General features: G+C 38.7%; 5 protein-coding genes across 9 annotated transcripts in view; 3 read left to right on the top strand and 2 right to left on the bottom strand.

Annotated features, from left to right (window-relative positions):
- Positions 1-4,517, top strand: part of dnajc5aa (DnaJ (Hsp40) homolog, subfamily C, member 5aa) — a 10,179-nt gene extending 5,662 nt beyond the window's left edge. Inside the window, exons 2-5 of the mRNA XM_057357523.1 lie at positions 305-436; positions 988-1,201; positions 1,495-1,666; positions 1,766-4,517. Of these exons, the coding sequence (XP_057213506.1) occupies positions 327-436; positions 988-1,201; positions 1,495-1,666; positions 1,766-1,878 (609 nt within the window). The 5' untranslated portion in view covers positions 305-326 and the 3' untranslated portion in view covers positions 1,879-4,517. The remainder of the gene's footprint in view (positions 1-304; positions 437-987; positions 1,202-1,494; positions 1,667-1,765) is intronic.
- Positions 4,518-4,907: 390 nt separating this feature from the next.
- Positions 4,908-16,265, top strand: tpd52l2a (tpd52 like 2a). Of its 4 annotated transcripts, XM_057356676.1 has the most exons (9): positions 4,908-5,082; positions 5,532-5,629; positions 7,259-7,407; positions 9,772-9,819; positions 11,134-11,235; positions 14,006-14,023; positions 14,333-14,377; positions 14,748-14,796; positions 14,977-16,264. In XM_057356676.1, the coding sequence occupies exons 1-9, from the start codon at positions 5,064-5,066 to the stop codon at positions 15,037-15,039; spliced, it is 591 nt and encodes a 196-aa protein (XP_057212659.1). In that variant the 5' UTR covers positions 4,908-5,063; the 3' UTR covers positions 15,040-16,264. The 4 variants fall into 4 exon arrangements, with proteins under 4 accessions (XP_057212659.1, XP_057212663.1, XP_057212662.1 ...); XM_057356680.1 differs by lacking the exons at positions 14,006-14,023; positions 14,333-14,377 and adding an exon at positions 8,853-8,912 and having other exon boundaries at positions 14,977-16,265; XM_057356679.1 differs by lacking the exon at positions 14,748-14,796.
- A 440-nt stretch (positions 16,266-16,705) lies between these two features.
- ppdpfa (pancreatic progenitor cell differentiation and proliferation factor a) lies at positions 16,706-19,275 on the top strand. The gene is made up of 5 exons (XM_057356681.1): positions 16,706-16,858; positions 18,234-18,338; positions 18,482-18,559; positions 18,704-18,791; positions 18,878-19,275. The coding sequence occupies exons 2-5, from the start codon at positions 18,284-18,286 to the stop codon at positions 18,999-19,001; spliced, it is 345 nt and encodes a 114-aa protein (XP_057212664.1). The 5' UTR covers positions 16,706-16,858; positions 18,234-18,283; the 3' UTR covers positions 19,002-19,275.
- Positions 19,276-23,225: 3,950 nt separating this feature from the next.
- On the bottom strand, positions 23,226-28,424 carry ptk6a (PTK6 protein tyrosine kinase 6a). The gene is made up of 8 exons (XM_057356753.1): positions 27,935-28,424; positions 27,600-27,721; positions 27,158-27,324; positions 26,570-26,738; positions 25,993-26,151; positions 25,668-25,849; positions 25,412-25,565; positions 23,226-25,314 (listed from the first exon to the last, which is right to left on the bottom strand). The coding sequence occupies exons 1-8, from the start codon at positions 28,303-28,305 to the stop codon at positions 25,079-25,081; spliced, it is 1,560 nt and encodes a 519-aa protein (XP_057212736.1). The 5' UTR covers positions 28,306-28,424; the 3' UTR covers positions 23,226-25,078.
- Positions 28,425-30,048: 1,624 nt separating this feature from the next.
- Positions 30,049-64,920, bottom strand: nol4la (nucleolar protein 4-like a). Of its 2 annotated transcripts, none has more exons than XM_057356750.1 (11): positions 64,305-64,920; positions 51,628-51,780; positions 44,843-44,954; positions 43,414-43,526; positions 39,204-39,357; positions 36,925-37,226; positions 36,595-36,780; positions 36,297-36,485; positions 34,936-35,055; positions 34,562-34,751; positions 30,049-34,410 (listed from the first exon to the last, which is right to left on the bottom strand). In XM_057356750.1, the coding sequence occupies exons 1-11, from the start codon at positions 64,644-64,646 to the stop codon at positions 34,190-34,192; spliced, it is 2,082 nt and encodes a 693-aa protein (XP_057212733.1). In that variant the 5' UTR covers positions 64,647-64,920; the 3' UTR covers positions 30,049-34,189. The 2 variants fall into 2 exon arrangements, with proteins under 2 accessions (XP_057212733.1, XP_057212735.1); XM_057356752.1 differs by having other exon boundaries at positions 43,417-43,526; positions 64,305-64,918.
- Between the last annotated feature and the right edge of the window lie 6,885 nt (positions 64,921-71,805).

Below are 71,805 nucleotides of genomic sequence, written 5' to 3'. Positions count from 1 at the left end.
TTTAGAATATCATAACATTTTATGGTGCAGGATTCAAAGTAATAATAAAGGAGCTTGTTTCTTATTCAGTGAGGAAACCGTGTGTAGTCTATAGCGTGTCATTTGGGATGGTGCATTGCATTATGTTAGTCTGTCCTTGTACAATCCTCTGCAGGTAAATGGACTGGTTAGGAGTTTATATGAAACTGTGAGAGTCAGCAGATAATCTTAGCAAGCCATAATGTTAGCCCATAATGCCATTGTGATCTTTAAACTCATGACATTTTGAGTAAGCCCAGATCTATGATTGTGTGTTTCCGATCAGATTGTAAAGGACCTGAATTATCATGGCTGAGCATCAGAGGCAGCGTACCCTCTCCACATCTGGAGAATCCCTCTATCATGTGCTGGGAGTGGAAAAACTGGCTACTGTTGATGACATCAAGAAGTCCTACAGGTTAGTTCCTCAGTATCTCTGTGTATCCTCAGTATCTCACTTCCAATGCTTTCGCTGGTTTTCATCGCATGCTTATCGACTAAATGCAGCAGACAGCAACGTGGAATCCTGCAGTTCAATAACATTAAGTGCATTCAGGGACTGTTCATTCAGGGACTGTTTTCATTCTGCAGTTTTGCTGCCGTACTCTCTGCTGTGTTTATACTTTCTGCATTGTTTAAGAGATTTTCTTGATGGTCATGATCACAAAAATCACAGCATTACAGTATTGTGAGTGACAATATTCATTTTTGAATGCTAATCTGGTCAACATTGTTTGCATCATTTTAATTAGCTTTAAGATTTTCTGCTGTGGTGCACAAATTTGTAGTGTTTTGTATAATTGTTTTGTCAACAAATTTAAATAAACCCTTGCTTATAGGGGAGATGAAGTTTACAATGTTTTTATTTTGGTTATGGTCACAACCTCTAATAAATGAAAGAAATTACATTTCATAGTCGTTAATTGTATCTGATTGCCAAAAATCTAATTTATTTGGTAACTTTCACAGGAAACTGGCATTGAAATATCATCCCGACAAGAATCCTGACAACCCCGAGGCAGTGGATAAGTTCAAAGAGATCAACAATGCCCACGCCATCCTCAATGACCCTACAAAGCGAAACATCTACGACAAGTATGGCTCTCTGGGCCTTTATGTGGCTGAACAGTTTGGAGAGGAGAACGTCAATACCTACTTTGTCCTGTCCAGCTGGTGGGCCAAGGTAGGACCTAGTTCTGTTTTAATGGGTTGGTTTTGGGTGCAGAAACCATCGTAACTACTTCCAGAAACCTTTGAGTGCATTGTATTGAGTTTTGCTTGCTGTTTAAAGAAAAAACGTAGGCTGCTCTTTCACGAAAGAATGTGTGCTAAATATTTTAAATACTCATTATTATAATAATTATGCTTGATTATGCCGAAATGCTTGATTTGAACAAATAACTGTGTTTGTTTAAACAGACAAAATTGAGTTTAACCCCACCAATTGGTCATCTCGCTCTCTGTCTCCCCCTACAGGCTCTGTTTATTTTCTGCGGCCTGGCTACGGGCTGTTATTTCTGCTGTTGCCTGTGCTGTTGCTGTAACTGCTGCTGCGGTAAGTGTAAACCACGACCACGTGAGGGACCGGAACAGGAATTCTACGTCTCTCCTGAAGACTTGGAGGCCCAGCTTCAGTCCGATGAGAGAGGTTAGTGTGTCTGTGTGTGGTTGCCTAGCCCACGTCACATATGATATGCTGTGTCTGTTATTGATTAAACTGTAATTTCAAGTTGAAATCTCTGTGCAGAGGCAGGGGGAGGTGAGCCTATCGTGATGCAGCCCTCGTCGGCCACGGAAACCACCCAGCTGACGTCCGACGGTTACCACACCACTTACCACACTGACACCGGCTTCAACTAAAGCTCGACCCTTTCCACCTCCACCCTGTGGCTTGTCTCCTGCCACTACATCCCCACCTGTCTGAGGGAGAAAATGAGCAGAATCCTTCAACTACAAAAAAGCCTGTTTGTGAGAGGAGGATAGCCAGCGATGGAGGAATGATTTTTGTTTTAGAGTAACCTGTGCTTTATTCACACACCACTTCCATGTCCCACACAAGAGTGGCTCCCATTCACCTCAGTGTAGCTTAAAAACGAGTTTTAGGAAAATTATAAAAACATGCTGTCGGTTCCCCTGATCTCTTTGTTGCCTTGACCTCCGACCTTGCCTTCCACTCGTTCGCTCCTTCCTCCAGCCAGATTTGCTCGTCGTCCTGTGGCATGCACTGTTCCTTGACTTCGTTAGATGAAATTTTTGCAGTTCTGGTTTTCTTGTAGGTATATTTATTGACATGCAATATTTGTTTCCATTTTTAAGTACTTCTGACTGTGGTTTAAATCCGTGAATTTGCCATAGATGTTTGAAGACTAGGGAGGCTCAGCTGAGAAGCAGTAGGATTTGATTAAATTCTTCATCAACATGTCAACAATTTCAGTTCTCATACCCCTTAACATCCAAGCTCCAGAGTTTGTTACATGAATTCTTTGTGTAACAAGTCATGATTGAAATAACATTGATGGAGTTTTTAGGCCAGCCTCGCTTTTCTCATCCATCCCTTTTATTTTGCGAGAGAGATATAAGTGATGTAAGCGATAACCTGTCATTTCCTTTCATTGGTTTAAATCATCACATTTGGACGTTGGTGATCCTTATTGGACCATTTGCAACAAGCTGAGCCAAAATTAGGACTCTTCTGTATATGTGGAGTGGATTTACATGTCATCTCTCAGTGTGCCTGTCTAGTATGTGGATGTTGCCATGCCATGCTGAGGTTGTTCGGTGACGTTCGATAACATGTTTGGAACTAAGCTCCATTTGGCCCAGTTGTGTCTCTATTGTCATTCAAGGGGAATCACGATTGCCAACCAACCATTAAGTACCATAGTGTCATATCTGATGTCACATCTCGACTGTACACGTAAAGTCGATACTAAGAAGGATGATGAATTTTTATATAGTTATACAATCGGCACACATCATGTGTATGTACAATATATGTATATTTTGTGCATTTTTGTATTTCAGTTACTTTGCGCATATATAGGAAAGATTGTGTGATATAGTTCTTCTTGTGTCTGTGGTACTTGCCTCTTGTGGTTGCTCCCTATGCCAAGATATATGGTTTGTTGCGAGAGAGGTGTTTGTATTAGTTTAAAGTTGTTAATTCCAAAAGGATAGACATTCCCATAGATTTATTGAAGTGGTGTGATGAAGCATTCATCGTCTGTACAGCTTTCATGCTTTTAACACTAAAATTCAATGTCATCGCTGTCTTTCCATCGTTTACAACAATACAAGTGCAAAAATACGTGTAAGAACTTCTGGGCATTTATTTGCAAACCGATCATTTTTTTCAGTTTAATGTATTAAACAGACGTTCTGTTTTGAATGGAAATATATTAAGCAGCTAAGTTTTGATGCTACATTTTACGAGGAAATAAGCTACTTATTCACTGATATTTTCACATTTATTTGATAGGATCTCAGAATCGTCCCAGAGATGTGGCATTATATTTAGTCATCCGTACATTATTTTTGTGTCATTTTCTCTTGTAGTCAAGTTATGTGAATGGATCCTCATTGTGTTGCTCTCCATTGTTAGATGTTTTGTGCTTTCAATGATATTTCAAGTTAGATGCTTGTTGATCTGAAAGGTTTAAAATTGCCTCTGTACATGTGGTCAGTTGTTTTTTCGAGAACATTTAAAAGTGCTTTAATAACCTTCTTATACCAAACCTGATTTTCTGAATCTGCAATTACACTAAGATGACCATCATTGCCATATTCACAGTCATGTTCTTAACTGTTTTTCTCTAACATCCCATGTCAGTACTCCTGCATGGTGTGTTTTCACTTGTCTAATATTTGATTTTTCTTCCCAGCATAATACAAATGTCACCAGCCATGTTCATTCACATTTTCCTGTTGTGCTTCAAATGCCAATTATTCGTTGATTTGTTTACATTGTTATTGAGCACTATAATCTCTTTTCTGTCAGTATCTGCTCCTTATTCCACGCTCTCCTTCTCTCACTCTGTCACTCCCTTTCTATCTTATCACGCTCTATATGGCTTATAATGGATGTTGGCCTCTGTGGTTCCTTTTCCTGTGCATTTATCTGTTTCAGAACTGCAGTCATTTAAAATGTATGGCTTCTTTGTTAAAATGTTGGATTGGAGTTAAAAGTTAAATGGACCTTGCTTTAAGGAGAAAAAAAATAACATAATATAGTGAAATGGTCAGGAAATGAATGCATATAATGTCTTCAGAAAGAAGATAAAATGTTTAGTGTAATTATAGTGAAATGGTCAATTTTATGCATTTTAATAATTTTATTTATGATCTTATTTTGTCATGTTTATGATGAATTGGCTTTGTTTTAAATGGTATGTTATATGAATACATGACTCTGAAACTATGCGACTCATAGTTCTATAGTGAAAGTCTCTTGTACATACACTGAATTATTAAAAAGAATAAAAATAGACCTTTATGTTGAAGCATGGTTATTGTGAGTAAAAGAAAAAAAAAATTGCTGGTGTAAAATAAATGTTCTGAACATTTGATATGACTGAGAGTAGTTTTCTTAACAATAAACAAATTAATAACAATTATATTTTTAATCATGACGCATCACTTGCTGATATCAAATTGCACATCGAAATTGAAAATCGAATACTGGTATCACTTAAAAGTGTGGATAAGCATTTTAAGTACATATCCCAGTATTTATATTTATAGGAGTTAAATAGCAACGAGAATAAAAATATCCCAAAACTTTAGGCATTTATTTATTTTCAGTTTATATTTGAGCAATGTACATTAATTTATTTACCCTTTCAGGTAATAAAAGTTGTCGAGCGCAGAGCGTGTTGACGTCACATCCGCGCTCCGGAAGTTCACGCTCGTCGTTGGCTAAAGCACTTGTGTATGTTGTCGAAGTCCGCGAGAGTCAACTCTCTTTTGTCCGTTCATTTTTTTAACTACAATCCGTGACATTTGCTAACGAACTTAAACACGTGGTGGAGGATCACAATTGAGCAGAAATGGATTCTTCTGGACAAGGTGAGGAGTGGTTTGTGGGGGATTTTTGTGTATTTCTGAGCGGGTGCAGTAAAGCTGAGGGGGTGGTGCTAATACAGCAGTGCAAATAGAATAGATTATAAAAATAATATCGTATAATAAACCTCTCAAACCATTAATGGAATTGAGTATGTTGTTGCTTAGGTTTTAAAAGTGGCTTGAATTGAGTGAAGCCTACTTCAACGGTTGTCGTCGCTTGTAGGTTAACGTACGTACATGTAAGGGTGTGTGAGAGCAGTATTGGTGTCTAACAGCTGATTTTTTACTTTACAGGGATATCTAATAATAGAGGAACAACAAGTACAATATTATTAAACAAAACTAACACGTAGTTATGTGTTTTTTCCGTCTTGCTTACGTTACCATAACAAGTGACGACGTCATTCCTGTTTTACACGTCTGAATTTTGTGCCTCTCATTTTATGGTATAGACTCGTCAATGACATCTACAGGTTTAGCCAGTGGAGGTACTCTACCACCCGGCCTTACAGAGGAGGAGGCAGAAGAAATGCAGCTGGAGCTCACCAAGGTATGTCACACTGCACCCCCTCCACCTTAAAACACTCACCCTAAACCCTTAGCTCCAAAGCTTGATTGCTAGATTGTCAATGTTAGGTGACACAGACCTTATTCTGCCATAGTTTACTCAATCATGTCAAGCCCATTTGATTTTCTTTCTAATACTTGACCAGTGTTGCGAGATTGGGTGGACAATTTCCAGCACAAAGGCTCACTTAAACCTGCCCAGTCCAACAAAAAACAGCCCAACATCTCACTGCCACAATAATGTGATAGAAATGTATTGCCATGTCAATCAACGATGATAATGACCATTTTATCTCCTTAAAACGAAGTATGACAAGGTGACAAAATATAATAAAAAACAAATCAAACGGATCAAACATAGCAAATGCATTAAAGAGAGTTAGAAAATACGACTAATATGTCCAGAAACCACTTTAAAGCGACAATCAAGAAATTAACCAATAACTTGAACCCTCAAAAAATCTGCATCACTATGCAAATGTTTGTGCAAAAAGTGCCCACTAATAATTAATCGGAAAGCAATGCGAGTAGGCATTTTACACTCGTTCATGAACTTCATGCACAGCCAAAAATGTGCAATTCATTGATGCATACTAATAGGACAGAACAAAAAAGAACATCAGCAAAAACAATGTGCTTACCTTTGAGAGTTGCCTTAACATCTGACAGAACTACAGTACATCTTTCGTGAAGTATTTATTGCAGAACATATAATGAAAAATTTAGCAAGTCCAGCAGCTGTCAAGGACGAGTATGCCAGAGCACAGTCTGTATAGTTTAAAGGTGTGCTGATGATGAACAGAAGTAGTATAATCCCATATTCAGTTTGATTTTTATTAAATCATTCAAATGTGCTCTAAATTCAGTTATAGTTATATTTACAAAGTCTTTTTTTCGCTGTGAGATTTAAGTTATTCTTCCATTACCGTGCAACATATATTTGGGCCACTTTGGCATTGCGATCGCTTCAATATACAAAGTCTGGTCCTTTATCGCGCCAAAACCCCGTCACTCATGAGTCATCACATCTCAACGGTAGATTGATTGACATGTCTCCCTATCCCAGACCCAGACCTGATTGGTTAAACTGAACCAATAAGGGCTGTGTTAAGGAATAATGTGTTTATGACTGCACGTTTTGAAATAACTTGACTAAATAAAAGCAAGGAAAAGGCAAGCAAGGAAAAGGAAAGCTGCTTGGGCCGGTTTTTAATTTCATAAGAAGCCCAAATTTTGTCAACCCGCCCAATGCATTTTTCTCCGGTCTAAACCACCCAATCTGGCAACACTGTACTTGACAGGCACTAGCTACTGTCTTATTTTGATATGAAAACAAGAAGTTTAGATATTCAGAAGTTTGGAGGAATGTATTTAATACAGCTTTTGAACCTGGTGAATCTTTATTTCTAAGTGTACCATCCCGTTTAAATTTTACTTATTTCAGAAGCAGGCATATCATTACATCCTTCATTTACAGATTATTCAATCACAATTATAACTCTACACACAATTTATTACCGTTAGTGACATGACAAGTAAACATAACAGTCAATACCAATCAAGTACATAGTAGTATACACATATCTTATATATTGCATTTTTTGTGTGTTAGGTGGATGATGAGATTCAGACACTGAGGCAGGTTCTGACAGCTAAGGAGAGGCACGCCACAGAGCTCAAACGCAGACTTGGCATCAGCCCTCTCTCTGAAATCAAACAGAACATCACCAAAGGCTGGCACGAAGTCCAGTGCTCCAGTGCGTAAGTACTTCCTGTGTGTCACATCTCGTGCTGTTCTAATACTGTACATAAGCTATCTGGATCACTCGGTTGTGCATCTGTTTGAATCTATGATGTATTTACATTATGCACATAAATTCTTCTCTGGAGTCTTTTCTCAGGCTTATCTTTGGTGCTCTTTTACCAGCATCTGAGCTGAGGCCTTTTCTATATATATACACTCACCTAAAGGATTATTAGGAACACCTGTTCAATTTCTCATTAATGCAATTATCTAATCAACCAATCACATGGCAGTTGCTTCAATGCATTTAGGGGTGTGGTCCTGGTCAAGACAATCTCCTGAACTCCAAACTGAATGTCAGAATGGGAAAGAAAGGTGATTTAAGCAATTTTGAGCGTGGCATGGTTGTTGGTGCCAGACGGGCCGGTCTGAGTATTTCACAATCTGCTCAGTTACTGGGATTTTCACGCACAACCATTTCTAGGGTTTACAAAGAATGGTGTGAAAAGGGAAAAACATCCAGTATGCGGCAGTCCTGTGGGCGAAAATGCCTTGTTGATGCTAGAGGTCAGAGGAGAATGGGCCGACTGATTCAAGCTGATAGAAGAGCAACTTTGACTGAAATAACCACTCGTTACAACCGAGGTATGCAGCAAAGCATTTGTGAAGCCACAACACGCACAACCTTGAGGCAGATGGGCTACAACAGCAGAAGACCCCACCGGGTACCACTCATCTCCACTACAAATAGGAAAAAGAGGCTACAATTTGCACGAGCTCACCAAAATTGGACAGTTGAAGACTGGAAAAATGTTGCCTGGTCTGATGAGTCTCGATTTCTGTTGAGACATTCAAATGGTAGAGTCAGAATTTGGCGTAAACAGAATGAGAACATGGATCCATCATGCCTTGTTACCACTGTGCAGGCTGGTGGTGGTGGTGTAATGGTGTGGGGGATGTTTTCTTGGCACACTTTAGGCCCCTTAGTGCCAATTGGGCATCGTTTAAATGCCACGGCCTACCTGAGCATTGTTTCTGACCATGTCCATCCCTTTATGACCACCATGTACCCATCCTCTAATGGCTACTTCCAGCAGGATAATGCACCATGTCACAAAGCTCGAATCATTTCAAATTGGTTTCTTGAACATGACAATGAGTTCACTGTACTAGAATGGCCCCCACAGTCACCAGATCTCAACCCGATAGAACATCTTTGGGATGTGGTGGAACGGGAGCTTCGTGCCCTGGATGTGCATCCCACAAATCTCCATCAACTGCAAGATGCTATCCTATCAATATGGGCCAACATTTCTAAAGAATGCTTTCAGCACCTTGTTGAATCAATGCCACGTAGAATTAAGGCAGTTCTGAAGGCGAAAGGGGGTCAAACACCGTATTAGTATGGTGTTCCTAATAATCCTTTAGGTGAGTGTATATATTTCAATATTTCTGCTTCTAGTTATATGAGAACCTCACAAACTGTTGGAGACTTGAATCGTAGAGTAACCTCATCTAATTTGTGAGTTTTCTATCTTTCGCCTGTTGCCTGGTCTTGTGATGTTCAGTTGCTAGGTGTGTGGATCTGCTTTCGTCTTGTTTCGCTGGTATTCTTATTGTTCCTTTTCTTGATCCTCTCCTAAACAACCGTTTCAGTACTTCCTTTCCCCCATCGTCAGTTTGCCAGCTGTCAATTGAGACAGTAGCTTGCTGCTAGTGTCTGTCAAATGAGGCTATTTGTCCTTTATTTGATTTTCTCATCCGTTTATTTTTACAGTGACGTCTACAAAAAATGCTGTTTGTATTTAATGAAGCTGGCTAACTTTTGATGCTTTGTGATGTTTTCACTTGAACCTTCCTCATTGTAACAAACAAGCAGCACAAAATGAAACTTTCCTGGTAACTTATGCAGATGTACCATACAGTATAGCAATGTGATAGCATATCTAATCTCACACAATACGGGATATCAGATATTAAAGTACATTTATAAAATAAATCAGAAAGTCATGAAGATTATTCATTCTTACCAGAAGAATATAGAATATAGCATTTTTTAGAATATTAATTGGTATCACACACAAACGTCATGATGACGCGTGAGTTTAACACAATAGCTCATGTGTACTTTAGGTTGGCTTGTATGACAGCAGAAGGCACGCTGAGTATTTAGACTTGAAAGAAGTCAGACCTGTTTAAGCAGTCTGTCAGCTTCCCAGTCAGTCTAATTGTTTTTGAAGTGATATGCTGCTTATGGTCAAATGTTTTAAGATTTGTTATTGATTAGTCTTCTTCATTTGATGTTTCCATTATGCACACCATATAAATAAAATATTTGTATGTTAATTCATTTATACTATGTGTAAATGGGTTTTTTGTAGATACCTTACAGCTTCGGCCACACTGGAGGACATTAGCCGCTCTGAAACGTGAGTTTGTTCATTTATTGTTTAACATCTTTCACAATGTTTAGTATCGCATTTTCAGCGAAATCTGACCGACGGACCAAATTATAAATCAATATTAAAATCTTACTGTTATGATAAGGAGTCAGTTTTGAACACTGAATGTTTATGTGCTTGCTGAATGCCTGATTTTTTTTAACAAAAAGAATGCAGCTTTAGGTGAAAACACAGCTTGGATTTTAGTAGATATAATCCATAATATAAAGCTTTTGATCTTGCTTCTGAGAGGAGCCCCTAAACAAACAATACTATAGATTGAGAACACAACAGAAGCAAGACTACAGATTCAAAGACTTTAATCTTTTAACAGCACTGATGTCACTACTCTCAAAGAAACTGAACAACAGGTTTCTCAATGACACTACTCCAGAGTTTCCCTGGTAACAACCAAAAAGATCAGACGATAAATCACAAAGATCGTAAGAGCATGAAAAATCTCCTGAAAAATGTTGCAGAAATTGGTTGTAGATATCATCCTTGTGGGCACAGTGATCTCTCCGGCTCATGGAACTGTCTTTTGTGTTACCAAGATCCTTGGGTGCTAGGCTAACACCCATCTCAGTAATGTGTCTGATATAATATCAATACTGTCTGATCTAGGACACTGAGTATGTATACATACAGTAGAAAGGTCAGGTTGTGCATGTTATGTGGTTTGTGCGCAGGCATGTGCCTGAATGTGACTTGGAGAACACATGATGGGATTTTGCAGTGGCTTAGCCATAATTAAGGTCATTAGTGAACACTCTTAGGGAACCTCTGCGACTGTTTACTTGTTTGGGTTAGCCATGCATGAGTGTGCAGGAGCGAATGTGTGTTTGTAAAAGAATAAGCGCTTATGTATATGCTTGTGCATCTGTGGGTGTAAACAGTATGCTTTGGTTATGTGTGAAATCAGGATGAGAATTTGCATTTGATTCAGGCGTCATAAGATCAGACTGTAGCATCTGGTGTGAATATTCAAGCAGCTGTTCTTCAATAATAGTCCTGGACTTCTTTGTCTTTGATGGTCATCATCATTTATTGCACGAGCTCATCATTAATACAAATAACACTGTGTCTAATGAAGATTCCAAGTCGCCTGTGAAACCAGTTCGTAGAAAACTCCTTGCATGGCGTGATGGGGGTTTTATTACAATAATATGATAATGTTTTTTTTGCAAGTTTTCGCAACTTGCACCTTCAGTTGCATCTCCATTTTACAACACTTAAATCAAAAACGTTAATATGTTGCTCATATGCTCACGATACAACTGACAAGACTCTCTCTTTTTGTAGTTATAAGAGGACTCAGGATACTCTGTCTCAGGCAGGTCAGATGACATCAGCTGCCATCTCCACGATGGGCTCTGCCATCAGAAGCAGATTCGGAGAGATGAGGTGAACCTCACATTCCAACATACCATTTCACCCCTTTCTCTACCATCTTTCAACCGCCCATCTTTCAAACCTCTCGTCCATATCTACATCATTTCCTTTGGTATTTCGGAAACAAGCTATTCAGTGAGATGAAATGTAGGATGGGGGTTGATTTTATCTATCGTGAATTGATTTGTGGTCTATATGACAGATGGTTGGAGAGACGGCGTTGAAAAAAAAGGACTTTAGTCAAACAGTTGTTTCAGAGGCGTTCAGAGTAGTTTTAACATTTTAATGAATTATTACAAATGCAGTAGTTTTTATAATAATAATAATAATGTGCATCAATGAATGATTTACAATGAGAGTAGGAATTTCTTTGAAATTTACAGTGGTTGGTTTTTATATGATGAATTCCACATGAACTTGGACAAATCAGAAGTGACAGCGGTGTTTAATCATATTAGGGCTGCAACAACTAATCGATAAAATCGAAAATGAAATTCGTTGTCAACGAATTTCATTATCGATTAGTTGGTCTGTGACGTCACTTGCGAGCTGCGCAGTTACAAATCAAGCGCGTCTTCTTCCGTTTTAAAATTACTGTTTTAGACGTGTCTCTCCGTGCAGCATGAGCTGCGCAGTTTTAAAGTCAGACGTGTCTCTCCGTGCAGCGCGAGGTACGCAGTTTTAAAGTCAGACGTGTCTCTCGGTGCATGCGTCTCTCCGTGCAGCGAGAGGTGCGCAGTTTGAAAGTCACACGTGTCTCTCTGTGCAGCGCGAGGTATGCAGTTTTAAAGTCAGACGTGTCTCTCCGTGCGGCACATGTTGCGCAGTTTTAAAGTCAGACGTGTGTCTCGGTGCATGCGTCTCTCCGTGCAGCGCGAGGTGCGCAGTTTTAAAGTCCGACGTGTTTAAAGGGGAGAGGTGTTTTAAATGACAAAATTAAAGATTATATTAGTAAAACCCAATTTGTGGCGTTTGCACTTTGCAAAGTACATAATAGGCTAAATACCCTGATTTGGGGGTTTATTTAGTTCAGAGGCAACGAAGTACATTTACTTGAGTACTGTACTTAAGTACACTTTTTGAGTATTTGTACTTAAGTATTGCTTGTAATTTTACTGTACTTCACTACATTTGAATGACAAATATCTCACTTTTCATGGCACAAAAAAATTATTTCCTTGGCCGACCCTCCCCTCGCTCCCACATTTGGGAGAGACTATTGTCAGTTGCTTCTAATATGACACACATGAATCAACTCACCAGGTGTGTTAATTATACATTCACAACATTTTGGAAGAAGGCTAATGAGTTCAGTTGTGTATATTTTTCCCTTTTCTTTTTTTGATTTACTTATTATAAGCAAAAGATGTAATTACATTTTATCCGATTAATCGAAAAAATAACCGGCCAACTAATCGATTACCAAAATAATCGTTAGTTGCAGCCCTAAATCATATTAAAACATATTTTACCCAGCAGTCATAATCCTAGACCTGAACTAACACAGCCAGCAGCCTGTGACTGTCAGTAGTTGTTTTAATGGGATGGGAAATCTCCAGATGGCTAACCTCGATCCGTGTTTAGTTTTGCTAGAACTGTTTGTTTTGAACACCATGTCAAGGAACAGATTGTATTAAAGTGAACTAGTCACTGTTCACGGATAGATTTTACAGGGAAGGAAACGGACTGTTTATTTCTTTGAATGATCAAATTTTCTTTCCTGTTTTTTTTTGTGTCCAACTAACCAGTTGCATTGCTTAGTGCTAACTAACAAACAAACATGGTTGCAAATGTGTGTGACTTACATTTGTGATGTTTTTGCATTTAACACACTCTCTTTAGTGCTCTTTACATAGTGATTTCTGAAATGTTTGTAGACACCTGTCGCACTTAAAAACGCCAGAATGCCATTGTGTTACAATCTGCAAACATTTAACATGCCACATGTTATGCATTGCAAAGTTAGGAAATGCGAATGTAAACTGTATTTGCAGGCGCGTTTTAAACGCATTGATCACAATGCTTGAGTAGACTTCAGTGAAATGCGGTGGTTTCTCTCGGCGTTCTGAGCTGGTTTGTGCGAGTCACATAGACAAACAACTCACGCTCTTATCAGCTCCATCCAGTGCATTTACAGTAAATATGATTACTAGTCGATAATTTCACGCGCTTCCAAGTGTATTCTTCCAATATAATATAATTCAATTATTTGTCAAGTATGGTGACCCATACCCGAAGTGTGACTCTGCATTTAACCCATCCAGAGAGTAGTGAACACACGCACAGCAAGTGGTGAACACACGTACACCCGGAGCAGTGGGCAGCTATCACTGCAGCGCCCGGGGAGCAAGTAGGGGTAAGGTGCCTTGCTCAAGGGCACCTCAGTCGTTGCCCGCCGGCCCTGGGGATCGAACCGGCATCCAAGTGTCTCATAGCAGACCTGTTGTTGTGCAGTTTCTGTTGATGTGTGCCAAGATATTTTAGAAATCTTATTAGAAATAAATAAATGTATAAATAATGAAATGAAGAAGTAAATAAACGTGAAAAAATGTATAATTACACATAAATAGGAAATAAAAGTATAAATACTCAATTTAGTTTTGCTGTTTTACATTTCTTCATGGATTTATTTTTGTATTTATTTATTTTTAATTAAGTCGGGTTTGGAATTCCATATTTAAGCCACAGTTTATCAGTAATATGACATGTGATGGAGTTTTGAAATGTTGCTTTTATTTATTGCTGTATTTTTTTTCCTCATTGCTGCGATCGGGCTCCTCAGGGCTTTACCGTACTCTGGGTAAGAGCTCAATGTGAAACCACACTGACGGTGCTCCTCATCTTTTTGTGGTCCTCTGTATCTATCTAGAATAGATATGGTACAATTTGAAAGACAAATTGAATGTATATGAAACTTTATTTAAAGCTGTTGTCTTGGACATCTTAATAGGTTTGACTCTGAATGTTGTTGTAATTGTAAAACTTGTATTCTTATTTGAATATTTTGTTCTGATGCTCTAATAAGATGTTCATTGTGCTGTACAATCTCTTTCTCTGCTCAACTAACGCTGCCTGCTTGGCTAATGCTTCTCCAACCCGCTCTCTGCAGTAGTAACCTTTCCATGCGTCACTCTTTAAGTATGCCAGCTATGAGGTAAAGTACCAGCCATGGCAGCACTTCTATCAGTTTCCTTCTGAATATTATTATCTGTCTGAACATTCTGTCTTCCATCTGTTGTCATACAGAGGTCAATTCTTAATGAGAATTATTTGAATACACATTTAAAAATACATAAATTGAACACAATATATGACTAGTCTTTATATACTTATCACTGGAGAATAATGCGTGTTTTAGATATAACATGCAGTGCAGGACAAAGATGTTTTAAGGTTTTTGATATGATAATGATGCAGGAATTGCTTTTTCTGCATGGAAAGCAAGAGCCGTACGACTAGCTGTTTAATTCTTTGCATGAATGAAACTCTCTTGATTAGTTATTAATTGTAAAATATCTTCTCAGGAACTCGCCAAGCTTTAAATCCTTTGAGGACAAGGTGGAAAACATGAAGGTTATACCTTTTCATTGTTTTCTGTTTTTGTTTTCATATTAACTCTTTCTTTTTTTCTGATTCAGACCTTGCTAATGTAGTAGCTGTTTCTGTAGCACTGATAATAATTTGAATGTGTGTTTTTTTTTTTACTGTATTACTCAGTCTATCGTCTGTGTTTTGCTGTTTTGTACCCAACAGTACAAAGTAATGGGACGATCAAATGGAGAGAGCTCGCCAACTAGCAACAATGCACCCTTTTGAGCAAGAAGCACAACCAGCAACTGACCTCCGTGAACCCTGTGTAACATTGTAAACCAATTTCACTCATTTAACATCAAATGAATGTATGAACCAAACATAATGCTTTAATACACCGATGCCAACATGCAAAGGAGCGTTTCACTTTCACCCTTGTAAAGGTGTTGTAGCCAAACTGTTAAACAAAACCTCTTAAATATGCATGTGGAAAAGGTGGAGGCCTATTGAAAGAAAGCTTTCTTCTCTATGCACCACATTACCTTCAAATGTAATTTTTTAAAAATGTTTAGTTTAGTGAAACGTTTCTACAACTCTTAGAATGGGCTAAAATATTATAGATTTCTCATCCTGCTACATCGCTATTGTTTATTATTGTTACATGCTTTCTACAATAGTACTGCACTAGTTTTTACCCTGCTTATTAAATGCTTTTACTCAGGGCTAAAGGTGCTACTGCACCAGATTCTCATGTTTGAAGGTTTGTGCTAAATCATTCACATGTAGTGGTTGTTTTGTCTAATTTGAGCTTTCTCCTGTTTTCAAAATGATAATCCTAGAAACTACCTGACGTTTTCTAACAACAAAATGTTACATGATATTGAGTGAATATGTATTTGTTAAACAAGCTAAACACATCTCCTGGTTACTCTTCTAACCATTTGAATCTTTTAACTTGAGTTGAATTGTTCAATAGACTATTTCTTGGTTAACATGAAGGACTGGATTTTTTCTCTTTGATTGCCTGTATTTCTTAGCGTCCTGTCTTGCATATCTTGTTTTTTCCTTTTTCAGTATTTTCAGAGTGCATTAGTAACAACGCAGTTGAGGCATTTGGTGACATGATAGTGGTTGAATTATTTATTTTCTAATCCAATGCATGCCATCAAAAGAGAGGTAATAAATGCAAGATTGGTGTATGTGGATTCATAATGCTTTAACCCACATATTGTGGTGTGATAAAGGTCAGTTTCACTCTGAGGTGATGGAAACCCACTTGTTTTGGGTCGGTTTATTATTTTGCTTTTGATTTTTTGTACTGACTGGGCTGGTGCTGGTGGGAGTACTTGACATGCATTGACCTGTAAAATATGAATGTTACCACGGTGACCTAAACACTGTATCATGATTGATGCTTTACGACTCTAACATGCTTGACTGTTAAGGGTTTATCAAGGACAAATAAATGAAGAAAAACAACACCGTGACTGTTTTTTCAAAGCACACGTTCACGTCATCCATACTGTAACACACAAAATGAACAGCAGGTGGCGCCAGGGGTATCTTAATTTAATTTTTCACATTCGCCCCAAATTGTGTTGTAATTGTTGAATTTTTGTTACATTATAGGCTTTTTAGGGTTATTACTGAAGAAAAAAACAATCTGCCATAGTGACCTAGATAAAATGCGCACTATGTTTTGTTTAGGGGGGATTATCTGCCCTTGTATGTGACAGCTGTGGAAACCCCCACCCTCATCTACGGAACGACATTATTGTTTTGACAGTGTGCCAAGAGAACAAGTCATGCCCATGTTGTCCTGCCAGGGTTCAAACTACTCCGTCAACCCATTGCCAACGACCAAGTCACGCCTCAAATTCATGCTAGCGACCAAGTCACGCCCTCCGGGATGGACAGGTATCTGACGTCACTCTGATAATAAATAGCCCACGCGCTCAGACGGCTGTAGAATCCGGAGCGGACGAGAACGAAGGACCTCGGAGGGTCTCACCCAAACTACAAATGGGCCCCGTCGCCTAGCGTTTACCCGACCAAACTTTGCATCTGGTGCTTTACCAACAACAGCACTCGCCACCTTTAAAAAGTAAGTGAACAAGACACATTTATGAAAATTTTACTTTGATTCATATTATTGTATTATGATTACCATTTAAATAAACAATTATTATTCAAACGTAATACATTAAGTAATATAAATATATTACATTTGAATCATTTCGTTTTAGCACTTAGACCTCTTTGGTAAATTAACCATGGTTTTTTCATAGTAAAAGTATAGCGTGTTTGACAGGTTGTTTCATGTTAATATCGCGATAACTTACAAATATTTACTGCAGTGAGACCATGGTAAATTTGTTACTGTAATTGGTTTATTTTCGTATGAAATCCTTTACTGTCTTATGAGTTTATTTGGTTTTAGTGGATATCGTTATTGTGTGTCTTGTATTTGTATGTAACACAGAAGGGCATTAACTGGTCACGTGGTAAACCTCTTTGTAAACTTGTGAAATATTAAAGCCACACAAATAAAGCTCAACCTGTAACTGGGTAGTTGACAAATTAATATGCAAATTTGTCCTATGGTGTGATGGCAAAAATGTAGAAAAAAACAATGAAAAAAACTACTCTTAAGCTATTTTATATGATAAATATAAATATAATTTATATAAATCAATGTAATATTAACAGTTTGTTTTCTAAATGTTGCTATGTCACACCATAGGACACATGTACGATTTATTCATCAACTTCCAAACTACTATGTATTTTATGGTGTGTTTTCGTTCAGTACACTTACCTTTAAATCATTTTATTTCACCGTGAGGTAGAGTTGCACTAATTTTGTGTGCATGTCTGGAAAATTACAGACATATTTTGGGTTGGTCTTCCCTTAAGTGTTTAAAGTAGCTGCCTACAGTCCCTCCTTATTGGATAACAGGGTAGTGCACGCATTCAACTCGTGAATGTAGTGTGCCATGAAATAAGAGCATGTCGGTGCTCGCTGAGTAATGCTGCTCTATTGCAAAGTGACAGCTGCCGAATTATCATCACATCACTATCTGGAAAAGTAAAGAGAGTAAGAGAGAAATGAGCGCGTACAGTTTCAGTAGAACCTTCTCCTGTTCTTTCACATGTCATATATAATGACTTAAATTTAATACTGTTCTGTGCTCCATTGCACAGTCATCAGTACCAAAAATACACACGCTTAATGCTTTCCTATGTGACTCAGAGTGCACAGAATAATATGCATGTTTCAGCATGTTGATTGACCTGCCCATGTGTGAGATCTTTGCAGGGTTAAAACCCTGGTTGCCAGTCATGTGACACGGCACAGATTGTTTGGGCATCAGAGATGTTTTCCAGACTGCACTAGGCTTTAAAAGGCCACATTGGTTTCATGCAACTGTCGTCATTTGGCTTGCACAGAAACATTGCTGAAAACATTTTTTTTACAGGTCTTCCATCTTTCCATCTTCCACACGGTTGACATTTATAGGACGGTAAAATGGCAGCAATTCCATCTAGTGGTTCACTTGTCGCCACCCATGACTACTACCGAAGTGAGTTGGACTTTTTGATTTTATTTTGTTCCACATTATTATACATTTAAACAAAACAACACTTGTGCTGTATATTCTCAGTAAGTTAGAAGCGTAATTTTATAAAGCAGTGAATGAACTATTTTTGTTGTGCTTCTTTGCAGGGCGCATTGGATCTACATCAAGCAACAGTTCCTGTGGCAGTTCGGAGTACACGGGGGAGGTCATTCCACACCCACCAGGTATCTGAAGATGTTTATATATAAATTAAGGAATGGAAAATGTATGAATGGAATGAATGAATGAATGAATGAATGAATGAATGAATGAATGAATGAATGAATGAATGAATGAAAGGAAAATCTAATTGTGGTATCTAATGGCAGGTCTAACACGTCAGGACTCTGGCCACTGGTGGGCCAGCTTCTTCTTTGGGAAACAGAACCAACCGAATGGATTTGAAGCCCAGCAGAAGTAAGTTAAAGAACATTTTTGTGTTTAGCTTAACCCTGATCCTGTCCTGTGCATTTGTAAGATTGTTTGTTGGTTTTGATTGGCAGGGCTGGTACCTACACAGTAACAAATGGCCAGGTGACCTGTGTTGCCCGAGAGATTGTGATGAAAAGAAAAATGAGCGGAAGCAGTGACTCTGGGAAAGAGCCTGGATCTCCCCTTCCTTCGTAAAACCACCCCCAAGGGTGCCACACCCTTCACCTCATCCTGGAGTCACCATGGGTAGACTTTGGCAACGGAGGCTCCATTTTTTTATTTTGTAAAAACTGGCTGCTTTTATATCATGTTAAATTGCTGTTTGTTATTTATGACCAAATCAAAGCTGTTAACATAAAAGCCTAAACTGCTTTTTCACACAGCGTTTTAGTGTAAACCCATTGTATTATGGGGTGTAATTGTTTATTTGAGATATATAAATAAATGACTGACTGACTGCAGCCCATAATATGGTGTGATGTCAAGATGTGTTGTTTCTATTTCTCCTATATAATATAGTTACACATTATTTGAAGTTTGTGTGAAACGAATAAAATTAAGATGTGCAGTTCCTTTGGAATAGATGAGGCTATGTTAAAAGAAGAACGGCTGGTTACTGTATATTGATTAGTACTAAACTGTATCTGGTAACTGACTCTGCCCTTCTACATGAGATCCTGGCAGCCAGCCATGCTCAAGACATTTGGAATTAAACAGGCTTTGAAGTGATTAAAACAGTGCTAAGATTGGGCACACTAATGCGGTTTATATAACGCAACCTGCTGCAACTGGATGTATTTATTAAAGAATCCACTAAAGCAATTCAAGTCTTGTACTAGAATAATCCTTTACAAACCAGTAAAATAAAAAAATCCTAACATGCTCATGTGCACAATAAGAAGGAATTAACTGTAAATAAAAGGATAGTAAGTACTTTTGCTAAGTCAACTTGTGAAGGGTAGTCACACTGCTGATGCTTAAGTCTCTGATACCTGTTGCTAATCATAGAAATAGTGATGATTAGCGAGCAGATACTTTGATATAAATAAAACTGGTGCGTTTCTTTTTTTAAAGCCATGGCCTACGTTATACATGTGTACACTATTGAAACAATTCTCTAAGTCAATACTGATAAGTAAAAGGACAGTTTGATCCCAAGCTAAACCAGATAACCTGATGTATATCACCAAAGATTAAGTTCTTCAGAAAATAACCTAAACTGTCTCATCTTTACACAAATCTATCAAGTGGCTTATTTTGGTTCAATGTTATATATAAACAATAATATGACTCTGCACTGAAAAAACAACAACTTATAGTGCTTAATTTTTGTGTCAAGTTTTTTTTACTTTAATTTTACTGAAAAAATTCATTCACTTTAAAACATTATGTCAAGTTTTGTTAATTTACTTCAAATATTTTTTTTTTAAATAAATTTACTTTAAAACTGTGTGCAAAACCTGCCACAAAAAATATGTAAATTTACTTAAAACAACTATTAGTACTTAATTTTTTATGTCAAGTTTTTGCACACAGTATGACTCTGCACTGAAAAAAAACAATAACTTGTAGTATTTACTTAACTTTTGAGTCAAGTTTTTTTACTTGACAAATTAAAATTTGTACTTAAAAAAAGTATTCTTTGGAGTAAATTAACAAAAACTTGACATAATGTTTTAAAGTAAATTTACTTAAAATGTTTTTGTGGTTTAGGGTTAGTTACTTCATTTTTTGCACACAGCTTTTTGTAAATCTACTTAAGAAATTTTGCCACAAAAATGTAATTAATCTACGTAAAAAAACTGTGTGCAAAACCTGCCACAAAAATGAAAGTAAATTTACTTAAAACAACTAGTAGGATTTACTTAAAAAAATTATTTCAAGTTTTTGCACACAGTTGTTTTACAAGTAAATTTGCTTATGTTTTGCACAGTTTTTTTTCAAATGTACTTTATAAAAATACTACTAGTTGTGTTTTTTCAGTGTGGAAACCCTCCATCACAGCCTCATGTGCACTCTGGTTGCAACAAGTCCTCCAACTCATACGACCACTTTGATCGTTTTCAACGTTCCCCAAATACGACCCAGTGGAGCGTTTCCTAAAATAGCGCCTCTACCGGCATCAGGAGAAGCTTTTGTCTACCGTCATTATAAAATTATATATTGCGCTATCATTTTGCAATGATGACACGTTTTGGAGTGTGATTTTCACTTTAAACTGTCAGGATGAACTGTATTTACATTACAAATTACACCATTCACGCATTTTGAGCAAGCAACGTAACCCATTCATTTACTGTATAACATAAACCACAGCATATAAAACAGTCACAATTGTTTATCAAAGCGTACAAATATTCCAAGTGTACAGAGGTCAAACGATCGATTTTTAACAGAAAAAGACACTGAAATGAGCACCATCTGCAGTAAATCTTCACGCCCTGTGAACTTCCGGGTTTAACACACATTGTGGGTGTTTCTCAAACGCAAGGACACGTACTAATGAGGCTGCCTCCTGCCTAGAGCAGTCCTTCTAAAGGTAGATGTTTAGAGCCTTCTTCGATCGACATTAAACGCTAGAATGAGACGGTCTAGTAAGCGCGCATGGCAACGTCATTACTGTTTCCGCCTCCGCGGAAAGAAGAGAGAAGTCATGTGTGACCACAGAAAAATAAATAAAATCATAGAGAGAGCACCTCCTATTGTTCATTTTATCTTCAGTCGTGCAGAATAATGTCTTGCATAACAACGCAACAGTTCATTCTTAGCTCATGTTAGGTCAGGTCCATTAAATAATATTAACAGATACAACATTTCATTTGAATAATGTCATGTACCATATTATAAATCATTATACATATTGAATGACTCATTTTCTGCATTTTTTGTCTTTTATGACATAAAAATGATGTGAAGAGAGTGCTGACTGGATTCTCGCGATGTTGTTTGGGAAGGTGTGCAAAGGATTCTGGTGATTTCAGGCAGCGAAGGATACAGTTGGTGTATCCTGCAAAACAGCCTGAACGAAGGACACAAAGCGAAAGCTTCCTTCCAAGCATACTTCTATTTGAGATGTCCTTCGGCGGAACTTGATGACGTGGCAGCCGAGATTTGCAACCTGCCCAGGACGCGTCCTTGCGTTTGAGAAACACCCTTAAAATTACCCAGACAAAAGGCTTGTTCGAGTTGACCCATACTATAGCCTGACACCGACTGGCGAGATCAGCCGGTTGCATGTGGGGGAGGAGTGAAAAGACGGCCGTCAGGTCGGACACTTCGTGCTTCCCGTAAGGAGATGAACCTACAGCAGACCACGGGATATTCATTTCTTTATCACGGATTAAGTGAATATGATAGGAATACCTATTTTTTGCATTAAGATCAGTACAATAAACATAAAATGTGATATAAAAATTCAAATGTGTGAGTTTAATCGTAACCGAGTGTGTCAGAATAAACACGCAACACATACACGTGAACATTCTGGCCAATGAGAGTAAAGTGTGTCGTCATCAAGGCTTTCGCAGCCGATTTTGAGCAACTGCAGCGCCCGACGTAGGCGGCTGGTCTCGTTTTGCTCTCGCGGTACTTTAATGGCACACGTGATCTTAAGGCGGCTGCAGCGCCGATCAAAGTCGGACAAATTGTCTAACCAGAATGCATTGCTGTTGTCATGCGGCTGCAGATTCTTGCGGCGCCGCATGAAATCGAACAAGCCTATTGGCTCTCGATTGCGTCATTGCGTCAGTCTGAACGAGCTCTGCCAACATGGACGATCTTCGTCTAAACTTATTTCTGGCTTCAATTCAGAAAGTTTGCAACCCGATTTGTTTTGTAATATACTGTTTGATTTTCAATTTATGCAATAAATACCTGTGACTGTACATTCACACGTGTTGCGTTTTGTATGGTTCAGTAGTATTTAGGTTTTAGGGTAGGGGTTGGGGTGGGTTAGGGGTTCAAAAATATCTTTAAAACTATAAATATTGATGAAATTATTGATACTATAACAGATACGAAGAATTAAATCCATAAAAAGTGAGGGGACTATTTAATAGTATTTTAATAAAAAATATATTGTGGAAAACTATAGTAGGCAATCCTCTTCAAAGGACTCATGTGGTACTCCCGAATCAATAAAAACTGATCTTATTTGGGTCAAAGTTTTAATGTTTCCATTACTTGACCTTTCGCCTATTTTGGGGTCGTAGACTTCCCTCACAAGTTGTTTCCAAAAAGAGACACATGCTAAAACTGGCACCTGCCTCAGTCTGTTGTTTTGGACTGTGGAATCTCCCACAAACTGTTTTCTGTGAACCAGACCGCCAGAACCAGCTCTGTGAACCAGAGCTCCAGTCTCTCCTGAACTACAAGGTTACTCTGTACAAAAGTCATTCACATGTTCTTGGAATTGTTCAGAGTCATTCTGTTTATTTTTGTTTTCCCTGAGTGAGATGTTCACCAGCAGTGATTGAGACCAGGTTTGAAAACCTTTACATTCACATCGGCCAATTCTATTTCAAATTGTACACTGAATTAACATGTTAAAAATGGTATCAAGTAAGCTCAGTCTAACTGAATAGTTAATTTGGAAAAACAGAATTTTCAAAAATCATGTTTTTTATTGTGTATTTCAAGTAATATCAATCAAAATGCAGTTGGTTTGTTTTTTGACTAAATAATAATACAGCTAAGTAACACAATAAAAACATGATATTTGAAAAACAGTTATCCATTTTTGCAAATAAACTCTTCAATTAGAACTACTATAAACAAACAATCCTGTTATTCGCATTAATTAACATTAACAAAGATAAATAATGACTATAAAAATATATTGCCTGTTGCAAGTTCATCATCAACTAATGCATAAACTAATGGGACCTTACTTTAAAACGAGACCAAATAAATTAATAAAAGCACATTATTTTAGAAGCAAAGAAACAGAAAGAGGTCACGTACAAGACAGACAGCGGGATGAGGTTTAGCCCATAATAGCAAATCACATTTGGCTCTTCTTTGGTTTGAATCATCCGGTGTCTGTTTGCAGAGTACAAGAGGTGACCAAATTCCTGCTGGGATGTAATTCCAGCCAATCAATTTGCAGAAGAGACAACTTGTATACTTTCCAATGAGATCTGGCCAAGCAAGTCCAGAGTGTTCTTGATTCTATTTCTGCTCCCCACACACCCACATCATGGATGCTGTGTATGGGACGTGCAAGTCATAATGCATTGTTGCAATGTTAGTGGATACATACTGTATATATGTGAAGATATATATGTGTGTGTGGTGTGTGTATGGATGTATTTATGAATCACCAATGAATCTGTGCAGGCTTAGAAGGACGACATGTTACAAGATTGCAAGAACTACTAAAGCAAGAGATTGTGAAACCTACTGTGCTCACACACCCTGCCCTAACACACTATGTTCAGGAATAATGTTTACCTTCTCTAATATATTCCAGAGCGGAACACAGCGTTATTATTATTCTTATTTATGATGATCCCTTTAAATATTTTTGTTTCTTTTTAGTCTTGTTTTACTTCATGAGTTTTTGCAAAAAAATTGTCTTTTCATCTTATGTATTTAATTGTGTTAGTTAGCTGTTTTTTTTATTAGTTATTATTACTTAGTTCAAAAATCAAGTTGGGTTGTTTTGATTTTTTTTAACATTTTTAAAAACAGATTTTTCTGTTTTTGTAAATAATCTCTTCAAATATGGAGAATAGATCTCGTGATTTGGTTGATGTAAACACTGTAGAATAGTTTCAGCCCTTTCTAACTCAAAATTTTCTAGTGCATCCACATTTTTCAACTGGCCCAGTTTACGTTTTGTACATTTTACAAAGCTTATTGACAAGACTGTTGCCACTAGTAATACATTCATGAAACCTTAGCTGAGCCAAATGAAAAATTTTGAACAGAACATAATTGTTTTTTACAGTAAAACAAAGTATTTACATCTTATTCGTTGAGAAATGTAACTGTATTCAAGAAACATTGTGATAAAAATGTACTTTTATAAGCATTGACTGTTATCTTCTGATTTAATTTGTGCTTAGGACTAATCAAAGTAAATGCATATAATATTACAAGAAATTCAAAAATAAGCATACAACAAAATAAACGTCTTAATACTGTAAAATAAAGTGTCGACAACTTGGCTATACCAAGCTCAATTCCCACCGAACGAACACAAAAATGTACTTGAAACAAAACTGCTCGAGCTGCTTTGGATAAACCAAATGCAGAAGTGTAAACTATCCTCAGCACATTTCCACAGAATTGCACTCCTCTGTATCATTACTGTCCCCCGTTGGATCTGACGTGTCATTGCAGACGTTCATGAAAAGTTCTTTCAGCTCACTGAAATCTGGCCTTTGATCTGCTGACACGTTCCAACACATCAGCATTATGTCGTAAATGTGTGACGGGCACTGATCAGGTGCAGGCATTCTGTACCCCGAGCAGATCAGATTAAGTAACTGGTGGTTTGAGTAACCTGTAGAAACACACACAGACACCTTCACCTGACCCATAAATCAATAAACAGCATATACACTATACACACGCAATTTAAATATGCGTGAAGTACATACCTGGATATGGAATGCCACCATACGTGTACATTTCACAAAGAAGGATTCCAAACGACCAGACATCAGATTTGTTGGAGAATCTTCCGTGGCTGATAGTTTCAGGTGCACACCATTTATATGGTATTTTCTTATCCTCAGATGTGTAAATCGGCTCCTGTAAAACAAGAGGCGATCAACAATTATCCCATAACATTGTAAAGGTGAATTTTGTTATTAATAAATGATTTAATCAGTTAGAAGGTACTGTAATCCTTACCTTGATGATTCGTGCTAACCCAAAGTCAGCCACTTTACAAATGTTGTTCTGTCCCACTAGAACATTTCGGGCTGCCAGGTCTCTGTGGATACTGTTTTGTGCCTCAAGGAACGCCATCCCATCAGCCACCTGGCTCGCCATTTCTGTCAGTGTCTGGGGCTCAAGGTTCCTCCCCTCCTGTCCTGTAAAAAATTAAAAGAATGCTTTGGTTACGTGCATATTTAAATATGGATTTTTTTTAAAGAAAACACACTTAACAGTTTAAATGTGTATTGGCAAAATTGACATTTTATAATACATGAAAGTTAATTGAAAGGTAGAAGACCTCTTAGAAAATTGAGCATGTTGCCTTTTTCCATAAGCTCCGTTATGATGTAGAAAGGGGCGGAGCTTGTACAAACAGCGAACAGTGTGATCAGATGTCTGTGCCTGAGTTTTTTTAAGATTTCAGTCTCCACTAGGAATTCCTTCTGATTCATAGACTCTACAGGAGATGAAAGACAGTAAATCAGATCAGGTGAGACAAGAACCTGCGCTCTCATTCCTTCAGCTCTTAGTCGCAGAACAAGAAACACAGCATTTCTCACATTCCCAAGCAGTTACAGGAACAAAAAATATGTAGGTACTTCAAACAGAAAATAGTCCGTAAAATTGAGATTATGAATCATCTTATTTCGAAGTGAGAGATTTACATGAACAAGGATAACTGAAGAGATTTTAATAGTTTTACTTCTTCTCAATGTAAGCCAGTGTGAATGCACATGTATCTACACATTTCTCGCTGTGAATAAAGTGCACCCTTTTTACCTTTAATGTATGCATAATCTACTGTATGCACAAAGCAAAAAAATAAAAATTAAAGGTAATAAAACAAATGACCAAAATACATGCAGCAAGCCTACCATTTTTCTTCAGGATCTTAATGGCCACATTGACTATGCCTTTCCACTTTCCACGGTAAACATCAGCGAAAAATCCTTTACCAAGCTCCTCTTCCAGAGTAAACTCTTCCTTTGGTAATTCCCAGTCATCTACCGTTTCGTGGGAAAGATCTTGTGGCTCTGGCTCAGGCTGATAGGATAAAACAGAGAGAAACTCAGGAAGAGGAAATACAAGAAGAAAAGGACAGCTGCATTGTTGTATTTTTTAATTCATTGTTTATTGTTTGTGTTTCTGGATCATATTCTCTGTGCACAACAACAAATTCCTCACATGTGTGTAGACATACTTGTCAGAGTTCATTGTTAAGCAAGCTGATGAAATGGATCTAACATTAATTCATCAGTGTTGTTCCTCATATCACAAATGCTTTCTTAAGGTATAGGTTTTCCAGTAGCTCAGCTCTCTTAAACAGCACTTGTATAAGAATCTCGAACCTAACACATTTACATTTAGTCACTTTTATCCAAAGCGACATACAGAGAGTTCAGTGATACACAATGCACCTAATTATGTTTTTCTTCCTTTCTGAGCATATGAATCTTACGTACTTTTATGCAGGGTTTTGTGAGTTGGATGGCATAATCCAGAGAATGCTTGCTGTAGTGCTCCACCAGCTTCTCCAGGCTCGGAAACATTTGACTTTGATCCAAATAGAAATGTCCTTTGTCATCTTCATGAACCCTAATGTGTTTCACTTCCCTGTCACTGATAACCACTGACGGATTGAGACAGAATTACGACAGATGCAGGACAGGTTTGTTAAGATATTTTTGTCATGCACCTGATGTCAACACATGAGCTTTTTGTGAAAACACCTGCACTCTAAGCAGGACTGGATAAAATACTCACATTTCTATTGTAACTTACTCTGTGCCTATTAGATATTATCAAAATATGGTGCCTTTTTATTTGTATGATAAACATCAATAATGGTAAGTAAAAAAACTGAAAATGTACAAATCTTGGCACACTACAATCGTTCTGACTTACCGGATAATACACATCCTATTCTGTCTTTCTCACTGTGTCTCAGCAGGAAAGCCCCTATTCCATTACCTGGAGCCAAAAGCAAATTCTGAGTCTCAAAGCGGTTCAGCGTCCCAAAATACCAACTAAAACACAATATTAAAGAGTTACACGTACTATAAAACAATTCCCATTTTAACTATTGAATCCATTAAAATTCATGCGTTGCTTTCTAATGTTTTTTTTCAGTAGGGTGTATACAAACTAGCGACATTTGGTCCCATTTCAACCAACGTAGTTTAGAAAAAGTTTGCGCGCGCAGTTAAATTTGATGTTGCGCGCACACTTCATCTACTCACGGTTGCTCTTTCACCGTCTCACTTCTTGCCAGGTAATTGTGAGGAACGTATCCTTCGGCTTTCACGGTTCCGTCTTCGCTGAGTTTAACGGCTTTCCACCAGGCTCCCGAGCGCTCGCAGATGCGGAACAGCTCTCCCTCCTGGAAGGACAGTTCCTCCTCCGCTCGAGCCTGGAAGGGCCACATGGCCTTGTAGATCTCTTCATCGTCCTCGCTCTCCTGAGTCATCTCACTGGGAGGTTTAAAGTCGGTTTCCATCGGGGGTTTGTCATTCTTTCGCGGTTCTGTGATATTTTCTTTATCAACTTTCCAATTGAATATGTCATACAGCGCCTGCAAATTTAGGCACGGACAGCACCCGTTCCTGGACATTTCATTTAGACGAATGAGTGACAAGCATAAAGTGAGAATTGAAAGGAAAGAGTGTAAGAACAGGGTGGAGCAGAGGCTGCGTTTCACAACATCAGATTTTTAAAAACGATAATGCTGTCTAGGTAGGCAGCACATAGGCTTTGAGAGTCTATACAGGTAGCCTAATGTATTTTGGAGAGCTATAGGCTAAGCACTGTTTATGTCACTGTTTTAACTATTAAATCCAGTAGTAAAGTGGTGTGCATCTATGAAAAATGTTACATTTTATTACTAAACTATGGTGTGACTAGACAAGAATTAAAATTGACAAGTGTGTCCATATATATAGTGCTTAACAAATTTATTAGAACACCTATATGTCATAATAAAAAGAAAACGAATATTTTAGGAATCTTGTTCGAAACAAAAAATGTCACTTACTAGCCAAATAACAAACTGGAACAATGAAATGTCTTTATTTACGTATTAATAACCAAATTTGAACAGGTACATTGAACTTTTAACATTTAACCATTAAAACGTGCTTTTTTCTAATAAGGACTGCAAGTAAATAAATGTAATTATGTCCTAACTGTAATATATATATAAATTAATAACGAATAAAAAATAAAATGCTTTACAGCCTTCAAAAATTCACGGAAAACAACAATTTTAGCATTAGAAATACTACTACTGGTGCATTAACCCAGTGTTTCTCAAACTGGGGGCTGTGGCGGGCCCCAAGATGGACCAAGGGGTCACAGATTTTGTGGCATTTTATGAAATATAAAGATATTATACATTTTATGCAATCAAACATCAGAAAAATAAGCCCACCAACCAAAATAATTGATGTTTCAGCATTGTATAACTGGATGTTTTTGGTTTAATTAAAATTTTAAATTGAAGATTATAAATGTTTATTTGGGGGGCCGCAAAGCGTTGCACAAAGGGGGCCTTACAAAAAAAAGTTTGAGAACCATAGATTAACCATCACAGAACATAAAAAGACCTTACATTTGGTCAAATAAATTTGTTAAGTAATGTACATTATTCTCTTGTTACGCAGAAGAGAACAAGAACTTTCAGAAAAAAACTGGGCTTTACCTTATAGCTTTACCACAATATATATATATATATATATATATATATATATATGAAGAGTTTATTTCCTAAATGAACTCAATTTAAAAAAAAAATCAATTTTTTTTATTGTTCATTCCAATTAATATCAATCAAACTGCAGTTGGTTTGTTTTGATTTAAGCCATAATAATTCAAAAAATACAGCTACTAACACAATAAAAACATGATAACGTAATAAAAAACATGATTTTTGAACAATTTTATTTATCTCATTTTGGAAACAAACTCTTCATTCTGTTTATCTTATATACATATTTTGTTTACTGTTTTGTGGTATGAAGCAAGCCCCTTTTGTGAATGAGGCCTTCATTTTACTTTATTTTATGAGTTTTACTGCATCATATAGTGTGAGTTTTACCGCATCATATTGCTGTTCAAGGGAAAAAAATGATTTTGGTAAAATTGAGTTACTAAAACAACAGACATAACTGGATGTCATTCAAATACATCTTTTCAATGTCTCTCTCTCTGTTAAATTAAAATTGCAATAAAAAAGTGAGATATTCAAAATCCTAAATTATTTTTCATGTAGGCAAATTCTACACTCCACCTGATTTCTTAGCAGCTCAATGACAAAAATACTGTGATCATGAAAGAAACTCAGACTGCAGTATGATTTCAGTTCACAGATTTTATTCAGACAGCTCTGGAGGAAAGACCAACTCGGGTTGCAGGTGCTTTCTCGTCTCACAGCGATGACACCACACCGAACATTTTAAAATGTCTTCGAACGAGTCTCTCTGCAAAGTGATATGTAAAAGGCAGGAAAATCACCCACCTGTGCTTTTTTCTTTGTGTACATTAAACAAACAAAAATGATTTTTACCTGCAATATTCTCCATATTTTAGTCGTTTCACACACATTTATATATATATATTTATGTTTATCAACACTTTTCTAAAGATTTCAAATATTCAGCCACATTTACTGGAGAAGATTCACTTTTAAATCACAATAAATATATAAAAAATTAACAAACAAACAAAACACATACATAGCAAATCCAATATAACTGGGTTGATATTGGAGAGAGGGACGACTCGTCAGCAAAGACGTACAGATCTGGTTAAAAAAAGTAACGCAGATCCAAAGGGTTCCTGAGGTTTGCGTGTTCCCCAAACATACAAACGGTGTAAGAGGAATGGCTTTCCAACTCTCTGAGGCCAAAGAGCACATGTCAACATGAGTTGGGTGGGATCTGCTTAAGAATCTCCCCTTCTTTATATTCCCATTGAAAAATGACATCACATCAAGAGGATTTTTCGCTGTTTCTACAACAGCAGAGAAAGCATAAATAACTAAAGGGAATTCTTATATGGGGCTTTTTAATCCCACATTTGCGGGGAAGAGAATTAGTGGTGCACTTTGTGCTGATGAGAAGTCCCTCCTCTCTCTTTCTTCTTCAGCATACCATCAATAGTGGCAATCACATTTAAAGGCCCTTACACAGAAGATGGTTTGCCTTGGATGTGGAAAAACATTCATGGTATAGGTTGACAGTGTTTTTATCCTGATAAACAAATAAAAACACATTTGCATTGATTAAAGCAATGACATGTCTTTTGTGAGAGTGTGACTGCAATCCAATACAAAAGTGTGCAAAGGCCTTTACTGTGGTTTCAGTTAAGATTTTCCCTCCTTTCAGATCTGACCCTAGCTTAAGTAAAAATCACGTCAAACAGGACAAGAGGCGGGGCTTTACCAGGACAAACAGAACCAACAACAACAACAACAACAACAACAACAAAAAATTCAGCAACAAAGAAAATCGTAAATTCTGTACATGTAAACATCACACACTTCCACTGAGTCAAGAACGAGAAAGAAATCATACAAAGCTTCACACTGGTATACAAAGAGAAACTGAGCCTCTGCCTACAGTTTCTAGTAAATACAGGAGTAAAAACAAAGAAAATACCATAATAATATTACAAAGCACCACAAAATTAAAATATATCACAGGCAATGGTTGTTACCACATCTGAATGCAGATTTTAACTGCACCGAATAGAAAAATAAAAGGTTGTAGCATTTCTTTTGTTTTCAGTTTTACCTTTTTCTGTTGAATGTGTTGTGTTCACCAACCTCAGATATCAGAGCTCTAGTAGTCTACGCCCTTTAATGAAATGTAAAAACTATCTTAATACACTTATGTCATTTAAGAACAAAAAGGTAGAAAAAAAGCAGAAAAAAACGATTTAGGGCCTAGTACAATCTTTGTACTTTCAAACTGTTTGTTTTCCTGCAAAAACGTTTACTTTAGAATAAGCCCTGAAGTATTTTGCTTGATGGTCAGTATTCAGACACTATGTCTGAGCAGCTCACATTTTTTTAAATCTGTGGCATGAAAGGGGGATGTGATAAATAACTTAAAAGCATAAGATCTGTTTACTATTTTCTTCTTAAATATTAAATATCCACTTGAACATTTCAGCAAATAATCACGACACAGAAGAAATGAAGACAGGAGGTTATGGCTTGAGAACGATTAGCTGCATTTTATAATTTAGAATCATGGAGATGGTTTTAAGGCTCCGTCTCATTTGACTCCTTCTGTGTACGTTTTCCTTTGCGGATTGTAAAGTGCTACCATGTTTTTCACCAATCTGAATAATTTATAAAGTTTAACATCTGAATATAAATTCCTAATGATCCTGCACATATCAATTGATATTTTCATCAAGGTATCCAAGTTAGAGGTAATAACAGGCTTCATAGCCACATATCAAAACCAAGTTGTGTGAGGCAACTTATAGCTACTTTTCTCTCCATTTGGATGTCAAATTCAGCCGCTCAGAGACCAATCTGAGATGCACGGTTTTCATTTGGAATGTTGAGACTCGCAACACTGATCTTCCTCAGTGTCGCACAAATTAAATAAACAAATAAAAAATTACAAACAGTAACAACAAATGCAATGGTAAGACAGCAGAAATATACTGCCCATCCAAAAAAGGAAATGTTTTACAGCTCAAAACAGAATAATGCTGTTCCGCATAAACATGTTGCAGAGAAAGGACACGGTTCAAGCTATGGCTACAAGAGTTAACACATGAAGGCCCTGTCACTCTGCTAAAGGCTAGAGAGTCGGAGTGAGATCTCATACAACGTTATGCAGTTTTACGAGGATCAAGTCATAATTCTTAAGGATTGTCTTTTGCTTTTTTGTTATACAGTTTTTTAAAGATGGCGTTTGTGAACATGAAAAATGGCAGGCAGAACGAAATGCTAGCTCGCAAGCTCACCTCTATGTGGGTGATCCTATCCCAGTCCACCGATCACTGCCAAAAATGTGCCAATTCAACATAGCGGTCTTGACAGAAAGGACATGATGACATCATCCTTCCTGTCAATAATTCGTTTCTTCCTCTCAAACTCACTATGTGTATACAGTACAGTATGTGTGCAGATGTCCCTCTGTATGGATTGGTCCACGTGAAGATGAAAGTGTCTCAGTCATGAGGTTAGAAAAGAAGAGCAGCATTCACAACCTAAATGTATTTGCAATGCAGTGCATCACGAGAAATGCAGTCCTTGGTCCATATTTTTTTTTTTTTTTTTTTTAAATTTATGTCAACAAGTCCTTCATTTTGGGAGGTGGATGTCACGCATGTGTTCTTCTGTCTGTGAAACATTTTCCTACAGTGCATTGATGTGCTGAGCATGGAGGGTTGCCAAGGCAATAGAGCTTGTAGGAAAGGGTTTGAAGCGTTCCTCTCAGCACAGCTTCATTTGCATAATGTCTGACGGTGCACCGTTCCCAACCAATAGAATTCATCACCTTTAGCAATAACCAATCATTGTTTTTTAAGTAGACTTTAGAATGTGCATGTGTAAGCTTGAATGGAAATTCTTATATATGGGTAAGGAATATATATTTATATATGTACAAACAACATTTAATGTGTTTATAATTGAAAATGATACATTTTCAGATAGCAACACATTATAACGATTATCATCTACATTGCACCTTCTCCCCAAACCTCATTAGCATCGAACAGATAGAAGAGATCTTGAAAAAAACCCTCTCTCTTGGATCTGTTCTGTTTCTAAATGGCTAAATATGGATCAAAGTTGCAGCATGGTTATCTTTATAATAACAGAAAAACGTAAATTACTGAGGTGTGTAAGTTTTGGCTCATTGGTCGAAGAAACTTTTGTAGTTCAATAAGAAATAGAGGAGATCATAAATTTGATATGGTGTAACTTGGTTGCAAAGAACTTTTAGGCATGAGATGACATCACGGGTTTGTAGTACAGAGAATGTTTCTTGAAGATGAAAGGTTTCGGCTCGCTGTGGTGGACTGTCCCACAGGCTTTTTGCTGAAAGCACTAACTGCAGGACATGTCTTGCTTTGTGTTGCATTCTCTGATCATAAAACAATGCTCAACAAGTCATCTCAGCCCTTCAGAAAGGTCTCAAGGGATAAGGTAATTTGATAAAGACACTATTTTGAACATAAACCTCTGATGGGCCATGAGTGAAAAAAGAGGAGGCTTTAGCATAGGCAGAGTTTTGGCTGAGGGGGGAAATGGCAATAGCAATAGCTGAAATGTTATAATTATGAACATAAAATGAGTCTGCCACGCCCCCCAAAACTCCACCTATATGGGTTTTAGGTGTTTGTACTGTATGTGTGTAAGTGCACATAGCTACATGTATCTTTCTTGTCATTGCATGTACATACAGTATGTGTGTGTGTGCATTGATGTGTGTATGAGAGAGAGACAGGCAGCACCAGACCGTGTGCAGTTTTCAGTTCTGCTGCAGTATGAGGTTCTCCAGTTCATCTGCTGAGCGAAGCAGGAAGGCTGCGGACTCGCGATAACCTGCGATAAGTTGCCGAACAGCCGTGACTTCAGGCGGGCTGAGCTGGGCGGATGCTCCCCCGCCTCCTCCGCCCTGACCATGACTGTTTGAACTGGAGGAGGAAGTGCTGTTGGATGCCAAAGATTTCATGCTGAGATCAGTAGGACCTAAGAGAACAAAAAAAGAGACATTTATTAATCTATAAGTCAATGTAGATAGTAGATGTACAGAATAGAGTACAACAATGAAGAAAACAACAACATAAACTTTTAAAGCAAGTGACCTGTGAGATTCAAATAGATTCTAACTTCAACTCACCATTGGTTTGTTGTGTACCGTTGTTTTGGAGGCTGTTGCCAAGTGTACCGTATCCACGGAAACTGTAGTTAAGTCCACCATTGGTGTAGAGTTGGTCCTGGGAGTAAGCCGAGGCAGCCAGTGAGAAGCCTGAGTGTGCCAGGGCCGCCGGATCTCTGGAGCTGGATTTGTCTGATGAAACGGTTTCATCCTGAGGAGCAGTTGAGTGGACCGACGGGAAGAAAATAACAATAAGGTACAAAAACGACACACAAATCAACATTTAGTTGCTTTAAAGAGACTAATGAACTGATTTGGTTCAATCGTAGGCACAGGATCCAGAGCTAATAATACTAAAAAAGGGAAATATTCCCATAGCACACACACAGACTTACATGGGCCTGGTAGATGTCAAGGCGCATCCTCTTAGCTGCATTACGTGTTTCACTTTCACATGCGGCTGCAAGGATGTTCTCAGCCATGGCGGAGGTGAGGTGAGGGGGCGTGGGCCGTGTCTGACATCGTGAAAGAAAAGGAAAAAAGTACCATTACCTTAAAACAGCAGAGAGTCACCATTCCTTACAAATTCTGTTTTAACCTATACTATACTAACACATATAAAATAGCTGTTATTATGTAGTTATATTAAATGCATTCAAATAGGAATTAAAGTCTTCAGGTTTTGAGTAATGGCAAACTAACGGTACAGCCATGTGTCTTCCTGTTTAATGTTTATTCAAAATCGTGTTTTGAAAAGTAGCTGTCTACAGCATTGAGTGAAAGCAGAAAATGGATTGAAAAATATTAAGTCTATTATTTAAGAGCAGCGGTTCGCAATCGTTTTTTTTAAAGATCAGGTATCATGCTATGACATGCATTCTGACTTCTTTACACTGTTAAACGTGCTGGCTTCTCATGCTTAACATGGTCAACTTGTTAAAAAAACGAGTTGGACGTATGACGTAGTATTTCTCAACTCAACTTTATTTATATAGCGCTTTTTACAATTTTCATTGTTACAAAGCAGCTGTACATGAGACATATTGACTATAAGCAAAACAATTAAAGTTGTACCTGTAAAAACAAGAAAAAGGTGAAAACACAGAAGACAGACATACCCACATACAAAACACTCCACACACACAATATGCACACGTACTAACACACATAGACATAGACACACACACACACACGGACACACGGACATGATGTGAGGATGTGTTGCTTGCTCGTGCTGTAGTTCCATCCCACTCTCCCCACTAGTCCCACCTCTCGCAGCTCGTGTTTTTCCGGAAATAATCGCACAGCTGTATCTCTCTTTTATAAATTTGATCAAACTAAATACTCTTCGAAGATACAATGTATGCAACACTACTGTATAGGCACTCAAGATTAATATGAGATTGGCAGAAACTGCCTGTGATACGCAATCTTTAACATTTTGGATGTCAAACTGACAGTTCAAGTAGTTACTAGCTAATGAACTGAATAAGCGATGTTAATTTGTGAAGTACTGTGGTAGCAGTACTTCGGTGAGAATCACAACGTTAAAGTGACCCTTCAGCCACTAGAGGGCAGAAGTGTGCTATTTAAATTTAACTTTAATTATGGGCTAAAAAAATGTGTCCATTCTTTAATTTTATGGCTTTATTGCACATTACATGCTAGTACTGTCACAGCACAGAGAACTAGAACAAAAGTGTGTCTGTGTTTTGAATGTTTGTGCACATGCAGGCCAAAGATCATGTTTCCCTACCTCAAAGCCAACCTTCTTCATGCGGCGACAAGATTTGAGGTAGGTTCGGATACGTTTGCGTGCACGTTCTTGGAACTCTGGGAACTGGCGGCTGCAGGACTCAATGATGGCCTGGATCTTCTCTTTGGGCTGCTTTGAGATGGGAACCATTCGGTCCAAATTCTCATCCACAAACAACCGCACGAACATCTGCAAAAAGAGAAATCAATGAGGACAGGAAAAATGACGGCTATAATAGATCACCGGTAGAATTAAATTGCAAAGAAGATATAATTGTCATTAAGGGAGTCAATCTCACGTTAAAAGCTTTGAGCCTTTCAGGGTCAAGACCCTCTGCATCATTAATCTTGTCACTGTCGTCATGGTCATCGTGATCATCATCATCATCATCTATGACCTGAGAGCGACTAGGGGTTATGTCCTCCCCACACATGCTCAGTTCTGTCTTTACGGAGTCATAGCTTCCTGAGCTATACTGAGGGGACTGTTGAAAGCCAATGGAAAGACAAAATAATCATCATGGTTAGTCAAAACAAAATCAGAATCTATACACTGTTATGTTATGCTGATTATTATTTTAAATATCTGTAAATGTATTATTACTGTACGTTTTGAAAATGGGACATACCTTGCTACCGTACTCAGTTTTGACAGGGAATTTTCTGGTGAGGTCAGGTGGGAAGGATCCGAGCGTCACCCCCGGCAACAGTCTGTCACTCAGATTGACGGGCTGCTGTCCCTCCTGTGAGGAAGAGGACGATGAAGTGTTGCTGAAGTCCAGTGGTGCTGCAGCTCCATTACCGTTCACCTCCCCGTATGGAACCGCCCCCTCGGATGCAGGAACTCCTCCGGTCGCCATGGCAGCACTGCCAGGCGGAGTCAGAGCAGGGAGACCGTTAGCTGTGCTGCCATTCTCTGAAGAGGAGTCATCTTAAAAGAGAGAGAGAGAAAATAAAGACTTCATAAAGTCACTGCGCTTTAAGTGCATGTGTGTCAGTGTGTGTTTCACTGGGAGAAGGGGAGGCTGCTCCACTTTTAGGCTGTTTTTTAGTAAGACGGTGTGCGTGTGTGCTTGTTTCTGCATGACCAGGGGACCAACATTGGGGCCAACTGTCAAACCAGTGGAGGGACGCAGAGGTGAAGAGGAAGAGAGAGAGAGTGAGAGATGGGATGAGGGGGAATGAGATGGGTGTGGGGCTCTGCTAGAGTGGATGAGAGTATGCTTTAGAGGGGGAAGGGGGAAAGATCATGTTGAAAAAGAAAGATCCTTTTTGTGCTCAAATAGGGGAACGGAAGCAGATAAAATGAAAAATATGAATAGACCCTGTAACGTCCATTAGACAGAAAGGCCACTCGGAGATGATCAGATAATGACTACAACAGTTTCAATACTGGGATGGATGTGGTTTAGATTTTTCTATGCCATTTCCATAATCAGTGATATTGTCGTGTTTTACAGCAAAACTAAACATTCTTACAATAAATAGCATGCATTCATAGCATCTTGTTTAGTGCATCCAGAATAAAAGTTTGTGTTTACATAATATATGCCTATGTACTGTGCATATTATTAATTTTGTAGTTATAAACACAAAAACATACACATACACATATTTAGAAAATATTTAGATGGATTTATTTACATTTACCAATAATTGAAATGATATATAAATGCTTTTTTATTTTTAATATTTTTTTCCTAAATATATACATGTATGTGTTTGTAAATACAAAATTAACATGCACAGTACACAGACATATATTTTGTAAACACAAACTTTTATTTTGGATGCGATTAATCGTTTGAGAGCTCTCATTTAATGATCATTGATTTCTATGACATATATTAGACCATCCAATCATGTACATGTGTGATATAAAGGATATGGGTGATGTTTGAGGCCGTAATCAGCTGAACATCCTAAAACCAGAAAATTTTACGATAACAAGCAGAGGGGTTGAACTTTTATACAGAAATGTGACCATCATTCCTAAAACGCTACCACCCCTCATTGGTATAATTCTCATAGGGGCCTCCACAGCCATCCGTCAAGGGTAAGGTGCTCTGAGCATGTGCGCTGTCACTTTCTCTCTCCTTATGATGGGGAAAGCGTAAACTACACGCGTCTGTGTGTGTGGCCTAGTCATTCCCCGCAGCCCCCTCTCAGCGAGATTACACAGGATTAACCCACAAAGAAGGCGACCCAAGCTGCTTCCTCCCTCTCTACCAACCACAAGACTCTCGACCGTCCCAGCAGCCATTTTAAAAACATCACATCCCCTCCCCCTGCCCCATTCGCCACCTCAGCCCCCCTGCACTTATCTGAATGAGAGACAACACTGGAAGTGAGATCTTGAGAAAAGAAGTGTTGGATTTAAAAAGGAAGCAAAGTCAACAACAGTGAAGCCCTGCAGTTGTTTACACATGTCGATATGAAAGCCCAGGCCAAGGATGTTAATCGACTGTTGTTTATCAATAGATTATAACTTGTACATTTGCTCTTGGTTACATGGGAAATAACATTTAACAGATAATGCAACCCGCTGGTTTTACAACAACACAAACTTTTCTCCACATACGCTGTAATACTTCACTGATGATTTTCAAATATGGCAAAATTGAAAGAAAAATTAAGGCTGTCTCATCATGGCTCTGCAGACCCCAGACATCCATTTAACCTGCATCTGTCCAGAGCGTAATGGAAGAGAGATGCTAGAGTGCTGTAGGAAGAGCTATAATGGGCCTTTACGCGCCTCCTCAACATCAGCATTACAGGACACTTATCAGACTCTTAGTCTACGCTAATCAACACTGACAAACATTGGTATACGGTGGCTGTTATCTTTAAGAAATATACAGTATATCCACAGAGAGAGTGAGTGTGTGATAAAAGAGAGAGATCATACCTTCCTCTTCTTTAAAGTTGGCCTGTGGGGGTGTTGGCATCCTCTCTGTGTATGGGGCGGCTGGGCTGCTAGGCTCTGCAGCTGGAGCGCGCTCAGTAGAGACCCACGCGGGCTCAGCCATGTCCAAATCCTCACTGCTTACCGAACTCTCATCCTGTATGTGAGAGGGAGGGGGGGTTAGGGAGGAGGAAGTCAGAGAGCTCTGGATACTCTGTGCACAAAATGAAGCACATCCACTCCACTATTGCCTAGACATCACTGGACTCTCCCATGTCCATGAACACACAGTCAAAGTATCAACCCTGTATTCCCTGTTTAGTTAATCGTGGTGATATCCGGAGGATGTAAATAAACAAATCTTGCGTATTAACCTGCTTACATTTTATCAGCGCATTAAGATCATATACTGTGCTGTATCCCAGTGTAATCCTTTCTGAGGAAACTCCACATTGGTGAAGGATGGAAGGAGAGGGTGTAAAGAAAAACAGGGTGGAGACTCTTAAATAATGAGTAACTATAAGGGAAGCTATTTTTAACCCCGTTGGAGCCAAAGCCCCAAAGATTCACCCAAATATTAAAATTCTTTCATTATTTACACAGCTTCATGTTAATCCAAACCTGTATGACTTACTTTCCTCTAGAGAACAAAAAAACAAGATATTTTGAAGAACGTTGGTAACCAAACAACACCTCCATTGACTTCCATTGTATGGACACAAAAACATTTCTCAAAATATCTTCTTTTTTTCTGTGGAACAAAGAGTCATATACAGGTTTTAAAAGACATAAGGGTGAATAAATGATGACACAATGTTGGCAAGCTCTGCCAACAATTGCCTTATTTATAATTCTTTTAATAAACTGGCTAATGTTGTTTGTATAGGTCACCCGTTGATTCCGCATAAACATGCCTTTATATAAACTGATGACCAAATGTAACAATTCAAATGGGTTTTGTAAGGATTAGTTGACAAAAACATCAATACATCAGCATAAAAACAATACAACTCAAAGTAAAGTCATAGTAATCATTATAAAAAACAATCATTGCGAGTATACTGTGTGTGTACGTGCTGCAATAAGAGCTGGTTCAAGCGTAGCAAATCCCGTCGTGACCCTAGATGTCACCTGCACTATAGGTGTGAACACACCTCTCTACCTCTGCCGTTGTCATGACGATGAAACTGTAAGAAAGTTCATAGCTGTAACATTCAGCATCTCTACTTTCTTTACCGGCCTGCACATCCCCCTTTTCACATCTCAGCCCCTCCCTAAAAACCCCCATAATGCACTGCTCAACCTGTGCCATCCATCTGTTCAGATCAAACCCTCACGATGGCATGTGGGCTAATCTTGTAGCCAGTGCCGTTAAAGACAAACATCCACCCCCACCCACTTCCTCAATTTGTCACAAACAAACCCCACGTTTCACTCGAACCATCCCCCTTTGCAATACTCTCCTGCACACACTTCCTGTCTTTATCAAAAGACACTTTGTCACCTTCGGGATGCAATAAAATCTTGTGATGAGTGCAGTTTGCTGTCTTGCATTGATGTATTTGACATAAAAAGAAGTTTGATACCTTTTTAAAAGAATAAAACAATGGGACTTACTCACATCAAAGGCATGAACATCTAGTACTCTATTCAGCCATCAATATAAAAGCGAGCTTTTTAATTATATCATTAATGCATCCATTTTCTTCTATATCACGAGACCAAAAGAAGTCTCTTTTCCCACACGCACGCACAAAAATCAAATACGGCCTCTATACTACATGTGTCCCTGGATCCCTGTTTATCGTTACCATGGCAACCTGAAGAGCGGCGAGGGCTGAAAGAATGTAATCATCCAGTGGGGCTCAAAGAGAAAGTGAGAAATGAAGGTGTGTAGAGACGTGTACATGTGTGAGAGAGAAAATACACACATACACACACACAGCAAAGAAAAAAGTCACTCTGATTTCAGCCCCAACCCGTCTCTGTGAATTGCCTCTCCAAAGATCAGCAGTAACATGTTAAGCACTTCAATCTATTAAGAACTGCACTGCTAACAGGAAACTGGCTTGAGAACCATCTCCTGAGACTTCACACAGATGAACTGATTGACACAAATGTTCTGATGTTACATAAGATTTAAGTTCATGTTCTCTATTAGTCAATTTATGTTGCACCAAAAACTAATGCAGTACACCAATTTAAGGCAATAGTTTAATACAAAATAAAAGTCTTTTGTCCTATAAGATTGATCTCATTGTAAAAGCAATATGGTTTTGGAACAATAGGAGGGTCACTAAATGAATACACAATTTTCATTATAGGGTGAACCTTCCCTTTAAGTATTTCATAAAACCACACAGGCCTGTTTTTGGTAGCATGCCTTAAAAGCATATACATAAACACCCTATATCCATGTTTGTGGTGAAATGCGTGCAGGAAAACCATTAACTACAATAATCAAGGACCTTGATAAAAATAAACTTCAGCTGTAAACCAACATGCAAGCATGTCCAAACACACACACACACACACACACACACACACACACGCACACACGCACACACGCACACACACACACACGCGCACACACGCGCACACACGCACACACACGCACACACACACACACACACATCTGTATGCTGTAAACATGGGATTTACAGAATTATCCTCATGAGAAATTAGGCTCCCTCTGAGGTTTGTTTTAGAGGGCTGATGTGTACGCTGTTGGCTCCATTAGGTACCAAGTGGGGCATCAGTAATACAGGAAACGAGAAAGAAAATGAAAAAGACAGAAGCAAGAACGGCACAATGCAGTGGCAGGTAGAAAGTGTCCATGTTTTAAGACTCTAAGACAATAATACGGATGATAGAGGGAATAAGATACAGCGTAAGCAGACAGAAAGATAATCGTAGACCAAACCATAACTCATCCCAACCCATAAAATACATGAGAAATTTTAAAAGTCAGTGGAGTTATTTAACCTTATTTATTTGAATCTTTATGTGCAACATAAGCCAAACCGCTCTCTGCCAACCGACATATTACTGTCATTTCTCACTCTGTCCAACTCAGGACCAACAGTGTCATTTTGTTTCAAATACAAAAACTAAACCCTTTTTCAGTTTCATGGACAGTGATACAATAGCGCCCCCTACCCGCAGTCTTGTAATATATCTACTCTCATCCTACTGCTATAGTTTTCTACAACTGATTGAAGGTCAGCATGCACTTAACACCTAAGGGCAAAGAAAGGAATAAAGAATGCCAATTAAAAACATTTATCAGCCAAGCAACATATAATATAATATATCATTTTATTCTTGAACAAACGCATTTAAAATTACAAACTTTTTTAAAAATATTCATGTGAACATTTGGTTAGCGTGTAAATAGCTAAATAAATATACAAAAAAATATACACTTTGTCTTTCACATGTCTATGTCCATGGACATAAATATGAATCCACTCTTGTCTGTTTGTCCACTTCATTGTATGCAGGGACTAAACATTGCACTAAACGCTTTGCATGTCATCAGCATGTAGTGTTTTTCTTACTATGATGTTATTTGTACTGTAATGTTTGAGATACAGATACTAGTGAATGATTAAAATGACCCTGTGAAAAACATTGTGATAAATATAATGAGCTGTAGATGCTTTTGACCCAATAATGTTTTGTAGAAGCTTATTAACTGCTGATGGCTTCTGAACCTCTTAAAATATTTTATTCTCTATTCTAAACATATAACTATATAATTCTTTATAGTCTAATTAATTCTATCTTTCTGGAAGCGTTTTTTACCAGTATGAGGGAAGTATGTATGGACCACAATGCTATTAATATAGCAAAGTGACCCAAAGACACATACATCTCTTGCTATTCCAGGCATCCACATACACCGTTGCTGAGGCAACCATGTCTTTAAGAGTTTACCTTGACAACCACACATAAGGCCTTGTCGCAGTTTCTTTGATTGGGTGACTTTTAAATTCTTTGCCTAGATACTGAGGCATATTTAACATTATGCTATCAAGTTAAAATAGAACTCAAAGTCAATACACCTGGTTTTATCTGAATAAGGTTTAGCATTAGGAGCTGTCAGCAAATGCTCAGAAACATATCTTTAATAGTCTTAAAATATGATCTCATCAAAAATAAAGCAACAACTTAGATTTACAGTACAACACAACACTCTCTCACTTACTGCTACCTGCTCATTGGTGGTCATGCACTGTAGTTTCATCTGTTTCAGATAGGTGGCAGTAAGAGGCATGTTGTAATCAATGAGGTCAGGCACCAGAGAGGTGGGACGGTCATTCTCTGTGGATAAAAAAGGTGGTGGTGTCACACATTTAATGAAAATTCTGAAGTGACTTAAAAAAGTACAAGATACACAGATTTATAACTACATGGGGGTCAGTAAATGATTACTGAACTTTCATTTTTGTCATGTCCCATCAGGCAGAAAATATGTCACACTTCTTTTAAACAAAGTATTTTCTTATGTAAATTTCTTATGTAAAAAACACTTTGAAATATTACCATTGATACATTTTTGTATACATCTCAAGTCTTTAGAAAGCCAATATTGTCCCATTCAATACATGGTACGTAACTCAATTATGACCACTAGAGGGCGCACTTGAGACAGAGCTTTAATAGACTTTGTCGAAAACCCCCTCGGGTTTTGTTAAAATCAAACACAGTAAATGCAGACAGGCTTTTTTGTTTGGACACAAATTCTCTGACTCAGACATTATATAGTGTGAACAGTTTAATCTTTAAGCTACAAAATTCTGCAGCGAGCAGCCATTGCCACTACCTTTCAGTCACCCGTGGGCAGGAGCTGATCAACTAATTCACAATTCAAAGTTTGCTTAACATTCAGTATGTGCTCTACAAATGTCGAGAGAGCAGATCTCCCCCACACGCCAGTCTGCATGTGCATGGGAGGAAATCAAGCTTATCTCTGGCTGACTGTGAATTAGTCACATCAGTCTGTGACTAATGGTAGACAGACGTCATGTCTGCGCAGACAGCAGACTTGCGCAGCATATGAACTATAATATCTCAGCTGTGAGAAAATGACCTAATCTATACAATCAAATCTGAATGTACGTTAGAGTGAGATGCTGGGAAATTAATATATAAGTGATAATTTTAACAGTATGATGATTACGAAGGAGTTTCAATTTTAAATGCTAGAATGATGCTCATTTTCAGACAGAATGCATATTTGAATGCAACATCAAGCACGATGGGACAGTCTGATATGTTGTGTCTTGAAGGACTGATTGCATTTTTCCTTTAGCGTCATTTGTGATTAGGCTTTTTTGTTTATCTGATGTTCACGGTGGGACGTGCGTGGCTAGAATTATCTATGCATTAATTGGCCTGTACAACTCCAGAGTTTTACTCTTGCCTCTGTGTTACTTAAAAAATGGGTGCGAGTTTAATAGATATTACGAATCTTGTCTGGCTAATTACTGCTAAAGGGGAATGCACTCCCAAAACTTTAATTAATGATAAAACGATCAAAAACAACCAATTTACTCAGCAGGGAAATGGCTTTTTAAATGTTGCATATTCATGCATGAGGCTGAAAATCATAAAATACAATAAAATTGCCAGCTGACCTTTGAACTCTGCAGTGCTGGGGTTGATGTGCATCCTTTTCTGGCATTCTCCGCAGCTCATCAGAAAACGGGTCACTGCCTCACGTGGAAGAAATGCATAAGTCTCTGCAATCTGACGAAAAATGCAAAGCGCAGTCAGAAATCTTTTCAGTCAGCAAAATGTTTCTCAGTAAAAAATGTATGGATAATTTATCTGTAAATCAAACCCAGATGGGATGTTAAGGAATACTATTTTTTTGTATTCTTATGGATGGTAAAATGCTATAATCATCCAAACTCAACATGTCACCCAGCTGTGAAACAAAGCATTTATAAAAAATGTGAACTGTGAACACACAGAGAAGACAGCAGGCCGGCAGCAAGACATATTTACAAATCTTAGATTATGTCTATAAACTTTGGGAAAGTTGTATATGCAGATATTCATACCGCTGCTGTCCTTCAAAAACCACTTATCTCCATATTTCCTGCTTTTTAGTTTTTGCCATAAATCATTATTTTTAGTCACCCTTTATGCTCGTCACTTGGTTTTGCAAATATCTAACCAATAAAAAGTATTAAAACATGCTTGTCAATTTCGACAACACAGTATTCTATTTACTGAAAAACAGCGAATTTGGACACCCAAGCTTTTGAAAGGACTGCAACGATATCCATCTTTACGCTTGTTTTGTTTGACGATTGACAGCCCTACAGTGTTTCACATTCTACGTCTCTCTCTGTCTCTCTTGCGTTCTTCTCATGGTTTTTGTTTGACCTTCACACAGAGAGGAGGTGATCAAGCACTGGGAAGGGCAGAGCCCACCTCCCCCCTCATAGGGGGCACAGAGTGAAAAGACCACCCGGGGAAAACCGTACCTCCCAGAATGCCATGCTCCCAAAATGCCCCCTCCTGCCAGCCTGGCAGGGCTAGTCTCTGTGGGCTGCTCGTGATATGAGACCTGACAGCAGGGCTCTCCAGGGCACTGGCTGAGGAGAGGAGGTGAATGTTGCCTTAAGGACATCGCGCAGTCCCCTGCCACCCCACAACAACCAATACACACATGCTAGCACACCAACATCTTTTACATCTTCCTAATATTAAGAACCTATAAGGTCCGGTACAACAGTGAAGTCTTTTCATGTAAAAAAAAAAAATTCCAAAAGGCACAAAAATAATCCAGATGTGAATGATATGGCAGACGTCTAAAATTTATGATGACGCTTTATTGATGACACAGATTTACTGATGCCATTATAGAATGCTCTTTTCACCGTCAGGCATGCTTAATTTATTCCAAAGTGTCAAAGGGTCTTCTAAAAAAAGGATTATTGAAATCATGTTAGTAGTATTTGGCTGGTCATGTGATCACAGCATGTCTTCCCCCATGAGGGCTATGTAAAATAAAAGCTTTTATTTGATCCACTGTTAATGACTGCAGTTTTTATCACATGAGTGAGCGTGCATTAAACATATCTTTCAACTATTCATATTTTTCATACTATTCATTTCTTTGTTTATTAAACTTTTAAATGAAAAACATTGAGATACAAATCAGAAAATCCTCTCATATACTATAATATTTATAATGAAGTAAGTCTGAAACATGTTTTTAAATATGTTTTGTTTATAACCACCTGTTTTCATAAAACCGAAAATTCATAACGTAGAAAGATTAATTACTGTATCTTTCAAGCTGTCTCTAACACCCGACAGAACAGCAGCCTTAATAAGTATTAAGGATAAAGTCATGGTAGTTTTTTAGAATTCAACCGATAACAGAAGTGAAACATCTGTAATGTGCCAAGAGATATTTCAATTCAATGTTTTGCTATTTTGGGGATAATGCATGTTACATCTCCATCTGGGCACATGGAGAGAACATGACATGTGTTTGTCAAGCATACACGTGAGGACTATAGGTGATGTGATTTTTTTTGTTATTTTAGGACATTGTAGGCCCCTTGGTGGCTGCTTTGTGTCTCTAACACTTTACTTTCTATGTGGCATAATGTCACCAGATCATGAATTTGGAAGCAGAGGAGTTAGGGCAGAATTCGTGACAAGATCATGGATGTAAATACTGTAAAGATTTTGTAAACCACCAATCATAGTCGTTCCCAGCTGATTACAGCCAATCAAAGTCAGTTCAACCCCAGCATAACAAGCTAATCACAGACTGCCTCAACCAATCACAGCTGACTTTTAAGGCTCACAGCCAATCAGTGAGAACTATGATCTTTGCAACGTGCAATGTGTGCCAAATGTCAAAAATGGAGCTGTCAGGCAGTTAATTCCTTTAATTGGGTTATTATAGAGTTTAGTGAGGTCTAGAAACCAACACCTTCACACAACAAGAAATCACAGCACAGGGGAGCGTAATCAAGCATACTACTGTAGGTACACACTCTCTGTTATGTCTTAAGATAATGTTAAGCTTACTGTGTGTATGTGTTCTGATTTAATTAGATCAGACATTAAATGCCTCACTAGATTGTACCTCACACTGACTTTCCCTAATTAACAAATAAAGGTGACATAATTAAATAAAACCTATGCTGAATAGATTTAAAAAGGTACAAAAAGGTTGTATTTGTTAACACTAGTTTATGCATTAGCTAACATAGATTAACAATACTACTACTGCATTTATTCATCTTAGTTTATGTTCATTTAAGTTTGTACTAAAACATTTTTATAAGCGAAGACTATTTGAATTAGTTAATGCACAATGAACTAACAATAAACAACTGTATTATATTTAACCAACTTTAACTAAAACAAATGCTAACAAATATTTTAGCTAATGCAATTATTAATGTTTACAAATACAACCTCATTGTAAAGCGAGAAAAACTAGACTACGCACCACAAAATACAAATAGGCTGCAAATATTGCTGGTGTCAGTGTGAGATAAAAGGTCATATCAAATTTGTTAATGACTTTATCATTTGTGTTAGCATACTGTACTTCCTCTGACACACCTTTATTTTATCCAAGCAACGCTTCCGGTTTGCCAAATCGCGCAGTGGACATTACTGACTTCCCAGCAAACACAGAACGTTCCCCTAACGTTAGTTTTTGGTTCCCTTTTGGTTATTTTTTTGGGAACCAAAAAATAACGTTCTAAGAACGTTCTTTTCAGGTTTTATTTTTTTGCAACCAGAAAATAACGTTCCCAGAACGTTGCAGGCTGGTTTGTTTTAAATAACCAGAAAATAACCAGAAAATAACGTTCCCTGATGGTTATTTTCTGGTTATTTTTTTGCAACCAGAAAATAACCAGAAAATAACGTTCTCTGATGGTTATTTTCTGGTTATTTTTTTGCAACCAGAAAATAACCAGAAAATAACGTTCTCTGATGGTTATTTTCTGGTTATTTTTTGCAACCAGAAAATAACCAGAAAATAACGTTCTCTGATGGTTATTTTCTGGTTATTTTTTTGCAACCAGAAAATAACGTTCTCTGATGGTTATTTATTGGTTATTTTTTGCAACCAGAAAATAACCAGAAAGTAACGTTCCCTGATGGTTATTTTCTGGTTATTCTTTTGCAACCAGAAAATAACGTTCTCTGATGGTTATTTATTGTTTATTTTTTTGCAACCAGAAAATAACCAGAAAGTAACGTTCCCTGATGATTATTTTTGGCTATTTTTTATGGTAAAAATAGTCAAAACTGGTAAACGTCAGTGACGTGAAATACATAAATTATAAGATCACATTAACACATGTTATACTGACCAAATGAAATTAATAAATGTGCCTTTTAATGGCTGAAAATAATAAACTAGTTAAGCTAAATGAAAATGCAATCATATATGTGTATTTCTTTAGTGTGGTTGTCTGTTACTGTATGTGTGTGCGCGCTCGAGCACGTGCATTCTCCGCTCCGTCGCGCACTTCCGTCATTTAAAAATTAACGGTCATTTCGTTTTACCTCACCCACTAACACATTAGTTTAGCTGTTTATTTATTTTAATTTTTTATTTAAAACCGTACAGATTTGAGAGTAAACTTATATTTTCGTGATTTTCGATTGATTTGACACATCTAAATCAACAGACCATGATGAAAGGACTGAAACTCAGGGCTTTTGATTGTTAAATCTAAAGACGGAGCCGCGCTATACTTCTGTGGTGAGACAAGAATATTGTTAGCCTGAAGATAATTCAATGTTTATTCTTCTGTCAATAAAAATCTGCTTTAAATATTGTGTTGAAGTCATTGGTTATTTTATTTCGATATCTATAATGTCTGATGTTGAGGTAGGCCTACACACAGTGTGGTTTTATTAGAAATGATATACTGTGCTGTTTAAATCGAAAATTAGGCTACTTTAGTGATGAAAAAGGAATTATTAGGCTAAAAGAATAATCTAATGCATTGATTTCATCCTCCATATTGTGTGGGATGATGCAGTTTACTTATTTTAATTAGATTAGATTGCGATGGATAAAAACACAGCATGGATGTATTCATTACTGACGTGTAAATGGACCGAGAAAAATATTTTAGGCTAACGTTCTGGGAACGTTCCCATAACGTTAGTTTCTGGTTCCCAGAAAGTTTTTTTAAGGTTTGTTTTTGGTTATCTTTACGGAAATAAAACGTTAGTTTCATGGTTTCTATAACGTTAGGGTAACGTTCCCCTAACGTTAGTTTTTGGTTCCCAGAACGTTATGGGAACCAGAAACTAACGTTCTATGAACGTAAAGAAAACTTTCCTGGAGAACCAAAAACGAACCTTAGAAAATAACGTTCTGGGAACCAAAAACTAACGTTAGGGGAACGTTCTGGGAACCAAAAACTAACGTTAGGGGAACGTTCTGGGAACCAAAAATTGTTAGCTGGGTTCCTACCTTTGTGAACGTTCTTGGCATTCCATGCACACGTTTCTCATTATGCGGTGCATCCACCAAAGCGTCTTTTTTTTCATAAGGCCAGCGTATTTTTCAACTGTTTGCAATGAGCACTGCATTTTCCTGCTAGGAGCTGAGCACGCTGACATTTATACCGGTCGCGTAAATCAGCGCTCGTCAATGTCATTTTTTTACCCCGCTGTCCAATCAAAGTGCAGGAGTGGGGTGGGACAATTACCACACCAACCAACCGGCACATCGTATTTACACAGCCCACTGTGTGTGTGTTCAACGACTGAAAAACAATTCTGTCTCCGAGTACATATTTTTGTATCAGATTATATTCCCGGACTACTACATTTTAATACTAGTTTATTAAACTAACTATAATATGCGAAGACACACACTAGTACAACATTACTCCAATCCAATGGATATTCTACATAGCCACCAAAGTGTCTCATTTCGGTGGACATACATAAAGTGAGTCTTTTATTCAAATAGGCTACTGTTATTTAATGAAATAACATATTGACATATTTTTAATAAAGTTGGAATTCATGTATTTAGTGTGACTGTCTCTGTAGTGTGTTACACTGTCTGTAAATTAATTACTGTATTTGTAAATGTTAAGTGTTTGGTCCGTCTGATTCAGTCACCATCTTATTTATTTTTATTTCTCAAAGCCTTTTTTCATGCACACACACACACACACACACGCACGCACGCACGCACGCACGCACGCACGCACGCACACACACACGCACACACACACACACACACACACACACACACACACACACACACACACACACACACACACATAGCTGCCTTTCAATATAAGATTGCTTTAGATACACTCTTTATTATGAGCGCCAATGGAAAAAAATTGGAAAGAGATGTTTTGAAGAGAGGGAGAAATGGTGAGGGTGCTAAATACAATACAGAAAACTTTCTGACATCCGTAAGTTTTAGAGATGTCTGATTCCTTAGACGTTCAGAGAGAGAGAAGTTCTGATGACATGATTGGTTGCTGCAAGAGGAAGAAAAAACATAGCCTAAAGTATATTGCAAATAAAAATATAGCAACATCATCAGCTTCTATGGAGCACATCAGGGTACAACTTTTGAACTAAATAAATAACAAAGATGGATTGTGAGAAAAGTTTTGTTTCTCCTAGACAGCAATGAGATTAAAAGGCGACTCGTCAAATTTTTGACCCGAGAAAAGGACAGAAACACATTTGTGTTTATCTGTTTCTTTTTATAAGACACATCTGAAACGAATTTGACACCTAAATGAAACATGATAACTCACTACAAGAGTTCTGAGCCATGAAAGGATAAACTGTAATTTTATACAATGTAATTTTGTACTCAGCTAGTGAGCCAGACAAGTTAATTTAAGTCCCATGAAGCACTTCCTGTCACTGGTTTTTTTTCACGTTTGATGTTGTGATGTTGACTTACACAAGTGGGTCAGACAGGCTCAGGTTTCAAAACATTTCATGTAGTGTTGGTTTGTTTTTCACAAACATAGCTGGGTGTGATTCAGAAAAGGCTGGCCACTGGTATACATCACAATAAATCTGTAATGTATGGTATACTGTATTATTTAAAGTTTAGCGTCTATAATGGCTAACAATGCAACAGGTGTTTCATCAAGATGGCTGATGTTGCTCTAGCAACAGCCTGTGCCCATTACAGTTAGCTATGCAAATGTTCTATTTTAGCGTTGGTTGTCAACAAAAGTATATTTTTTTCTTTATGCTACATGCCATCTTTCAGCAGAAAAATAATATAACAAACAATGAACTCCACTTGTTCCATGAACCAAACTTCTATTTACTTGTATTTAAAAGATAAATGGTTTAGTCTATGTTTGTATAAGTACATAATTGAAACAGAAATTATGTAGTAGACTCAAGTGCTGTGTCTTACCGCCTTGTAAGTCTTCTTCTGACCGGCGTGTTTGGGCGCTCTACCAGGATCTGCCCCCATCTCCACGTGCATGGCATAGATGATATCAAAAAAATCCTCCACCACAGCGACCCGCTTCAAAGAGCTGTCCTGGGTTCCCCCACCATCTGAACACTGCATTGAGAGAGCGAGAGATAGATGGAGAGAAAGAGACAGAGTGGAATTACATTACATTAGAGGGCAGTTAAATAAAAAATCTTTCATGCTTTTACTGTTCATACTTTATTATTAATTCAATTATATTTTCAGGTCTTCATGGTGCAAATTTGTAAACTCTAGGTTAACATCCTCATACTGTATTTATGAGGTCAGTAACATTGACCAGTATACTGCAGTCTGGCTTGGTCGAATCAGGATTCAAGAGTCAGAGTCACTAGGCGCTGACATCTTTATAGGTGAATGTTTTTATAGCTTTGAGTGTTCACATATTAACTTAGTTCTGGGGTGCACTCTCCACATTTATGCTGATCTCAGTCGCCTAAACAGCTCCTTGGATGCGTTGCTGCAGGACTTTAATTATGAGTCTCACCACTGGGGTTATTGTGACTGTGTATAAGGCTAAGTGAGTCTCACAGTGTAGTGTATTATTCAGACTTTCATTGATCTGAATCTAATATTAAGTCCTCCACAGCTCAAGTGGTTTTGTAAAGAATATCGCTTCCATTTAGATTTGTGTGTGTGAGATGGAAATAAGAGTGTGGTTGTCAAACGCTTTCCTGCAGCATTTTAAAAATAACTGCTTTCTTTGCCACAGACACACACACAACCAGCCCCACCTCCCACCACTGGCACCTTCAACCCTGCTTTCCATAAGGCTGACCCTGTCGCTATGGCAACCACCAGCATTCTCAGGCAGGTGTGTGGGGCAGCAGGTCATGTGACACCTGCCGTCTTATTCCGGGCCCAAATGACACCTGGCCTTTGTCTTTTCCATGTTCCTATCTTAAATAAAGTTTCCTGTCTAAGTTCACTTAAAGATCACAAGAAACGCTAAACAAAATGGCAAAACTTGCTGATTGCAGGTTTTTCTTTCTGCTATTGGTCGACAAACAGACAACCCCACCCTAGACTCAGATGACTGGCTGACTAAATGTTGCTGTGTCTGGCTTGTTGGAATGCACAAACAGCAATGTTTTGCTAATGTCACAGTGTTTACACTTTTTTGGGAAATCCAATAATTGGCCTTCAGCTCACTGCACAGTAAATGATGATAAAAGATAATATTAGAACATCAAAGAAATTACACACTTCAAGTTAAACTCCTTTATATTTCACAAATATTTCACACATCTGTACTAGAGTAATTTTGATTTAGGTTATTGCTTTTGTGCTTTCAGATTCTATAATGGAGACAGATGAAGTTAGTTTGTATTCGTTACCTGTTTAATGCAGGCAGCAGGTGTGTGTGTGTGTGTGTGTGTGTGTGTGTGTGTGTGTGTGTGTGCGTGTGTGTGTGTGTGTGTGTGTGTGTGTGTGTGTGTGCGTGCGTGCGTGCGTGCGTGCGTGCGTGTGTGTGTGTGTGTTTGTGCGTGGAATTAGTAGAAAATGTCCTTCCTCTTATCATTCTCTCTCTCATTCTTATACTATAAATTCCTTTTTTGATATCCAGAGGGCCGAAATGTTTTTTTTTCCATTTCTCCACATTTTATTTCTCTACACCCTTTTCTAGGATCATCTTTTACCTCTTTCCATCCCTTCATTCTTTTCTTCTCCTGTCCCGCTCCATATTCCCTTTCTCTCGCTCCCCCTTTCCCAAGTGCCAGGTAATGAAGGTTGCTATGGCAACTAAAACCAGTGCACAGAGCAGGCTCGCTTTAATCCAGGCCCTCTCCAGCCACCCGGCTCGTGCATGCGCTCCCTTCCTCTCGTCATAATTATCACTCTTATTATGCCATGATCATTCAAACATGCACAAACCTCGTTTTCCTGAGCTCAGTCACGAGGTGACCATGCCGCATCTACAATATAGATAGAACCCGTCTCTGTCTCTCTGCCTACCAGAGAATTTTCCAGAAACATCCCTCTAGGACACAAGATGTGGATTGCTTCCATACCTCTGAGAAATCTGTGGCGGTAGCCAGTGCTTGTTTGAGCCTTGTGGCTCGACTCTCTCTGTCCTACAAACATCTCCATCTCAGCTCGATTGCTCCTTTCCGGTTGCTTTCACACATGCGATCACAGACACAAACATTTTCTCCACAACCCCCCTCTTTCCCCAATCTGAGGGCGCATTACAGTGTGGGACAGACTTGTGTGGGTGAATAAACTAGACCATCAGGACCAAGGCGATCTGCTCAGCCTTATCCAAAATGGTCTAACCAAACCCTGATACTGTATAGATGTAAATGGGTAGATGACAAATAAACCGCACATGTGTCCTATGGTGATGACATGGCAAAAATGGCAAAAAAACCTAACCATTAAGATAAATCTCTTTTATGCTATAGTTTATATATAAATATTAATAATCTAAAATAATATATTATTAACAGTTTGTTAACAGTTTTGCTGTCACACTATAGGACATGTACAGTTTATTTGTCAACTACCCAAATATAGGCCAGTTCAGTGTATAATGTTTTGTGATATTCACAATATGTGTCGTAATTAAAAAAAACATACAAAATTAAATAATTAAGTATGGAGTAATGTACAGTCAGCTGGTTACAAAGGTGCAAAAATAAATCCCTGATTTAAAGCGAGAGGTCACATTTTTTATCTATACTGTTATAAAAGTTGTAAATGAATGTACATCAAATTGTTTACATTTTTTATTTTTTAAGTTACAATGTGTAATCTTTTTGGAGGATCCATTGACAAAAATGTAATAATATACATAGAGATGTATAAACCTTACATAATGAAGCCTTATTTCTATCTACCTACACGGGTCCCCTTGCATGGAATTCTCCATGTTGTTTCTACAGTAGCACTAAATGAACAAACTGCTCTACAGAGGCGTTTCGTAAATACGTTATCTCCTTTGGCAAAGAAGCGAAAACGTGACGACATCTTCGTTCTGTGTCTATGGGTGGAGGGGTGGAGTGAGCGTTGGTTGCAATTCACAATCTCACCGCTAGATGTCTCTAAAAAGAAAACCAAAGAAGGCAAAATGAGACCTAACACAGCTATATAAAATCTGTTGCCTAGGACGACAGTCAGTTATACAGTTGGCTAGCCATCATTAAACCAAAATGTTATTCCATTCCACAATTTCCCTAATTTTGCGAGCAATGTGTAATAAAAATTATAACTATTTCAGAAGCCTTGCTTAAACTAAATCAATGGCGGACCATTACTAATCCGATAAACAGTAAGCAGTTGTGGCAGCAAGTACGGCGTGACTCACAGACACAGATAGACTGTAAATGTTTTAGCGTAAGTCATTAAGCCAGATCAAATGTACACACCTCTCTTACTCTTCCTCAAAGCACAAAAGCACAGTGTTTAAATTCTCAGGTTGAATCGGCTCTCTGTTCCTGACGTGTAGCAACAGCATGTGTGTTTGAACTGAACGCGAGTGTTTAATCATTAAACCGCTGTAGAGTTGAACTAGAGTGTGTGTGTGTGTGTGTGTGCAAGCAGTCGTTGCGGGGCCTAAAAGTGCACGATTTCATCATTCTCTCATCATTTTTAAGAAGCGCTGTGAATCATCAGCATTTCCCTTGTAAAACTCCACCACAGTGTATCTCTGTTTCCATCCCTCTCTGTCGCTCTATCTCTCTTTTCTCTAGACCGGCATGCCTTTGCGTTTTCCAGATGTGGCATATTTTTTTCAATCCCCCTTTTCTGTTCTCTATCCCATTCTCGTTCTCTCTGCTTTTTCTCGGCCTTTCTTTCCCTCTCTCACCCGTCCCGCTCCAAACAGCTCTGTTGCTAGGAGACTAGAGGGGCTGATTCGGCAAGCGGCCACCCCCGACCCCCCACCCCCTCTGGCAGTCGCGCGCACACACACATCACAGTGAAGAGTCGTACACACACAGGGCCAGTGAAAGGAGGGGGCATTAGAAAGGAGGCAGCTGGGTCACACTCGCACACACATGCATGCATGGGCCGGCGGAGAAAACGGAGCCGTAGCAAATATTTACAATGATGAGGGTAAAGAAGAACTGATAGACTCGAGCAGTGCAACCAAATGCGACGCAAACTGGACATGTTGGTTGCAAGCGATGACAGTGACACACACACAGATGAGACACTCAAATTATAGGTGTTTGGAACAGAGCTAATGTTTTTCGCTTTAGCCAGATGTTGTTATAATGCATATGGCTGTAATGTTCACATACTGTAAGTATAGTGCAATAATTTCAGTGAAAATCATAAGTCAGATCTCACCTCTTGTCTTCAAGCCTCACAGTTTGAGATATCATTGATGTACATTTTAGAAATAGTTTGGGGCGACAATCTGAAGCGTACTCGCAATTGTAATTGTGACGTCTGCTTTTTGAGGCACCGCTAATTATATAGGAGTGATAGTTGCTCGAATGATGTATGATCTCAGACACCTAAACACTTAATATCCAACAGTATAATTATGAATTGGCTTGTTTGTTAAAGCTGCCATAACACATTAAAGTGATACCTCGCTGGAGGGAAAACAGGGGTGGGGGGTGATATTTGTATTACAGTGGAGGAGCCAGAAATGTTTGTGTGTGAGAGACAGAGAGAGGAACTGTTTCAACGATACTGCCGATTCAGATCAGCTCGGCGCAAATCTGATAACAGGTCGCTTCTTAAAGTCCCGGGAGGCCAGCACCAGGTGTGGTGTGGACCCACATATCGTAGATGCACCTTATCTCAGCATGAGGTGGGGAGGTTAGGGTGCAGGAAACTGTGCGTGAATTTGTGCATGTGAAGGTCAAGGAAAGAAGGATGAGGTGTAATCCCTCTGTTGCTCTCCTCTCTCCACGTCTCCTTCCTCTTTAGTGCAACCCCCCTCCACAAATTGTCTCCACCTCCCAGCCACTATAAGTTCACAATGCCCCGCTATTAAATCCACATTACGCCTGTCTATTGCTACTTCTCACTCGTTCCTCATTCCTGACCCTCCCTCTTATTCAGCTCCTCGTTCTACCTTTCTCTCTCTCTCTCTTTGACAGGGTGTGTCGAATGCTCTCAGCTCCACGTCTGGGCGATGCTCATCCCAGCTCCATCTACTCCCAGTGCTTGCGTTATCCAGGCACACAACTGATCATTAACTGTCACCTGCGTTAGCCTGTAACCACACACAGGCCTTTGGCCTCTATCATGCGGTCTTAGAACAAGCTGCTGAAACCATATTGACCCATTACTAAATGTATAGATGTGGTTGCTTAAACCAAACAACAGGAAACAAGACACTTGTTTGCATATTGGTATAGATGTGTTTTGTGCATGCTCTGAGGTGTCTGCTTGTGACCCTGGTGTCATGGTGTAATCGTAGGATGGGGAGGGGGGCGCAGACAGTGAGACAACCGGACAGGATTGCAACACTAATGAGAGACTGCAGCAGTTAATTACAAAGGAGAGATAGAGAGAGAGAGAGAGTGGCATAGAGGGTAGGGAGGGAGGATGTGAGGAGGGGGTGATGGAGTGAGACACTCTTTTGTCCCAAAGCTGCATCCTCCCAGAATAGAGATGGAGGCTTTTATTCGCTCACACACACACATATACGTACACACGTCCTCTCTGTGTCGCTCAGGGAGGCAATGTGTACCGGGACTGTGTCTGTGTGTGGTAATCTGTGTAGGTGTGTAAGCGTGTGTGTGTGTATTTGTTGGAGCTTTCATTCTCTCTGGTAGGGGGAAGGCCCTGGAGCCAGTTAAAAATGGTGTTAATTTCTTCTCCTATGGGAGAGGAGAACAGTCTCTCCATGGCAACAGAGAGAAGGAGCCAAGGGGAGGAACACCAGAGCAGCACCATCCTCGACCCTCTCTTATCACACACACAAACATATAGTACACACAAAAATAAATACATATAGGCAATATACATGTGCCCTAAATGCAAACTCATGCATGTAATCACATACATAACCACGTGCAAACCACACAAACTACATTTATACAGTCCTTCTTATAGATCTACAGATTCCTAGCTGTCCAGGAGAATAATAAGATCAGGCACATAAACCAAATGTGAATGTGGATGCAAATTTGTAAGATAATGTGAGATTAGAGATACCGGATCAGATCACCTACTTCTGAATCAAACACCCATTTCAAGTAGGAAACTTCTCACTTTCAACACCAAAACTGAAGTGGGTCAATTAAGCAGTGTGTGTGTGTGCATGTGTGTAATCAGAACAGTTCTTGATAAATCTAGGCACTAATGTTAGACATGGAATTATTTCTGATATGATTTCTGGCAGCTAATTACACAAAGTTTAAGTCAAACAAAGCAACATTTTGTTTAAAATGCAAAGGCCTGAAGCAGCATGTAAAATACGCGGCTCTAACTGAGCAGCATTTAACTTTGGTCATTCAATATTTCACCTAAAGTAATAACACAAATTGGCATTTAATAAGTTCACATTTTCATATGATTCTTGAGTGAGAAAAAGGTAAATAACTTTGAGTTGCTGCCCGTGCTGGAGGGCCCACATAGATCCAATCCAGCTCTAAATTCCCCACTAGACTGCTTAACAAAGATTTTTATTATATTTTCAAGGTTTAATATTAAATAATAGAAATGAAAAGTGGAGTTGGTGGTGGAGGGATAACAGATGAACTAATATAAGAGTGACATTTCTATACCTGTTGTGTTGTTATTGACATGAGTAGGTAAACAAATCCTTAATAAACAAAAACTTTTAGTTATTGAGTTTTGCCTAAACTTCATGAGGTTGAACAGTGAACTAAGCTGATGTGTTATTTGTTGTTGGTGGTGATGGTGTTTTTGGGGCTAGGGTCACCGAACAAAATTACAATAAGATTCCATTTTCAACAGGTTTCCCAATTTTCCCATCTGCTATGGGTAAAAAAAGAAAAAAGATAATCCCACCCCAACTAACCCAGCTAATTGCTTAGGTCAGTCTTGCTTTAATAGGCACCACAGAAGCAGTGTTTACACTCTTGGGGGCAAATCAAACTAAAAATAGCTTATAGTCACATTAAACTGAGATAGAAGGAAGTATTTTACCAAAATTGTGAAATATTTCTGTGTCTTCTGAATGTTTGTGTGTGTGGATACTGTTGCTGGACTATGTTGTGTGCGGACAGTGGGACTGTTTGTGGACAGGACAGTCCTGTCTGTGGGATTTTCATGTCTTAACCTGCTATTGCAAATGCATCATGCAAAACTGTTAGCATTCATGCAAATGGCTGGTAGATAAAAGGCCACTGTTGAGGCAGAGGCGGCATGTGTCTTTGGGTTTGGAGGGGGAGCCGAGGGACGGTCTGTGTGGAACCCTTTTTCTGCAGATACGCTCACTAATTAATCACTTATAATGAGATTTTGCCTGTTTTTTCCTCAGCTATATGCTAATAATGGAATGTAGAAGTGGTTTGCTAGTTATTTGTGTACTCCTGTTATAGCTGTCATTTGCATGTTTTTGAGCTCAGTGCCCAAAAGCAGAAGGTCCTATAGGATAGAGGACAGAGTCCCCTGATATTTGCAGGACGGGCGACAGCCTCTCTTGAGCATTTTTCGCCACAGATAAAAATATATTGGTGTTATTTTACCCTTATGATACAGTATCAGTTGGATTTTTTAGATGTGTTGGTTAATTTTAAGTTACATTTTACACATGAATATATTTGGGAAAAATTCCCCATTTCACCACATATTTTGCATAAATTATCTAACTGGTGTGCACTAGTGTGTCACCACAAAAAATAATTAACCTCAGAAAATTCATGTTTCATCCTGGCATGGCAAAATATCTAGAGACTACTCCTTTTTTTACTGGTCCCAAAATTCACTCATCTGATATCCAAGCGTTTCAACAGATATGATGCATTAGGTTACAGGTATGATGTAAGACACCAAAGATTTTCTGAAACAACTGTTTGCTTTTGTATCGACCCATCATAATTCAGTAGATATGACAGAATGAGTGAGTTTCGAATGCTTGACCAGAACATTTCAACAGCTCAGAGAGTATGAACATGCTCAAGGTTCTCTCGCCATGGGCCTGTACCGCAGAACGCAGACTAATCCCCCACACTGCCACATACACTGCGATGAGGATATTTCTGTTTCCGTTGGCATAGCAACAGAAAGCAATCATTTCCCTCACTTAAAATCTTGCAGCATTCTTTCTTCTCCTTTGCCCTTTTAATAAGGCAAATCATTAAAAAAGTCTCCCTCTTGCTGGACTCTTCAGCAGTTTGCGAAAAATTGACTTCAGATGAAGGGGAAAAACTATTGTGTCAATGGAAAGGAGATGAGGGAAGTGTCTTTGTTGTGAAATGTATGTCAAAGGAGTTTTACATACACACACAAATACTTATTGAACTCGGAGTGGTCGCAATCCGGTATCAGATTGTGTGATTGTGTGAGAGTGTTTTTGCTCCCAATGTTAGCCACAGGACATAACAGGTGATAAATGAAGTTACACCCCCTCACGAGAGAGAGACAGACAGACAGAGAGAGCGAGAGAGAGAGAGAGAGAGAGAGAGAGAGAGAGAGAGAGAGAGTTAAAGCAACAAACAGAAAGAGGATCAAGAGAGAGAGGGAGAATATTAAAGTGATACAGAGAAAGAGTTTGACAGACACAGAGCAGAGCGAGCTTGTGATGCCCTGCAGCTGAATTCAGCACCACTCTCATAAAAACAAAGTCTACAGTGGGCCTGTGACACAACAGATACATATTTAATAGCTTTATAAATGATCTGTATGCTGTGAGCACAGTCAGCACTGACAGTATAACGCAGTTCCCTTAACATACACACTAATCTCCTCTCTCCAACCCATCTCTAAACTGAAGAATTTACGACTATTTTACAAATTGTCATGCACATTTAGATAAATTCACCTTATTTTCACCAAACTGTAAAATAGTCAGCTCTTTCCGTCTGTTCTTCCTCTAACTCTCTCTTAAAACCACACAGGATACCCCCCTAGCATACACACAAACATACACTTCACCACCAGCCCGGAGCAGCCCCTTGCTTCATCTTTCTCCCTCCTCCTCGCCCCCATAAACTGAAACTTGGCACACCCATGGAGCAGCTGCATCAGAGAGGCCCTCCTTCACTAAACCGCATCCCTCACTGCACTGCCGTTTCAACCCACAACATGGCACCCTGTAGCCCTGGTACCCAGGGATAGGTGAAAGAAAAGAGAGTTGAAATACAGGGAGGGTAAAAGGCAGATGGATAGGAGAATGTTGAGATGGGAGCAGGCAGGGAGAACCCTGGATGAAGTCAATTTTGTGTTTTTTGCTGATGATAGAGAGTGACTGATAAGAGACATAGTCTCCCATACACTATCTCTCCACACAAAAATAGCTCTGTCTCTCTCACACACACACGCACGCACACACGCACGCACGCACGCACGCACGCACGCACACACACACACACACACACACACACACACAAAGAAGCAGGAAATAAAAGTACAAGCTGCAAAAAATATTTAATAAAATATTCATATACAGTACATAGAAACACACCTACGATTCTAGGTTTTAATATACATTCGCAAATACCCTGCCCTATCATTAAATGCTGTATATTAAAAAACAGACTGATTTACAGTTGATTTATTGTTTATGACATGCACAAATCAGAGTGGAACCATAGAGATTTTTGTGCCACACTTGTCTGTATCTTATTACTGTAAAAGGGTCCCCGGTTGACTCAGTTCCTCTTATTATTTGGCTCTGTTCTGTTTGTTCTGTCTTTGTTTGTTGTCTAATTTGCGTATATAGAGCAGGTTGGGGAGCATCCCCTACTGTTTAATCCTTAATGAGATAATAACGCTGATGTGAACATCTCTCCCTCAATGTGTTTGTGTGTGTGGATGCTTACACTTCCTTGTATTTGGACCGTTGTGTCATGCTGATTGGTGAGGGGCTCTGCAGAGTTGGTATTAGAGGAAGTGACATCAGCTTAAATTCGTTGCCCTTTGTATGAAAGCTGTCATGTTCCATATTTCAGTTCATGCAAACTGTGAGGGCAGTGAGTAAAATAATTAGAAATATGTTAATATATCTTAACATTTAACACGAATAAGCCCATTGTCCTGAAAGCACAATGGCCAGATCCACAAAACTTTATTTAAAATGTGTAATTGGATTCAAAACCTTAATTGGATTCAAAACCTATAGCTGTGACAAACTAGCCCTGCTCTCCCTATATATGGCGATAGATCAGATAAACTCTTACACATGACAAAAGTGGTCATCTGTATGACTGACGGATCGCTTGAGCAATGTAGTGTGTGTCATAAAGTGACAGGAGGCCTTATTAAGACGCAAAGAGGCTCCAGAGAGGCTCCAGATGATTGCTGAACAATATAACAAATGTGGACATTAGGGAGCTGTTAAATTATGATTGTGAAAGCCAGTGTGAACAGACCTGAGATCAGCCACAATTTACATGTCCTCAGAGAAAAAGGGAGAACATGGTGGGTGGAGACATATGTGTGTGTGTTGGGGGGAGGGGCATATTTATCAACAAGTTATTCTTGAATGCATTCATGAACTCCACACTGACATCTATCTTTATTTCAGTACGGGACCATTTATGGCCACAGGTTCAATGTAGGTCCTTTGGGTAGTTAAGACCACACATCTGTGTGGATTGCTAAGTGTGGCAAGAGTTGTTACTATGTTCGGAGTTCTGCCTCATTTCTTTTTAACACAGTCTTATGAATTAAAAGCACACTGGGAGCTGCCTGTTAGGAGCTGTCAAACGGTTGCATAGCAATTATCTGCTAACAAGGATTAATCAACACTAATTTAGCTTTGGTTGTTTAAAAAAAAGAAGGAAAATGTAAAATGAATGTAATTTTTTTGTACAAAGTGATCAGGAGATTCAATCAGTGGTTCCTGCAGGCATGGGTGCTGATCCTGTTCTCAAATAATCAAACAACGCAAGGATTTAATATGAATACCTAACAGGTACGAATGGCCATGAAAAACAGTTTTGTCACCATTGTTCTTAATTTAAATGCTTATTTTCCTTTAACTGAGGTGTGCCAGTCTCTGGGGAGTCAGTCCCTCCTGGCTGGCAGACAAAGGTCTGTTGGTGGGACCCCTTGAGGGCAACACTCAAAATGGTGTCTGTTCCTGACACTCTGAACAACGGCATTATGCACAAGCGCTAGGAAAGACCACCTAATGTCTTCAGCACTTATATCTCAGCCTTTAATGTACAATAAATACAATCACATTTGCATGATTTTATTTAAACAGCACATATTGTTTCTAAAAGCCTTATGTTTATAGGTCGTGAATATTTCTCTCCAGAAGGAATTGTTAATAAAACTATTACTGGCCACAAAACTGGATCTTTAAATTCGCCCCCAGATCTTCGTGAACAATGCTTTTTATGCATTTAAAATAGAAACATCATGGCTAATCTTCGTTCTGCAGATTTTTGGAGCATCAAACTGATTGCAAATGAAATACAATACTGATTTTGTTCTGCTTGTCTTTCTCAGGGTGAATTCTGTCATAGTCCTGGGATGTGCTAGCATTCTGGAGCAGAACAGGTAGGTTACCAGAGCAACGGGTACCAACCGTCCGCTCCGCCCTCATCCGGCACAGAACAATGCAAGTGCTCGTTCTCTCCAGAATATAATAAATGAATTAAGCGTAGGAGACACGTTTCCACAAAAAAAGACGATTTCACATTATACTTGCAATAAATGTGTATTTTTTCTCAAATGCACGGGTTATGGCTCTGATGATACATTGATAGCGAAGCGCGAAAGAATGTCAGCGCCTAATATGCCCACAGGAGGAGGATGGTGCGCGAGACCCTCAAGTGGTCCAAGAGCAAAGTCCCTCAAACACCCATTCCAGAACAACGGATCAGCTATCTATCATACAACACATTTCACAAAACATCGATCATTTTGATAGTGTTTAAACGTGCATCATATCGCCAGTCCCTCGGGCAAAATTTCCTCTTGCGCGCGCACCACGGCATTCCCAATAATTGGGTACACCAGCTCACCATACGCGCGCATCCACCTGTCATCGTCCAGTCACGATACAAACAGTGAAAAAACTGCGCTGTGAACCACGTTGTCTCAATCAAAATTATTGTAACTTGCTGGGATGGAAAAGGGTCACGTTGTGATTTTCTGTGCCATCCCGTCAGCAGGACAACGTCATGCTTGTTCGTCAGGCGGTGCGTCTCGGGCGAGATACCATTACTACACCGCCGTTATTGCTGCGAGGGACCGGCGTTGCTATGGCAGCCAGCTCTCAGAGTAAGACTGTTCTGCCCGGTTGGGGTGAGGGATGTAATGCTCGGTCAACCCTCGGTGACAGAGAGGTGTAAGATTGAAAAGTTGCGCACAGCAATGTGGGTTGCGCGCATTCTTTGTATTGAATCAAACAAGGATACTGACTAAATGTTTCAATATATTGGTAGAACCGTTTTGGGAGTTTACGTCTCACAAACACAGAGACAATTAACTTAGAGTGCTCACACACATCTACCACACACGACTGTCAGCACAAGGAAAAAAACACTTACCGTAGTCTTGACAGGGACGTACAGGACGGGCTTCCCCGATGTCTCTTTCTTGTTGTGCTCGCCCAAGATGTTGCTGCCGACCTGAAACCCTTTGGACTTCACCCAGAATTTGAATTTGGCATTGATGTGGCTGTTGTCGACATACACGCCGTCGGACTCTTCGTTTTGTAGCAGGGTCTGCATAATTTTGTTGTATTTTCGGCGGGTGACGGTCTTTGTTTTACCCGAGTCCCCGTAAGTCCGGAGACACCAGTCCTGAAATTCGCTGAACATCTCTGCCTCCAGCACGACGGGACTTCGGCTCCTTTTCGTTAAATCCGTGCATGGTTTCTTAGTTGCCATTCCTTCCCCTTTGTGAGCCGTGCCCCTTTTCGAAAACGAATGCAACTACAAAGCTAACTGAAAATGATAGAAGACTCCCCCTCCTCTCCCTGTCCCGCTACGAGTACGTTAGCTTCGGCACCGGTGCTGGATGTCCACCTCCGCTAAACAAGCGGAAAAAGTCGTTTGTGTGCCTGTTTCGGGCAGCCGCACACCTGTTTGCAGAGACGCCTCGCCTACTGTCCCAAACCGCAACGGCAAATGTCACTTGCACACATCATCCGCTGAGGAACTGAGAGAGGGGGCTGTCCTACCAAGCGGGTATCTCCCACCTGTGCGTAAACGGCTCGAGAACCTGTGTAAGTGGAAAAAACATCGATGGCCGATTCCGAAAATTTTAAAAAAGAGGAAAGATATGTGTCCAGTGAAAGATATAAAGCTCTGCGTAATGGAGTTGAACGTCGCACTTTGAAAACGACCTGGCTGAGGCGACGTTCTAGTATGGGATACGGCACGAACCTGTCGATGTCAAAAGGCGCGATATTGTTGGCTCAAATGATTCAAATTCTTTATTTATTATGAGGTTTGCTAACAAAAGATCCCAGGGTACAATAGAGTGCGTTCATGAGCACCCGTCACGCGCTAGGACGGTCCCAGTCTTTCCACCTGTTTGAATCGGACCTGCGCGTGCAGCGCTGACAAGAGCAGCGCACTACCACGCTACAAACCGTCCCAAATTTACATTTCTCGTTTGTAATCCTAAGAATTTAACAGCTCTTTTGTTGTAAAAACGTATGTAGGTGCGTAAAAAATATACGTGATATATGAAGTGTTATTTTTCTTTTCAGGAAGTAACGTTAGACCGTGCAGCGTGTGGACGCAGTGGTTACAAAGCGGACAAGCAGCAGCTGCCGCAATAAAATTATATAAATACAACAATTTTACCACTCACACATAAAGTAAATGTCCCATCGTTTGCTTATATATTGGGTAATCAAAGATTGTTAAGACAAATGCTTTGAATACAATAACGCACATTTTTACACAAAGCATGTTTGGTAGCATATAAATAGATTACAGTTTTCCCTTATATTTAAAACTTCACACAGTAGACTAAAATGGAACTTATGTTAGCTATGTGTATAATATGCATTAACTAGTGTAATGTTTTGTGCTCTTTTAATGTTATGATCTACACCCTCATACATCTATAATGATAAATAGAATCCAAAAAAATTGATTTTCTTTATCTTCATAATTTTCTTTATCTTTATGAAGAGGGAATCTGTTTATTATACCTCCTCAGTGTTTAGGTTGAGCTGAGTGCACTGTTGACAACTCACTTCAACAATACACTTTCATGAGTTCGCCTATGCAGATAATGGTTTGAGAGTAAGCTTATTTGGGGTGCTGTCGGGGAGAGGGCTCCGAGCTCGTTCGTTCTTCCGAGCTCAGAGCACTCCCCGCCTGTCCGGGGTGAGGGATCCGAATCCGGCATTAGCATGAACCCGGAACACTCCCCCCCCCCTTTTTGTGTCCTGCTGGAGACAAGGGCTCCAGGTGAGGAGCCGGGGTGGTGGTGGGATGCTTGAGACTGAAGAGAGAGTCAAGGTAAGACGGCTCTCTCTCTCTCTTGAACTGATAGGTCGGGTGCTGTTAATTATCTGCTCCTTCTCCTCCCAAACTTAGTTAATAAAACATCATTTCTTGAATATCTATGTGTAGAAATGTGTGATATTTTGTCATGGAACACATTCAGGACAACATAATTGTAAGGTGGTGAAAAATGAGAGAGAAGAAGAACCACCAACCACCCACTGGCCCAATGGCGGAGTCCAAGTGGCATGGCGAAGGCATGCGCACATTCTGTTCTGAGTTGTTATTGTCAACATTATTTTAACGTTGCACAATGTTATCTGACTCCAAAAGATAAAAAGAAAAAACCTCTTTGAATGATATTATTTGAATTTTGGTTATTACGTTTGATAATAATCGTGAAATTTGGATACATGTTTGATATTCCTGCAGTGCTTACTCTAAACTATATTCACTCATCCGATTCTCATGTCGCTTTAGAGTCTCGCGCCGGCCGTCTATATGCGGATCTCACAGTCACAAACTCGCCAGTCTTGGTCACTAACAGAGGTCACTTGACCAGTAGCGTCTTAGATGGCTGCATCACCCGTAACTCACTGCTAAAACATACCATTATGCTCACCTTAGACTATTAATTACTAGCAACAATTATTTATCCAGAGGTCATGACCACTCCACAGAGATAGATAGACCAATCTTACATTCTCTAGTGGCAGCTCTATATAATCATGCCATTTCCTATGTATACTTAGGTAGAATAATATAGTCAGAGTCTGAGACTCACCCTATTTAGATTGGTCAAACAACACTTTTGCTGTTCTAAACGGAAATTCACATTATTAGCCTCTAAGGAATTCTCAGCCGGTGTCTTTGCCACCTAGACAGGATTTACGTTAACAAGGATGTAACGGGAAAAACTATAATTCTTATACGGAATTTCATAATATAAGCACGTGGATTCAGAATAATGCAGGACAAATTCAAACATCACAATTTATTAGTCAGGTAGGCTATATGTTTCATGCCAATCACAGAATCAATCCAGAGAATACAAAAAACAAGAAATCAAATACTCAGAAATTAGTCTACTAGTCTAAGATGCACCTGACAACAGTGTTGGGTGTAACTAGTTACTAAGTAATTAGTTACTGTAATTTAATTACTTTCCCCTTGAAAAAGTAAGGGATTACTCTTATTTTTTCTGTAATTTAATTATAGTTATTTCTAATGTAATTAAACTAAATACTGTGTGTAATATTTGTGTGCAATAGTGGAATTGACATCAAAATTCAAAGTCTAACTTTAAAAGTTGTGCTTTAATGTATAATTCTCACGTTTGTAATACTTCAGGTCAGTTAATAATACTACTTTATGCAGTTTTATATTATTTATTTGAATTAATTAAAAGAGGCATGTCTATCCTCGAATCACTGAACTAATCAAGGTTGATATAAGAAATAGAAAGTAATTAGTAATGAGTAATTAAATACTTTTTGGAGAGAGTATTTGTACAGTAATATAATTACACTATTGAATATGTAATTAGAAACTAGTAATTAATTAATTTTTCAGACTAACTTGCCCAACACAGCCTGACAATAGAAAAAGGCATCGTGGGTAAAACATGGTGTTGTGTGTCCCAAGGAACAAACAGCACAATGGGGTTCATCTTAGTAAGAACCCCCCTGAACATTTAGTAAGCTTTCCTTAAATACCCAGACCAAAATACCCTTCCTCCACACAACAACAATTTACATTGTAAAGGACTCTGTCCTGGATCTGATCAGGCCACAAATGGGCATTTACATGAAGACACACCCTCAACAGTGAGCAGAATATCTTTAAACCCTTAAACCTATGTTATGATCTGCTCTAACGCTGGGGAAAAGAGACCATTGTCACACTGAGACATTTCAAATGATACCAAACATGCATATGAAGATTATTTTTTCATAAGATAGTGAGGTATCATATGAGGTATTTGTCAAATCCAGTTCATGGGTGAGCTTTGAAGTGCTCTGAGTTGAGATGGAGAGAAAGAGGAGAGGGGGAGATGTAAAGGTGTGAGGTGGCAATCATCATTCATTGTTGTATGCTTTGTGAGATGGAGATGCAAACCCTGTGGGGAGTTCATTGTATTGGATGAAGTTCTGTGTTTCTCAGGAAGTGGTGCCTTTTTGGTGTGGACACCTTGACACCGGCCTTATATAATGATTCTAATTATCCAATAATATATTTTCTCAAAATAGAAATGATGGAACCTACTAATACATGCTTAGCTTTAAAGCATGTTTGCAGAAACATCGTAGTTATTAAGATGCCCATATATTTTTATATAAAACCACAGACTCCACTGCAAATTCCCATTAATGCTGTATGTGTGCTCTTATAATTCTTCGATGGAACCTTAGGTTTTTCTTATCTTACTATGTTGGCCTTCACCATGCTTCACCATGCATTTGGCTATTTAGTAGTGTTTTGTTTCCTCTTATGTTAGGTTCCATCTTTTATATGGCCTACTAATTTCTATCACATTCTTTTATGTGTTATTTTACAGTGTGTCAATGTGGTTGTATTGTGTATGTCCATATATGACTGCTGGTATGTGAGTGTGCTCTCTTCTTTTGTCAGTAGTGTGAGTGCTCCGGGGCTGTGTCGAGGACCATGCTGGGACTGCTGGTGATGTCGGCTGCTGTTGCTATGACAGCAGCTCAGCTCCAGCAGCTGAAGAAGCAGAACAGGCCGCCTGTATCTGCCCCATCCAGACTGCATTGCCTTTCTCCACTCTTACAGCTCCAGAATCTTCTCTCAGTCCGGGAACCTGTTCGGAGCTGTAAAACGTTTTCCTGGAGCTGGAGTAGTTTTCTGGAATTCTCATAGGTGTAATGGATAAAGATGACAGGAATTTGTAGCTTTGATGTTCTCTTAAACACAAAGTGGGATTCTGTCTTGTTAAATGCGTTAATTTTCTCCAGCACATACTGAATTGACTTGTAAGTGGCAATAAAATGTTTGATTGACAGCTCTAAATCCCACCTCTTGATTGGCAGCACCCTGCATATCCGTCCCAGATGTGCCCCCCCCCTCTTTAGTTTGCAAAGATATTAAAAAACCAATTAACATCACAAGGCAAGACCAAATTTAGATTAAATTGATTTTGGGGGGAATATATGGTTGTGTATTTGAATGAATTCTTAAGTGTTTTTCCCCTTACCACTGATATGGTTTAATAATATAGAGAAATTGCAGAGGTGAGATTCCTTTTTTTATTGGTCTTGAAGAAGCAGAAGCCTATTTAAAGAGATAAATAATGTAAGAATATCACAAGGTGTTTAACACTATTAACACTTATCTTTAATTGCAAAACGAATTTAAAGTTAATTAATAAAGTTAGGCTAATTAATATCTATATAAAAATTGAGATAACTAAGTAGAAGTAATTTAGTAGGATAATGACCCTTCAAATACGATGCTGCGATAGTGTGAAAAACCAATAATTTCTTTGAATCTCTGCATTGTATGTGATCTTGTATTAACCATTGTGATAGTGGTGGTAGCCTATAAACACATTTAAAGTGATAGGCTAGTTTACCCAAAAATGAAAATTCTGTCATCATTTACTCACCCTCTTGTCATTTCAAAACTGTATGACTTTCATTCTTTTCTTTCTAACACAAAAGAAGATATTTTGAAGAAAGTTGGTAACCGAAGCGCACTGGACCCTTTTCACTGTATGGACACAAAACAAATGCAAGTGAATGGGGGCCAGTAAACAACATTATCTTCTTTTGCGTTCTGCAGAAGGAAGAAAGTCATACAGGTTTAAAACGACAAAAGGGTGAGTAAATGATGACAGATTTATTATTTTTGGGTGAACTATCTCTTTAACAAATATGTTCAAGTACATCAGGGACATTTATTTTTGGTAAAAAAAAATATATTACATCCACAGAAAGAGAATAGGAAAGTCTATATCATGCAGCTGTCATGTTTTGCTATAATAAATGTATACATGTTATGTTTATAATGCCTAAATGTGTGTATATGTAAAAAAGAAAATAGATTTGTACTTAAAATAATAAATAAAAACTGTGTGCTATTCGGGTGGGTTAGGTTTTTAATAATTATGTGCACCCAGTATAATGACGTTTCATCATTTCTGAATAATTTGCCTTTGCCAGATCTGGATTGTCATTGGTCAGTTTTATGTCTAAGCATTATTTGTGAGTTAGCAGATCAGCTTTCTAGCATTAATCTAGCATTAAACAGGCCGGGAGGCTCCAAGCAGAGCTTACTCTAACATTTCTACATCATGTCCTCTGGGTACGATTAAACACACACTGATGGAAGTGCTTATATTTTGTCCTTGTGCGCATGTTTCTATGAGTTCATGTTCCTGTGTCATTGCTTTTCTGTGTTTCTCACTTCACTTTGGCCACCACCACAGTGTGTATCCTGCAGGTTTCTGTTACAGCAACAAAGAATGTATCTCACTCGCATTGAGTGCATGTGTGTGCAGAAGTGAATGGAGGAGAGGGGATTACTCTTCCAGTGCAGTGGAGGCTGGTGTTTTGTATGTATGTGTGTGTGCACTCTACTGCTTATATTTGCCAGCTCAGGGTGGGTGCAACTAAAGCTGCGTATTAGCTTAGAACTTATCTTAAGAAAAGACAGATACTTTTTCCTCCCTTAATCTCTCTTCTCCTTTACCTCTGTTTTCTTCTTTCTTTCTCTCTCTCTCTCTTTACTATATGAATTCAGAATTCCAAACTAACTATATGAAAATCAAGTCTTGGTGTGTTTACCTGTAAATTTCTTATAGGCACTAGTCTGTAAAGTGAACTGAATGTGTGCATCTCTCTTCTCTTCCATTTAGGACCTTTTGACTCTCTTGACCTTTGCCCCTTTGATTGCTGCCGGAACACCCCGTGGCGCGAATTACATCAGGATCAGCTGGTGCCATTAAGGGGTGGAGGGGGCGGTGTGTGTGTGTAAATGCGTGTGTGTATTTGTGGAAGAAGGGGGTTTATCATTTCACATTGTTAATAAGCCTCTCGCTTCATAATTACCCCCCCCCCCACATTAATAATCTTCCTTCCCCCATCACAGGAAGACAATGATGACCATTCAGCCATCGTCTCCATAACCCTATCATTTAGGACTGGAGGAGGGAAGCAAGCCATAGAGAAGCAATCTCTCCCCTTTTCAGGTCTCTTAGAGGATCACATGACTCATCATCACAGCCCTACGGTGGCAAGACTTGCACTGTAGTGATTAGTGTCAAGCGCATCCTGGTTCTTTCGTGGGATGTGCTCTGACTTTATTGACGTGTGTATTTTTATAGGCACAGAGTTTATAAGGAAAAGCCTTATGTGCTTATATATTCTCTCTCATATCGGATGCTTTATCTGATTTTTATTCTCACAAAAATATTTTGCTAATCTTAAGTGACCTAACAGCTAAATGAAAGTGAAGAAGGCAGAGAAATTGAGATAGAATGTGTGGGAAGTGCTGAATCAGATGAAGTTGAAATGCTGACGAAGAGCATTAATATTTCCCTGTTGATGGCTGATGAGTTGACAGA

This window comes from Triplophysa rosa, linkage group LG17 (genome assembly GCF_024868665.1).
Source record: "Triplophysa rosa linkage group LG17, Trosa_1v2, whole genome shotgun sequence".
Classification (NCBI taxonomy): Eukaryota; Metazoa; Chordata; class Actinopteri; order Cypriniformes; family Nemacheilidae; genus Triplophysa; species Triplophysa rosa.
Note: the sequence above shows the minus strand (reverse complement) of the source record. Positions and strands in the feature narration are given on the sequence as shown.

Bases quoted from the DNA above. Each gene is read 5' to 3' on its own strand.
- tpd52l2a (XM_057356676.1), top strand. The intron at 5,630-7,258 runs GTATGTCACACT...TTTGTGTGTTAG, and splicing joins TGCAGCTGGAGCTCACCAAG to GTGGATGATGAGATTCAGAC. The intron at 14,378-14,747 runs GTAAAGTACCAG...ATATCTTCTCAG, and splicing joins TTAAGTATGCCAGCTATGAG to GAACTCGCCAAGCTTTAAAT.
- ppdpfa (XM_057356681.1), top strand. From the start codon at position 18,284: ATGGCAGCAATTCCATCTAGTGGTTCACTTGTCGCCACCCATGACTAC. The intron at 18,339-18,481 runs GTGAGTTGGACT...GCTTCTTTGCAG, and splicing joins CACCCATGACTACTACCGAA to GGCGCATTGGATCTACATCA. The intron at 18,792-18,877 runs GTAAGTTAAAGA...TTTGATTGGCAG, and splicing joins GGATTTGAAGCCCAGCAGAA to GGCTGGTACCTACACAGTAA.
- ptk6a (XM_057356753.1), bottom strand. From the start codon at position 28,305: ATGTCCAGGAACGGGTGCTGTCCGTGCCTAAATTTGCAGGCGCTGTAT. The intron at 25,566-25,667 runs GTAAGGATTACA...CTTGTTTTACAG, and splicing joins GGTTAGCACGAATCATCAAG to GAGCCGATTTACACATCTGA. The intron at 25,315-25,411 runs GTATGTACTTCA...GTGTTTCTACAG, and splicing joins TGGTGGCATTCCATATCCAG to GTTACTCAAACCACCAGTTA.
- nol4la (XM_057356750.1), bottom strand. From the start codon at position 64,646: ATGGCAACTAAGAAACCATGCACGGATTTAACGAAAAGGAGCCGAAGT. The intron at 43,527-44,842 runs GTCAGCTGGCAA...TTTTATCCACAG, and splicing joins CAGCACTGCAGAGTTCAAAG to AGAATGACCGTCCCACCTCT. The intron at 34,752-34,935 runs GTAAGTCTGTGT...ACTGCTCCTCAG, and splicing joins TTGACATCTACCAGGCCCAT to GATGAAACCGTTTCATCAGA.